Raw genomic sequence first — 72,089 nt, 5'->3', positions numbered from 1 at the left:
CCAGGAGTATTTTTCTGTGAAAAATTTCTAATTTTTATTCTGATGAAAGGAAAAATTTACAAAATCATATTAAATATTTCTAAGAGCAAATATGCCTTGTGTGGTGGATGAAAGATCAATAATCCACCTACTCACTACTCAGAAAGGCATGTTTGTCGAATCCATGATGCATGAAGCAAGTTCGGATCATGAAATGTCATGTTGATGGAATCTATGTAAATTACTTACCTATTTGTTAGAAATCTCTCCAAAAGCATTTTTCTGTGAAATATCTCTGATTTTTGAATCTGGTGATAGGAAAAACTCTGAAATCAGATTGAATATTTCTATGTGCAATTATGCCTTGTTTGGTGGATGATAGATCAGTAATTCACATTGTCACAACTCAGAAATTCATGTGTGTCTAATCTGTGATGCATGAAATTTGTTTGGAACACGGAATGTCATTTTTATCTAAACTTTGTAAATTACATGTTTATTGGGGAGAATTTCCTCAAAGAATGTTTTTTGGGGAAAAATGACTGATTTTTGAAACTGGTGATAGAAAAAATCTACAAAGTTAGAGTGAATATTTCTAATTGTAAATGTGCCTTGTTTGTTGGATGAAAGATCAGTAATACACATGCTCACAACTCAGAAATGCATGTTTGTCGAATTATTCATCCATGCATCATGTACGGAACCAGGAATGTCATGTTGATCTAATCTATGTAAATTGCATATCTATTGCGTAGAAATCACTCCAGGATTATTTTTCTGTGAAAAATGTATGAATTCGAAACTGGTGTTGGTCAAAGTTCTGAAAATGTGTACACATTTCTAGATGAAATTATACCTTGTATAGAAGATGAAATATCAGTAATCCACATGCTCTCAACTCAGGAATGCATGTTTGTTGAATCAGTCATGCATGTACCATGTATGGAACACAGAATGTCATGCTGATGGAATCTATTCAAATTACATATCTATAGGGTAAAAATCGTTCCAGGAGGGTTTCTCTGTGAAAAATTAACCAATTCGAAACTTGTGTTAGGAAAAACTTGTGAATTTCAGTGAAAGTTTCTATATGTACTTATGCCTTGAATAGAGGATGAAAGATCAGTACTCCACCTGCTAACCACAGAGAAATGCATGTTTGTTGAAACTATCATGCATGTAGCATGTTCAGATCAGAGAATGTCATGTTGATGGAATCTATGTAAATTAAATACCTGTTTGTTAGAAATCTCTGAAGAAGTATTTATCGGTGAGAAATGTCTGATTATTGAATCTGGTTCTAAGAAAAATTTATGAAGTCAGTGTACATATTTCTTAGTGTAAATATGCCTTATTTGGTGGATGAAAGTTCATTAATCCACATGCTCACAACTCAGAAATGCATGTTTGTCAGATCCATCATGCATGTAGCATGTTCGGATCACAGAATGTCATGTTGAAGGAATCTATGTAAATTACATACCTATTTGTTAGAAAACTTTCCAAAAGTATTTTTTTGTGAAAAATGTCTGGTTTTTGAATCTGGTCATAGAAAAAATCTACAAAGTTAGAGTAAAATTTCTAAGTGTGAATATGTCTTATTTGGTGGATGAATGGTCAGTAATCCACATGCTCAAACCTCAGAAAGCCTTGTTTGTTGAATCCATCTTGCATGAAGCTTGTATAGAACACTGAATGAAATTTTGGAATCTATGTAAATCACATGTGTATTGTGTACAAATCACTCCAAAAGGATTTTTCTGTGAAAAAATTCTGATTTTTGAAACTGGTGATAAGAAAAAGGTAAGAAGTCAGAGTTAATATTTCTTAGTGTAAATCTGCCTTTTTTGGTGTATGAAAGATCAATAATCCACATACTCACAACTCAGGATTTCATGTTTGTCGAATCCGTCATGCATGTATCATGTAAGGACAGAAATGTATGTTTATCAAATCCATGATGCATGAATCATGTTCGGATAACGGAATGTCATGTTGATGGAAACTATGGAAATCATATTTGTCTTGGGTAGAATTCACTCCAAGAGTATTTTTCAGTGAAAAATGACTTCTTTTCGCAACTGGTGATAGAAAAAAGCTACGAAGTAAGAATAAATATTTCTAAGTGTAAATATGCCTTGTTTGGTGGATGAGAGATCAGTAATGCACATGCTCACAACTCAGAAATTCATGTTTGTCGAATCCATCATGCATGAAGCATATATGGAACGTGGAATGTCTTGGTGAGGGAAACTATGTAAATTACATTTCTATTGGGTAGAATTCGCTCCAAGAGTGTTTTCCTGTGAAAAAAGTCTGATTTTTTAAACTGGTGATAGGAAAAACCTATGAAGTCAAAGTAAACATTTCAAAGTCCATATATACCTTGTTTGGTGGTTGAAACATCAGTAATCCACATGTTCACAACTCAGAAATTCATGGTTGTCTAATCCGTGATCCATGAATCATGTTCAGAACACAGATTGTAATGGTTAAATAAACTATGTAATTTACATGTGTATTGGGGAGAATTTGCTCGAAGAGTGTTTTTTGGTGAAAAATGTCTGATTTTAGAATCTAGTGATAGACAAAATCTACGAAGTCAGAGTAAATATTTCTAAGTGTATATATGTCTTGTTTGGTGGATGAAAGGTCATTAATCCACATGCTCACACCTCAGAAATTCATGTTTGTTGAATAAGTCATGCATGTATTAAGTACAGAACCCGGAATATCGTGTTGATCCAATCTATGAAAATTACATATCTATTAGTTGATATCGCTCCAGGAGAATTTTTCTGTGAAAAATGCACCAATTCGAACCTGGTGTTAGGAAAAACTTTTGAAATTGAGTACACGTTTCTAGATGAAGTATACCTTGTATAGAGGATAAAAGATCAGTAATCCACATGCTCTCAACTCAGGAATGTATGTTTGTCGAATCCGTCATGTATGTATCATGTACGGAATTTGGAAAGTCATGTTGAGGGAATCTATTCAAATTAAATATCTATAGGGTAAATATTGCTCCAGGAGGGATTTTCTGTGAAAAAGGAACCAATTTGGAACTGCTGAAAGGAAAAACTTGCGAATTTCAGTAAAAGTTTCTATATGTAAATATGCCTTGAATAGAGAATGAAAGATCAGTAATCCACCTGCTAAGAACTGAAAATGCATGTTTGTTGAAACTATAATGCATGGAGCATGTTCAGAACAGAGAACTTGATGTTGATGGAATCTATGTAAATTACATATCTTTTTGTTTGAAATCTCCCCAAAAGTATTTTGTGTGAAAAATGTCTGATTTTTGAATCTGGTGGTAGGAAAAATCTACGAAGTCAGAGTAAATATTTCTTAGTGTAAATATGCCTTGATTGGTGGATGAAAGATCATTAATCCACATGCTCACAACTCAGAAATTCATGTTTTTCGGGTCTGTCATGCATGTATCATGTTCTTGCCACGGAATTTCATGTTGATGGAATCTATGTAAATTATATATCCATTGGTTAAAAATTGCTCCAAGAGTATTTTACTGTGAAATATTTCTGATTTTTGGTTCTAATGATAGGAAAAATCAACGAAGTCAGAGTGAATATTTCTTCGTGCAAATATGCCTTGTTTGGTGGTTGAAAGATCATTAATCCACATGCTCACAACTCAGAAGTGCATGTTTGTCGGATCTGTCATGCATGAATCTTTTTCCGACCACAGAATTTCATGTTGATGGAAACTATGGAAATCATATATGTATTGGATAGAGTTTGCTCCAAGAGTGTTTTTCTGTGAAAAATGTCTTATTTTTGAAACTGGATATAGAAAAAAGCTGTGAAGTCAGAGTAAATAATTCTCAGTGCAAATATTCCTTGTTAGGTGGATGAAAGATCTATTATCCCCATGCTCACAACTCAGAAATGCATGTTTGTCGGATCCTTCATGCATGTATCATGTTCGGACCACAGAATTTCATGTTGATGGAATCTATAAATAACATATCCATTGGTTAAAATCCACTCCAAGAGTGTTTATCAATGAAATATTTCTGATTTTTGATTCTAATCATAGGAGAAATCAATGAAGTCAGAGTGAATATTTCATAGTGTGAATATGCCTTTTTTGGTAGATGAAAGATTAATAATCCACATGCTACAAACTCAGAAATGCATGTTTGTCAAATCCATGATGCATGAATCATATTCAGATAACGGAATGTCATGTTGATTGAAACTATGGAAATCATATTTGTATTGGGTAGAACTCACTCCAAGTGTGTTTTTCTGTGAAAATATCTTATTTTTGAAACTGGTGTTAGAAAAAATCTATGAAGTCAGAGTAAATATTTCTAAGTGTAAATATTCCTTTATTGATGGATGAAAGATCAGTAATCCACATGCTCACAACTCAGAAATTCATGTTTGTCGAATCCATCATGCATGTAGCATGTATGGAACATGGAATGTCTTGGTGAGGGAAACTGTGTAAATTACATATCTATTGGGTAGAGTTCGCTCCAAGAGTGTTTTTCTGTGAAAAAAAGTTTAATTTTTGGAACTGGTGATAGGAAAAATCTACGAAGTCAAAGTAAATATTTCAAAGTGCATCTATTCCTTGTTTGGTGTTTGTAACATCAGTAATCCACATGTTCACAACTCAGAAATGCATGTTTGTCGAATCCATGATGCATGAAACATGTTCGGAACACGGAATGTCATGGTTATCTAAACTATGTAAATTACATGTGTATTGGGGAGAATTCGCTCGAAGAGTGTTTCTTGGTGAAATTTGTCTGATTTTAGAAACTGGTGATAGAAAAAGTCTACGAAGTCAGAGTAAATATTTCTAAGTGTATATATGCCTTGTTTGGTGGATGAAATATCAGTAATCCACATGCTCCTTTTCTGTTGTGTTATGTTCATTTCTTATAAATTCCATATATGAGTAAAATCATACAGCATACGTCATTCTCTTTCTGACTTATTTCACTTAGCATTTTACCCTGTTGGTCTACCCATTTGTTGCAAATGAAAAACTTATTCTTTATATAAGTGAGTAATAACACATTGTATTTTTATCTTTGTGTGTGCATTTATATAGATAGATAGATAAATAGATAGATAAATCTATAAAATATAAAAATAAAATATATTGATGTATATATATATATTCTATAAACACACATTTTCTTTATCCATCATCTATTGATGAACAATTAATTTGCTTCTATATCCCCTTTATTGTAAATAATGCCGCAGTGAATATAGGTTTGAATTTATCTTTTCTAGTTTCTGTTTTTATTTTCTTGGAATAAGTATCCTGATATGGAAATGTTGGATTATCTTTCATTTTTAATTTTTAGATAAAACTGCATACTGTTTTCCACAGTTGCCGCACAAATTTACTTTCTCTCCAGAAGTGCATCAGGGTTGTTTAACTTACATCCTCACCAACACTAATATTTGTTATCTTTATGATTATATTCATTCTGACAGGACTGACCTAAAATCTTGTTGTGTTTTGGACTTGCAATTTTCTGATTGTTAGTGTTGTTGAACGGTTTCATATGCCTGTTGTTTACCTTTCCCCCACTGTAAATTCATTGTTTGTAATTGGCTAAATGAACAAATCTGTGTGATTTCATTTTCAGGCATTCTTTTTGTTCCATTATTTTCTTTGTTCTGTGCCACTACCATATTCTTTTTATTACTGTAGATTTGTATTATAGTTTTAAATCAGGGAAAGTGATACATCTTCTTTGTTCTTTGTCAAATATGTTTGTGTTTATTGTTTGTTTTCTTTTCTTTTATTTTCTTTACTGATTTCAACACTTTTGTGTTTACATGTATATTTTAGAATTATTTATTGTATATTTTGAAAATGCCCTTGTTGTTTTGAAAAGCACTGAATTTAATTAACGTGTTTTCTTGGCTAGTACTGTCATTTAAACAATATTTTTTTCCTAATATATGAACGCAGTATATCCTTTCATCTCTTTGCATTATCTTCAATTTCTGTTATAAATATTTTATAGTTTTCTGTGTACAGGTCTTTTACCTCCTTTGTTGGATATATTTCTAGATTTTTTTTGTAATGCAACTGTAAATGAGACAGTTCCCTCACTTTCTCTATCTGTTAGCTTGTTGTTAGTGTGAAGAAATGCAAGATTTCTGTATGTTAATTTTACATTCTGAAATTTTACCAAATGCATTGATAAGCCCTATTACTTTTGAGGTACCATCTATAGGATTTCTGTTTAAAGTATGTCATCTGCAAACAGATACTATTACTCATATTCTTAATTAGCTATATTATATTTAAATTTATTTGGATAGCTATGGTTGGAATTTCCAATACTATACTGAATAAAATTGGCAAGAGTGAGCATTCTTGTCTTCTTACTGCTTTTACAGGTAAAGCTTTCACCATTTAATCAGTGAGTGTCATGCTAGCTGAGTTCTTGTCATATATGATTTTAACTGTGTTGAGGTTTGTTTCCTCATGCCCAATTTGAGGGGAAATATAATCTTAAATTGTTAATGAATTGTCAAAATATTTTATGACTCTATTGATGTGACTATATAATTTTTATTATTTAATTTGTTAGTGTGGTGTATCATATTGATTAATTTATAGGTAATGTATTACTTTGCATCCCTGGATTTAAATGGACTTAATCATAGTATATAATCCTGATAATGCAATTTTTGCTTTGCTAAAATTTCAATGATGATTTTTACATCAATGCTTATCAGTAGTTTTTAACCTGTAATTTTTTGAGGTATTTGTTCCAGTTTTAGTAGTAGTGTGATACAAAAAGGTGGGGTAGGAAGCCTTCCTTAATCTGCAAATTTTTGGAATTCTCTGAGAAGTATAGGTGATAGCTCTTCTCTAAATATTTGGCAGAATTCAACTGTGAAGCTGTCTACACCTGGAATTTTGTTTCTTGGGAAATTTTGTTTAATTACTAATTCAATTTCATTAGTGGTAATCTGTTCATATTTTCTATTTCTCATTCCATCCTGGAGATTGTGTCTTTCTAAGAAATTGTGTATTTCTTCTAGGGTTTCCATTTTATTTACATATAATTTGTTGTATCTTCTTATGATGCTTTATAATGCTTTGATATAAGCTGTAACTTCTCATTTATTTTGGAGCTTATTAATCTGTGTTCTTTTTTTCTCATGAGTGTGGTTAAAGTTTATCAATTTTATTTATCTTTCAAAAACCATTATTAGTATGATTGAATATTTCTATTTTTAATCATTATTTTATTTATTTATGTTCTGACCTTTCAGCTGTCTTTCCTTCTACTAACAATTTTTCTCTTATTTTGATACATCTTTTGTTTGTAAGATTATGTTATAAGAGAGAGATGTTTCTTATTTGTATAAGTGGGATTATTTTTCTGTTAGCTTCCCTATTAATACTGTTTTTGCTATACCCCATGGATTTTGTTTCTTTGTCACTTTTCTCAATATATATTTCCATTGATTTTTACAGCAATCCATTGTTTGTTTAATATTGTATGATTTACCCTCCACATTTTACTATTTTTCTTAAGTTTTTACTTTTAATAAATTTCTATTCTCACAGAATCCATATGTTTCTTCTCAAAACAAGAAGAATAATAATAAAATATATACAAAAATAGGGAAGACCCAAATTTTCTAAAATTATCTTTGAAAATTCAACACAGCTGTGGGTATTATATTCCCTGAATTTATAAAGTACTACAAAGCTACAGTAATCAAAACATTAATATATATCACTAAAAGGCACGCATAGATCAATGGAACAAGAGTCTGAAAATAACCCCACAAACATATGGTCAATTATTCTACAATGAAGGAGGTAAGAGTATACAATGGAAAAAAGGCAGTGTCTTCAACAAGTAGTACTGGGAAAACTGGACAGTACATGTAAAAGAAGATGTATGAGCACTTACTTCCATAGAATACAAAAAAAGATAAATATGGAATAATTTCCTAAATATAAAACCTGAAACTATACAATTTCTGACCAAAAACATGAGGAGAACTGACATTGAGATAAATCATAGCAATATCTATTGGTGATTTGTCTCCTAAGTAAAAAAAAAGAAATAAAATTATCAATAATAGTTTTATGTTTATTTATGAAAAATTAGATGTACTATGTGACATAGGGATTCTACTTCTTGTATAAGTTTGAAGTCCAAAACCTTTTGCAGAGCAAAGGAAACCTTCTACGAGACATATGACAACACAAAGAATACAAGGAAAAATTTCACACAATGAGACCAACAAGGTGTTAATATCCATAATATATATGTAGCATATTAGACTTAATATTTAGATACACAGGCCCCAACTTTAAAACAGTTTAAGGATCTTCATGGAAACTTCAAAAACAGACAAGTGGATGATTTTCTTTCACATAAAAAGAAACATAACGTTGCTATTCATTAGGAAATCTTAAATCAAAACCAGAATGAAATATAATCTCAAAGCAACAAAAATTGCTATTAAAAAAGCCTTCAAATGATAAACATTAATAAGAATGTCAATGAAAGGGAACCCAGGTACACTGTTGGTGGAAACATAAATTGATGCATCCACTATTATAAAAGTGTAAACAGTGCACAGAAAACTAGAAAGAGAATCATTATATGTTGCAGCAATTCCAGTTTTAGATATAAATCTGTAAAAAAATGAAAATAATAACTTTAAATGTTATATTACCCACAATGTTCTTAACATCATCATTTAAAATAGCCAAGGACAGATGCACAACTCAACTGCCCATCAACAGATGATTGGCTGAAGTAGATGTGAGATATAGATAACATAATAAATACTTAATCATTGTCCTAACAAAAAATAAAATTCTTCCATTTGGAAAAATGTGACTGGATTCAGAGAGCGTTGTACATAGGAAAATATGTCATACAGAGAAAAACACTCTACATTATCACTTATATGAGGAAACTAAAGATATAAGAGAAGTAATCATAAAGAAACAGGAACAGAATCACATATATATGTGCAGTGTACCATGTAGTGGTTTACTTTAGGGACAGACAAGAAGGATGGTGAAGACCGAAATATGCAAGCTACCAGTTATAAACTAGAGAAGCAAGAGGGCTATATTTATAGCACAGAGAAATATTTTAATAATTTAAATGATTTTAAAGAGATTATAGGCATATATTTTAGTAAAATGTGCATGTATGTGGGAAAAACAATGAAGAAAATAACCCAGGAAAATCAAAATATTTTGTAGTACTATGACATGAAGGGAGATGATTTGTTCACTTTCTTTACTGTTCTTATAATGTCCTAATTAAAATTTAAGGTTTTAAATGAAAAAGAATATACTTTGAAAAAAGTGACATAAGTTTAAGCTATTTTAGTCTCTCCTCTTAAATCTACAGTCAGTAAAACTTTCACATCTCAAAAAAATAACTACAACACAAAACAATATTCCATAACGCATGTGTAAAGCTGAAGTTTGCTGGGCTAAAACATATAAAGGAGGCTCAACTGAGGGAAGAGCAGATTTGGTGCCTGCAACCAAGGCCAACTTACTAGGGTATATGAGCTCACAGGCTCAGAGAACCCAGTAGAAACAGGGTCTCAGTGGTTCACACAGCTTCGGCCTTCAACTGCACCAGCACTCATGGTCACTGGTAACTAGGTGGGAGCCACAATGGAGACAGAATTTCCATCCTTCAGACTCTCAGACATTCATGACACTGTCCTAACTCCCCATTCACATTGGTGGAGAAAAGTTACCTTGCAAAACTGGACATGGGAAAGGCACTTGCCTGATTCCAAATACCCTCATGTCTTTACACCTTTCCTCAATGTGTAAACTGAGTCTCAAAGGATATCAGATAAAAGGAAGGGTTTACCATACCAGTGACAACTGTGGCATTAACCACCAGAGAAGTCTAAGAAGTGACAATGAAAGCACATCTTTTATCCAGACAGAAGTGACTGGAAAGTGACATTTTGAAATAATATCAGAGGTAGCTCAGGTAAGTAAATCCAAAAATTAGGCAATATTGCAAACTACCAGAAAACAAAAGCAAGGGCTCCAACTCCCAATCTGTTATTTAGTGTCATCAGAGCAATAGTTTACCAAGATAATGACCAATCACAGTAACATTATAGTGCATTCACACCCACAGATACACAGACACAGACACCAAAACAGACACAGACACACACGTATAAGCACACATGCACACACACACAATGTCAACCCTGCAGCAATCAAACTTAAGGTCATGGTACATTGCCATACAATTAATAGAGAATCCAAATAGGTGTCATACAGAAACTCAATACAAAAAACAAAACTCAGTTAGCAATTTAGTGAGCTTAGGAATAAATTAAATGCTGATAAGGAATACATTACCAAAGAGGCTGAAACTAAAAAATTACCAAATATTATTTGAGGACCAGATGAACTTAATAAATGAGATGAAGAATGCAACAGAAAGCATTGGGAGCAGACTGCCTTTGTGGAAGAGAGTTTAGCAAACTCACCAATACAAAACTAGAAATGATAGAGGAGCGCAGAGATACAAGATATTAAAAAGTGAGGAAATTCTTCAATAGCCGTCAGACTTCTTCAGGAAGTGCACTTTAGAGTGAAATCCTGGAGGAAGAAGAAAGTTAGAAGGTAACTGTTGGTTTATTTAAATAAGTAACAGTTGATAACTTCCCGAAAATGTGTAAGGAACTGATATACAAGTCCATGAGCCAACAAAACACCAATAACTTTAAGGCAAATAGACCTCCTTCAAGATATGTCATATGCAAATTGGCTAGTCAATGACAGAGTAAAATTTTAAAGGTAGCCAAAAAATGTTATGATAATCTACAAAGGAACCCCCATTAGACTTTCAGCAGATTTCTCAGCAGAAAACATAGGCCAAGGGTAAATGAAATGGCATTTTCAAACTACTGAAACAAGAAATCTCTCACCCAAGAATACTCTACCTTGCACAGTTATCACTTAGATATAAAGTGAAAAAATGAAGACTTTACCAGACAAACAAATCCTGAATGAGATGAAAAAACAAAACTGAGACACCTTACACGGGGTGCAGAAAAGAGCTCTTCTAAGAAATATAAAATGGCAAAAATATGCAAAACAGTGGACAAAGTGCTAAGCAGACACCACGAGAAATTTGCAACTGTTTCTTTGAGTATGTTCTTAAATGCTACTATACTATATGGATTAAAGAGTGAAAAATACGAAATCAGGGGCAATAAATATATATAAATCTATCTGGTAACATGTTCAGAAGAGTAAAAGAAATAATTTGAGACAATAATCATAAAAGGTAAAGAGTAAAAATAAATAAATAATAAAGGAAGTTTCTATCAGCGGAAAAAAGACTAAATTATACATGAGATGTTTTATTTTTAATTGAAGTAGAGTAGATGTACTATATTGTGTAGTTTCAGATGTACAGCATAGAGATTCCAACCACTTTTTTGATTATATAACATTATAAATTATCACAATACTTTTAACATTCAATTATTATGTTATTTTGTATTATTCCCTGATCTATACATATTCTCCTTGTTGCTTCTATCCTTTATGTATACTACATTATATCTCTCAATATCGTATCATAAAATTTTCCTTTCCTTCCACTTTGATAAACATAAATTTTTTCCCATATCTTTCAGTCGGTTTCAGTCTTGTCTATCTAATCTCTCTCTCAACCATGTCTCTATCAATCAATCTATCTGTCTGTCTATCTATCTGTCTATCTATCTATCTATCTATCTATCTATCTATCTATCTATCTATCTATCTATCTACCATGTATCTATGTATCTATCCTTCTATTTATCTGTCATCTATCAATAGATAGCTATTGATAGATGTGCATAGATATTTGTTATTCTTTAGATTCCACATATAAATTATGTTATATACTTTAGTCTTTGAGTTTCTTCACAAAGCACAATATTTACTAGGTCCATTCAGGATGCTGAAATAGCAATGTGTTATGCTTTTTCATGGCTGACTAATATTACATTGCATATTTATAGAATCATCATATCTTCTTAAGTCCATACTCTTCTGTGGAATTTTGGATTGCTTCCCAATCTTGCATGTTAAAAACAGTGCTGTTGTGAACATTGATTCTTCTCTATTAAGGGTTTTTTTCCCCCGATTTTTTCTAGGAGAGGTATCTCTGTTTCATATCGTAGTTCTGTTTTAGGTTTTAAAGAAATCTGGATACTCTTTTCCATAGAAGCTGTACTAATTTACATTACTACCAAGTGTATACAAGAGATTTTTTTTCTCCACATCATCTCCAACACTTTCCATTTGTAGACTTTTTTATAATAGCCGTTTTAATAGTGTGAAGTGATAACTCATTTCGGTTTTGATTTGCAATTACCTAATAATTAGTAATGTTGAACATTTTTATCACCTGCCCGTTACTCATCTGTGAGTTTTCTTTGGAAAAATATTAACTCAGTTACTCTGCTCTTGTTTTTGATTGGGTTTTTGCTTTTCAAATTGAGTTGTGTAACCTAAATCCATGTTACAACTATTAACCTACATCTATTAAACCCTGGTCACTTGCATTGTTTGCCAATATGTTCTCCAATTACACAGGCAGTATTTTCATTTCATTGATAGTGTCCTTAGCTGTGCAGAAGTTTTCAAGTTCTTTTAGGTCTCACTTGCTTATTTTTGCTTTTATTTCTTTTGCCTTAAGAGACTGATACAAGAAAATATTCCTATGGTATATAACCAATATTGTATCACCTATATCCCCTTCTAGCAGTTTTATACTATCAGAGCTTACATATAGGTCCTTAATTCACTTGTAGTTTATTTTTGTATATAATGTCAGGGAATGCTCTCATTTCACTGTTTTACATTTAGATGTCCAGCTTTCCCAACCACCCATTGACGGACTGTCTTTTATCCATTGTGTACTTTTGCCTCTTTTATCATAGATTCATTACTCATAGGTGTGTGGAATTGTTTGTAGGCTCTCTGTTTTTATTGATTATATCTCTGTGACAATGCCATGCTGTATTTATTACTGTAGCTTTGTAGTATAGTAAGGTACCTTGGAGGTTTATATCTCCAGATTTGTTGTTTTTTCTCAAGATCATTTTGGCAATTTTTAATGGTTTCATGTAAAACTTAGAGTTATTTTTTCTGTTTCTTTGGAAAATTCTAAAGCTTCATATCAGAAATTGCACAAAATCTGTAGGTTTCTTTGTGTAGTATGGCCATGTTAACAATATGAACTCTTTCAATTCAAGAGCACAAGACATCTTTCCATTTCTTTGGATCATTATTAAATACTTTGTCAATATTTTATAATTTTCAATGTGTAGATTTTTCGCATATGTGGTTACATTTATTCCAAGATAATTCAGGGGATGGGATTTTAAATAGTATTGCTTTCAATGTCCATTTTAGGGTATCTCATGATTAATGTGTAGAAATGCAAGAGACTTCTTTACATTAATCTTGTACCCTGCTCCCTTGCTGAAATTATTTATTATTCATAACAGTCAGTGTGGAGCCTTTAGGATTCTCTGTGTAGATTGTTATGCCATCAGTACTGGTGACAATTTTGCTTCTTTATTTCCATTTTGTGTTTCTTTTACTTCTTTTTCTTTTCCTTTTCCTTTCTTGTATTACTATGGTACAGAAGTGGTGATAGTAGGAGTCCTTGTCTTATTGCCATATTTACCCAGAAGGCTTTCAGCTTTTCCCCCTGAGTATTATTAATTGTTATAAATGGCCATTACTATGCTGAGAGATATTCCCATTATACTCACTTTCATGAGAGTTCTGGTCATGAATGTATATTGAATTTTGTGAAAACCTTTTTCTGTGTGTATTAACATGGTCCTGTGAATTTTTTCCTTCCATTATTAGATATGTGTCATGCTGCTTGACTTGTGTATGTTGAACCATCCTTGTGACTCTGGAAGGAATCCAACTGATCATCGAATATAAACCTTTCTATGTATTGCTGGATTAATTTGTTGATGTTCTTTTTAGGATTTTTGAATGTATAATCATCAAGGATATTGGCTTTTCATTTTCATTTGTTTTTGGTAGTGTCTTTGGTTTTTTTAATCAGGGTAATGGTGGCCTCATAGGATAATTTTGGGAATTGTCCTTCCTCCATCATTTTTTAAAAAGTTGGGGGAAAGAGGTTTTAGTGAAGGCAACCAGGCATTTTGTTTAAGGGGTGTTTTTAAAATTATACATTTTATTTAACTTACACTGTTAGCTCTTTTCAAGTTTTCTGTGTTCTATTTATTCAGTGTTGGTAGGCTGCACATATCTAGAATCTGACCATTACATTAAGGTTATCCTATTTGTTGTCACATAACTGCTCATAGGGCTTTCATAATCTATTTTTGTATATCTGTAATATCAGATGTTATTTCTACTGTTTCATTTCTTACTTTGTTTGGGTCCACTCTGTGTATTTCTTGATAAGCCTGGCTAAATGCTTACCAGTTTGTTAATATTTTTAAGGAAAAAATAGCTCATAATTTTAGGAATTTTAACTAATTTTTTTGATTTTTATTTCATTTATTTTCAACCTACTAATTAAAGATTTCTCATACTAATGCCTTTGGAATTTGTTTTTATTTCTAGTTATTTTGGGTGGTATAAATGGTCCTTTTTGTGAGGTTTTTCTTGTTCCTTGTAGAAGGCCATAATCATTCTGAACTTCCCTCTTAGATTTGTATTTGCTGCATCCCATACATTTAATGAAGCTGTGTTTTCATTGTAATTTGCCTCTAGGTATGATTTTATTCCCTCTCTAATTTCATCAATGACCTTGTTTTATTTTATTTTTTTAAAGGATGTGGTTTAGTCGCATATTTGTGCATTTCCTGTTCTTCTTTCTTGAGTTGATGCATTGTCTCATACTTATGTGTATGGAAAAATACTTGCTGTAATCTATATTTGCTTATAGCTCCTGAGGCACTTTTCATGACATAATTTGTGGCTAATTCCTTTGATAACATCCTGTGCACACTTGAAAAGTTTATGTGTTCTGCTTTTCTGATGCCGTGTCCAATAACCCAGTTAGGTTCAAATGATCTAATATATTATTAAGACCTCTGTTTCCTTATAGATATTCTTCCTGGATGATCTGGCTATCAGAATAGTGAGGTGTTAAATTCATTTACTATTATTCTTTTGTAATCAATTAATTCCCTCATGTCTACTAATATTTCTTTATATTCTTAGGATATATGGTGTTGGGCCCATATATAATTTAATGAGTGTAATACCCTATTTTAATATGGATCTCTTTTTCATTATATAATCTCATATATATCTTTCATTGTGGCCCTTATTTTGAAACATATGTTGTATGAGTTGAGCATTGCAATCTGCACTTTCTTATCATTTCCATGAAATAACTCTTCCAACTACTTCCAGGCTGTGTTTATATTCCACCTTAAAGTGAGACATTTTCAGGGTTGAGGCCAAGATGGTGGAGTAGAAGGATGCTCGATACTCACCCTTTTCCACAAATGCACCGAGACTCACATCCACAGACCCACTCAGCTAACCAGAGTACATGCAGAACTCTGACAGAACATTGTCCTCTTCAATAGGTTAAGATGCGTAAAATCTGGTAGGAGAAAAGGAAGAAAGACAGAACAAAAGGCAAAGCAGAGTGGGACAGGTCCCACAGGGAGGGAGCTACAAAGATGGACTGGTGCTCATTCACTAGGTCTCCCTTCTCCAACTGAGATTTTGGCTGGACAGAGGGGGAGTCTCCAAGGCTTGGACATGTACATAGTATAAGTTGACTGACAGAAATACATTAAACAGTCACAGACACACACCCCAAAATGCAGCCCAGAAGCTGGGGGCAGGGCCATGCTGCACGAGCTGGGTGGAAGATGGGAATTGCTGAACTGAAGCAGTCTGGGGAATGGAGGGTGCTGTGTGCCATCCCTGTGGGTGTACAGGGCAGAACAACCTGGGCCCTCCATAAAGCAACTGGGCAGATTTGCCCTGTGGGTGGAAGGCTGCATTTCCCATCTCTGAAAATCCACAAAAGTTTCTAGGTGAAGAGAGCTGGGGCTCAGTCACAGCCACCATACTCTCTGGTGCTTTGCACCCAGGCAGCAGTGGGGGCAAAATCTGCATCCATGTCTAAGGACTTAGCATCCTTAAGGGCCAGATGGAGACTTCTCTACAGCCTGAGACAGATAGGATACTTCTGTCCTGGTTCCTCAGAGAACTTGCTTCACCAAAACAAACAAGTACCTGAATTTTGGGCCTGACCAGGGACAGGACTGTTCCTCAGCCTCCTTCGAGCCCACTTCTGGTGTATAAACCCGAGGCAGGCCATAGAGTGGCAAAGAGCAGTGGAGTGACTGGCACACTGAGGGGACGTGTGGTCCCCCAACTTTTCTGCTGGAATGCAGCCCCTGACCATGGTGATAGGAGAGGGCATGATGCCCACTCCTGCCTGGTCAGCCTGCAACATCTGACTGGAGCATCAGGCAGGGCAGTCACAAGCCAGCAAAGAGTAAAGAGATCTGCTCCAGATGCAGTGTCTGGGGTAAGAGCAATCTGCTTGCCGACAGGCACTGGGAGCAGCACAGTTGAGGGCTCCAATGGAGGGCATCTGAAAACAGGAAGATTAGCTTCCAAAACAGGATGAATACAGAAAGACTTCACATTAAATATTCACAGTGTCCAGGAGGACACAGACCACCCCCTTGTTTTAATCTATTTTTCCTGATCCATTTTCTCTTACCCTAAAATTTTTGCTTCTTAGGCAATTATATATACCCCTATTTTCATCCCTTTGAAATATTTTAAAAATATTTTTATTATTATTATTTTTCAACACTCTGCTACAACTTGCACTTCTATTATGCATTATACAATGTCTTCAAACATTTATTTCCCCCTTCTTAAAATTCTTTGTCTCTCTCTCTCTCTTTTTTCTCTTTTCTAAGTTGTATTACTACATAGACACTAGGTAAAGAAACTCTTTTAGGTCCACAGTAGGTAACTGATACTCCACAAACCACAGTGCCAGAGAGGTAGGAGTAAGATGAAAAGCAGAGAAACCATTCCCAATTAAAAGAACAAGAGAAATCCCCTGAAAGAATGATCAGTGAAATTGACATCAATAGCCTAATAGATCAACATTTTAAAAAAGAAGTGATCAAATTACTGAAGGAAATAAAAGATAGTGTTTAGAGATATAAAATATGTTAAAAATGAAATGGAAGCTGTAAAGAAGAGCCGAGAAGAATAGGTAAACTCATTCACTGACATGAGGAATGATCTAAAGGTATCGCAAAGCTGACTAGATAATGCAGAGTTATGAATTAGTGACTTAGAGGACAGTACAATAGAAAACACCCAATCAGAAGAGCTACAAGAGAAACAATGAGAAAGAAATGAAAAAAACATAAGGGACCTATGGGATAATAGAAAGAATGCCAAGCTTGGTATGATAGAATTTCCAGAAGTGGAAGAAAGATCAACGGGGATTGCAAAGGTTTTTGAAGACTTCATGACTGAGAACTTCCCAAACTTAAAGAAGGAATCAGATATCCAAGTACAGGAAGCTCAGAGGGCCCCAAACAGGAAGAAAACAAGTACACCATCACCAAGACATATAATTAAGATGGCAAGAGTCAATGATAAAGAAATGATCCTAAAGGAAGCAAGAGAATAGCAAAGAGTGAGTTACAAGGGAATCCACATAAGGCTCCCAGCTGATTTCACTTCACAAATACTACTGGACATAAGGTAGTGGCAAGATATATTCAGAGTCTTGAATGAAAAAATGATTTACCCTAGGATAATTTAACCAGAAAGGCTATACATTATGGTAGAAGGAGACATTAAGGATTTCACAGACAGAAAAAATCTACAAGAGTTTAGCAACACTAGACCCATGCTAAAAGAAATATTGAAAGGTCTACTCTAAAAAGAAAAGCAGCAAAGCAGTAGGATGCTACAGAAATGTGAATCTCACAGTTGGAAAATTGATAACTCATGAATTATAAATTTAAATAAACACAAAATTTTAAAACAAGACATACAAATCATTGAGAGTGGGAGAGGGAGGCAGGAAAATAGAGAATATTTTTTTGGTCTTTCCTTTTAAAATTTTTTGTTCCTGGTAGGATGGGTTTAAGATCTTTTTACTATCAGTTTAATAAAAGCAGTTTTAATAATGGTCTAAAAGAAATATAAAAGGGTAACAACAAGACAAAAACTTATCAGGGTGTCACTAAAACTAAATGAATTTCATGTTAATTCAAAGGAAAATGATGAAATCATAATAGGAAGATGAAATGAACCAAGAGGAAATACCTAATTATCTGCAAAGATAAGGTCAAAATGCCAATAAACACAAACATATCATCAATTATTGTAAATGTTAATGGACTAAATGCTCCAGTCAAATGTCTTAGAGTGGCAGGCTGGATATAAAACAAGAACCTTCAACATGCTACATACAAAAGACCCACTTCAGGGAGAAGAACACATATAGATTGAGAGAGAAAGGAAGGAAAATTTATTCCATACAAATGGAAAAGCCAAAATTCCAGGTGTTGCAGTACTGATTTCTGACAAAAGAGTCTTTAAAACAAAGACCATAAATAATGATATAGACGGACATTTTATAATGATTGAAGGAGTGATACAAGATGAGGATACAACACTCATTAATACATATGCTCCAAATAGAGGACTACCTAAATAGAGTAAATAATTACTAACAGATATAAAGGGGGAGAGTGATGGGAATCTAATCATATTTGGAGATTTAAACACAGCATTAACATAACTGGACAGATCATCGAGACAGAAAATAAATTAGGAAACAGAGAAGTTAAATAATACAATTGAAATATTACACATGGTGGATATTTTTAGAGCATTGCACCCTCCACAAAATAGTAAATCATTCTTTTCAAGTGCACATGGGACATTTGCCAGGTTTCATGATATAATTGGGCACAAAAGAAACCTCACCAGTTTTAAGAAGATAGAAATTACCTCATGTATCTTTACTGACCACAGTAACATGAAGCTAGAAATCCACAACAGAGAAACAAAGGAGAACAAAAGGAAAACATGGAGATTAAACAATATGTTATTAAAAAACCAATGGGTCAGTGAAGAAATCAAAGCTGAAATGAAAAAGTATCTTGAGAAAAAGAAAATGAATGCAAATCCACACAAAATTTATGGGACACTTCAAAAGCAGTGCTGAGAGAGGAGTTTATAGTGATACAGGAATTCCTCAAAAATGAAGAACAATCACAAATAAACAATTTAACCCACCAGCAGAATGAACTACAAAAAGAAGAACAAAAAAACGCCAAAAGGCAGCAAAAGGAAGGAAATCATAAATATTGGGGAGGAAATAAATATAATAGACATTGGAAAATCCATAGGAAAAAAATCACCAATCAAAAAGCTGGTTTTTTAAAAAAATAAGTAAAACCAAAAAACCTCTGGCCAATTGCGACAAGAAGAAAAGAGTGAGAGCACAAATTAGCAAAATAAGATAGGAGAATGGAGAAATTGCAACAAATAAAATAGAAATACAGAATATCATACGAATATATTATTAAAAGTTTATGCAACCATACTGGATACTCTAGAGGAGACGGACAATTTTCTGGAAACATACTGTCTACCAAGAGTGAATCAAGAAGGAACTAATCCCTTGAACAAGCAGAGAACTAGAAATGAAAACAAAAGAGCAATATAAAACTTCCCTACAAATAAAAGTCCAGTACCGGACGGATTCAATGAGGAATTCTATCAAAAATACAAAGAAGAACTCATACCAGTGTTTCTCAAATTATTCCAGAAGATTGAAAAGGAAGGAATACCCTCAAAGTCATTCTGTGAAGTCACAATCACCCTGACTCCACAACCAGGCAAAGGCACTACCAAACAAGAGAATTATAGGCCAATATCACTGATGAACACAGACGCCAAAATTCTCACCAAAATAGTAGAAAATAGAATCCAACCACAGAAAAAAGATTACACATCATGACCAAGTGGGGATCATGCCAGGGACACAGGGATGGTTCAACATATGTAAGTCAATCAATGTAATACAGCACATCAACAAGAGAAAGGACCAAAACGACATGATCATCTCAATAGATGCAGGAAAATCATTTGATAAAATTCAACACCCACGTATGATAAAAACTCTCACCAAAGTGGGCATAAAGGGAACATATCTCAGCATCATGAAAGCTATAGATAACAAACCTACAGCCAGCAGAGTACTGAATGGTGAGAAAGTTAAATCCTTCCCACTAAAATCTGGGACAAGACAAGGATGCACACTATCATCACTCCAACTGAAGATAGTCTTGGAATACCAAGCCACAGAAATCAAATAAGAGAGAGATGTAAACGGGATACAAATTGAAAAGGAAGAGGCAAAAGTCTCACTATATGCAGAAAATATGTTACTATTTATAGAAAACCCTACAAGATCCAGACAAGAACAACTAAAGCTGATCAAAGAATTCAGCAAGGTAGCAGGTTACAAGATTAAGGTTCAAAAATCAGTGGCATTTCTTACACTAACGATTCAGAAAATACTATAGAGATACAGTCTACATGACAGCAATGTAGTGGTAGGAAAACATACATATACAACAATGGAACAGAAGAGAGAGCCCAGAAATGAACCCACAAATTTTTGGTCAATAAATCTTCGACAAAGAAGGCAAGAAAATACAATGGAATTGAGACAGACACTTCAGCAAATAGTGTTGGGAAAACTGAAGAGCAGCATGTAAATCAATGAAGCTTGAAAACTCCCAATGAAGCTAGAACACCACACTCAAAAATAGAATCAGAATGGATCAAAGACTTAAAGATAAGTCAAGATACAAAAAACCTTGAGGAAAATATAGGCAAAATATTAACTGACATAAGTCTCGAAAATTTTCGTGTAGAAGAAATAAAAGAAAGAAAAAACAAATGAGACCTAATGAAACTTACAAGCTTCTGCACAGTAATGAAACCGGAAGTAAAACAAAAAGACAACCTACGGAATGGGAAAATAATTTGCATATGAAACCGACAAAGGCTTGATCTTAAGAGAATATAAGCAGTTCATCCAACTTAATAAAGAAAAATAAATCACCCAATGCGAAAATTGGCAGAAAACCTAAACAAGCAATTCTCCAAGGAAGACAAACAAATGATCAAGAGGTACATCAGAAAATGCTCAATATCACTGATTATCAGAGAAATGCAAATCAAAACTACAGTGAGGTATCACCTCACACCAGTCAGAATGACCATCATTCAAAAATCCCCAGATGACAAATGCTGGAGAGGCTGTGGAATAAAGGGAACAGTCCTTCATTGCTGGTGGCAATGCAGTTTGGTGAAGCCACTGTGGAAAACAGGATGGAGATTCTTCAAAAGCCTTGGAATAGACTTACCGTATGACTCAGGAATCCCACTCCTGGGCATAAATCCAGAAGGAACCCTATTTCAGGATGACTCCTGCACACCAACGTTCTTAGCCAGCACTATTTACAATAGCCAAGACATGGAAACAGCCTAAATGTCCATTGACAGTTGACTGGATAAAGAAGAAATGGCATATTTATACAATGGAATACTAGTCAGCCATATAAACCGAAAACATAACGCCATTTTCTGCAACATGGATGCTTCTGGAGAAAATCAGTCTTAGTGAAGTAAGCCAGAAAGAGAAAGAAAAATACCATATGAGATGGCTCATCAGTGGAATCTAAAAACAAAACAAAACAAAACAAAAAGAGCACAAATACAAAACAGAAATAGACTTGCACACATAGAATACAAAGTTTTGGTTGCCATGGGGCGGCGGGTGGGAAGAGATAGACTGAGAGACCAAAATTGTAGAATTGATAAACAGGATTCTACTGTATAGCATAGAGAAATGTATAAAAGATCTTACGGCAACTCAAAGATGAAAAAATTGGACAATAAATGTACATATGCTCATTGTATTTGAAAAATTGTACTGTACGCTGGAATTGGAGACAACTTTGTGAAATTACTGTTAATCAATGAAATAAGTTAAAAATAGAAAAGAAATTATCCTAAATATTACAGGTGTAAATATAAATTACAGAGAACAAAATATATGCTAAAGAGTAACAAAATCAAAGATTTTCTTATATGTTTTGTTTTTGTGATAAGCAATTCAAAAACCTCTAGCCAGGTGCATCATGAAGAAAAGATAGATTCTCCAAAGAAATAAATTTAGAAATAAAAGAAGAGAAATAACAATTGTTACCTCAGATATACATAAAAGGGATCATTCTGTCAACATTTACATGCCAATAAACTGGGCAAATTAGAAGAAATAGACAAATGTCTAGAAAGAGACATAGATAAGGAGAAACAAGTAATTTGAACAAACTGTTTACTAGAAGAAAGATAGAATTTGCATTTTAAAAAATGTTGAATAGAAGTGCAGATTTAAACAGCTCCCGTGGAGAACTGTACAAAAATACAAAGCAGAATTTATACTCTTCAAACTATTCAAACATAGTGAAGATGTGGGAAATTCCCAAATTATTTCTATGAAGCTTTCATCAACCTGATAGCAAAACCAACAAAAAAAGTACAGGCAAAGTGAACTTTAAGCCATTATATTTGATAGATTTACAAGCAAAATTCTACAAAATATTATTAGCAAACTAAATCCAGCAATACCTAAAATGAATCATACACCATGATCAACTTGTATTGATTGAAATGTCACAAGAGAGGTTCAACATACACAAATCAATCAGTTTGATACACCACATTAACAAAAGAAAAAGAGAAAATGGCATGGTCATCCTAATCCATAAAAAGCATTTCATAAAATTCAACATTTATTCATTAAGAGAGCAACAACAGCAGCAACAGCAACAACAACAACAACAACAACAGCAACAATGACAGAAACCTCTTAGCAAAGTAGGATTCATGAAATATATCTCAATATATCTGAAGTCATTAATTACAGACCCACAGACAACATAATATGCAAAAGTGAAAAACTGAAAGCCAAATTAAGGAATAAGACAAGGATGCCCACTCTCACCATTTCTATTAAACACAGTATGGGAAGTTCTAGCAACAGCAATCGGACAAGAAAAAATGTTATGCAAGTTGGATTGAATGAAGTAAAACTGTTTTTATTTTAGATGACATGATAAACTATATAGTGATTCCTAAGGATTCTCCAAACCAAAACAACTGAAACTATTAAAGACATTTATCAAAGTAGCATGATTCATGATTAATATACAAAAACTGTTACTCTTTTACACAAACAATGAAATATACCATAATTTTAAAAGATCCATATGAAATCAGATCAAAAAATGAAAAACCTATGAAAAAACCTACATAATAAAATGAATAGGACACTGATAAAGAAATTTGAAGATGATGAAAAGAAATGGAAAGAAATATCAAGGTCTTAGTTTAGAGGAAATAATATTGTTAAAATATACATACTACAAAAGATGTCTACATATATAAAGTGATTCAGATCAAACTACATATTTTCCACAGAACCAAAAACAGTCCTTTGATTTGTATGGAACTGCAAAAGAAACAATGAGAAAAAAACAAAGTTGGAGGTATAACCCATAACCCTCCAAGATCACAGAGTATATTACAACAAGACAGTAATCATAACAGCACAGTGCTGAAAAACAACCAAACATCTATATCACTGGAATGGAACATGGAGGCAGAAATAAAATATCACACATATGGTCAAATAAACGATGACAAAGGAAACAAAAATATACAATGCCATAAAGACAGTCTTCAGCAAGTGATGCTGAGAATGCTAGACAGCTATATGTAAATCAATGAAATTAGAACAATCCCTCACACTGTACAAAAATAAACTCAAAATGATTTAAATATCTGAAACTAATACATGACACAATAAAACTCCTGGAAACTAACATAAGCAAAACAAGACATAAATTGCAGCAAAATTTTCTTATGTCACTCTCCCAAGCTGAAAACAATAAAAACAAAATAAACAAAAAGGTCCTAATTAAATTGAAAAGCTTCTACACAGCAAAATAAACAAAATGAAAAGATGTTCTTCCAAATGGGAGAAAACATTAGGAAACAATGCAATCAACAAGAGGCTAATTTCTAAAATATACACATCGTTCATACAACTCCATTTCAAAAATCTACAAACAACTCAGACAGAAAATGAGCAGAAGACAATTCTCTAAATAAGACACACAGATGACAAACAGGAAAAGGAAAACATGCTCACACTGCTAATCATTATACAAAGACAAGACAAAAATAAAATAATATTTTACCTCACACTATTGAGAAGGGCTGTCATTCAAATGTCTACAAATAATAAAGAATGGGGTGGTTGTGGAGAAAATGGTATTCTCCAATGCTGTTGGTGGGTATGAAAATTGGTGAAACCACTTTGGAACCAGTATGGAAGTTCCTTTAAATAATAAAATTAGACCTATCATATGACACAGCAATTCCATTCCTGGGCATATAAAACATAAATCCTGAAAACAAAGAATCCTAGAGTAAAACATAAGAAGTACACTCTGACATTGGACTTAATATGATTCTACATATTTCTCCTCTCGCAAAGGAAGCAGAAGCAAAACTAACAAAATACAATTGTATCACTCTAAACAGATTTACACTGCTGAAGAAATGATCAATAAAATGAAAAGTCAACAAACACAATGGGAGAATATATTTGGAAGTTATATTTTCGAATCTAGTGTTAATATCAAAAATATATGGCAAACTCTTTCCCCACAACAACAACAAAAAAGACCAAACAATCCAATTAAAAAAAAATGTCCATAGGAACTGAATAGATAGATCTGAATCAATTTTCTGTAGAAAACATACATTTGGCTAAATGACACATGAAAGTATGACCAGAGTTATAAATTATTAGGAAATTCATAAACCAAAAATGAGAAAAGACCTCACACTTGTCAGAAGACTCTCATCAAAAAGAAAACAAATACATATTGGTGAGATTGTGGAAAAAAGGAACACCATGGACACTGTTGATCGGAATGCAAAGTATTGATTGCATTGCATATATACATCAAATTTTCTTCATCCATTTTTCTGTCAAGGAATGTTCGGTTTGTAGGCCCCTGTCTGAAGGCTCTAGAGAATAAGCCCATGGGATGAACTGATAAACAAGCTGTGAGGAATGTCACATATCCAGGCTGGATAAGAAATGGCCTAATCAATGTATCCATTATGGATGGCTGGATAGAATATGCTGGGTAAGATCCTCAGTGGAGGACAACCTAAGACAGGCACAGACGGCTGTATAAGAGATGGCCTACTTAATGAAGTTCTGTGATGAAATTTAAAACAATCCGTGATCATTTAATATCCTGCGCTTACTGCAGGAGCATGAGGACATAAAGAGCTTAAGATTGTTAACATTGTTAAACCTTAGATGATATGTGAGGCATTGTACATGTCCTATATAAACCCTTCTAAGAATCAATAAATAGAGAACTGCTTCACTCTATCCACACAGTGTCTGTGTGTATATGATATCATGCCAATGACAGGGTTAATTTAATTTGTTAGGAGTATCTTAAAAGTATGTTGCATTATATACAAGGCACTTTCCGCACTTATTGGGATGATTATATGAGTTTTTCTTCTCATTCTATTAGTGTGGCATGTCACCTTTATTAATTTGAGTATTTTGAAGTATCCTTAACACAGGGATAAATCCCTTTACTCATGTATGTGTATTATACATTAAATGTTGTTGAATTCATTTTGCTTGTGTTTTGTTGAGAATTTTGGCACATAAGTTCATCAGGGATAGTATTCTATATTTTGCATTTAATGTCCTTTCTAGCATTGTTATGCAAGTAAAGCTGGCATCATAAATCATGTTTGGAATCTTTCACCCCCTTCAAATTCTTGGAAGACTTGGGGAAGAATTGGTGAAAAATTGTCTTCAAATGTATGACAGAATTCACCAGTAAATTCGTCTTTCTAATTTTTTCTGGTGTGGGAAATTTAGATTATTGATTTACTCATTCACACTTTTGCTCTATTTACCTTTTTTATTTCTTCTTGATTCAGTATTGGAAGACATATGTAACTGGGAATTTGTCTTTTGTTCTAAGTCATTCAGATCCTTGTCTAGTGGTAATTTCTTATGTTGCTTTGCATCTATACAACATCAGTGATAATATCTTCTATTTTATTTCTAAGATGTTTTGAGTATTTTCTTAGCCAACCTAAACGTTTGTCCACTTTGTGTTTAAAAGAAACAGACTTAGGTATATTTTTTTATATTTTCAATTGCTTTTCTTGTTATTTGCCTTACTCTCATTCATTCAATTTTCTTCTTTATTCTTTCTGTTTTTTCCTAGATTTTGAGGTGAAAATTTAAGTAGTGAGAATCTTTGTATTTCATTTATTGCTAAATATTTTTTATTTAGATTTTTTTATTTATTTATTTATTTATTTAATTTATTTATTTATTTACATATTTTGTAATTTATTTATCATTGAAATACTGTCATTTACAATGTTTCAATCTGTGGTTATAGCACGGTGTTCCTGTACATGTATACATTTGTGTATCTATTAAAGGTTACTTCACGATATTTAACTTACTGCCCTGTGTCATACAGAAGATATTTTGAAAAAATCTATTTTTTATATAGTGTATAACATTTATAAATCTGAAGCTCCCAAATATATCCTCTCACAGCCCCTTTTTTCAGTATTCATAAAATTGTTTAGTAGGTCTGCGAGTATGCTTAAGTTTTGTAGATGAAATCATTGTGTTCTCGTCCAAAATTTTTTTGAGATTCCACATATGTCATGTCATGTGTTATTTTTCTTTCTCTTTCTGGATTTCTTCAATTAGAATGACAGTTTTTGGGGACATCCATTTTGCTGCAAAAGTCATTGTTTTATCATCTTTTATTGCAGAATATTATTGCATTGTGTAAATACAGCATAACTTCTTAATTATGTCATCTGCTGTTGGACAATTAGGTTGCTTCCATGTCATGGATGTTGTATATAGCACTGCTAAGAACATTGGGGTGCAGGTGTCTTTTTGAATTAGAGTTCTCTTTGATATATACACTGAAGTGGGATTGCTGAATCGTATGTTAAGTCTATTTTTATTCTTTTCAGGAATCCCCATCCTGTATTGCACAATGACTGCACCAATCTACATTACTTCCATCTGTGTAGGGGGGTTCACTTTCTCCACAGCTTCCCCAGCATTTATTGTTCGTGGATTTTTGAATGATGGCCATTGTGACTGTTGGGAGGTGATACTTTATTATAGTTTTAAATTGCCCTTCTCTGATAATGATAGTGAGCAATTTTTTTTTCTTATATCTGTGTGGCATTTGTATGTCTCTATTGGAGAATTGTTTGTTCAGGGCTTCTGCCAATTTTCAGATTGGGTTTCTTGTTGTTCTTTATTATTATTATGTTGTATGAATTCTTTATATTCTGGAAAGTAAGACTTTGTCAGTTGCATCACTTCTAAATATTTTCTTTAATCCTGTAGGTTGTCATTTTGTTTTGTTTATGATCCCCTTTGCTTTGCAAAGGTTGTAAGTTTAAATAGGTCCCATTTATTAATTTTGCTCTTACATCCATTACCTGGGTAGGCTGTTCTAGGTGATCATTGCAGTGATTTATGTCAGAGTGCTTTGCCTATGTTTTCTTCCAGGAGATTTACTGTGTCTTGCCTTACATTTAAGTCTTCAAGTCATTTTGAGTTTTTTCTTGTGTATGGAGTGAAGGAGTGTTCTAACTCCATTGCTCTGTATGCTGCTATCAAGGTTTCCCAACACCATTTGGTGAAGAGATGGTCTTTTCTCTGTCGTATTCTTGACTAATCTGTCAATGATTAATTCATCAGAGACCTGTAGACTTATTCCTAGGCCCTATATTCTGTTTCATTGTTCCATATGCCTGTTTCTGTACCAATATCTTGTCATTTTGATTATTATAGCTCTACTATAGTGTATGGAGACCTGGTGGTTTATTCCTCCAACCTCTTTCTTTTTTTCTGAATATTGATTTGGAAATTATGGATCTTTTATGACTCTCTGTAAATCTAAGAGCATTCGTTTCAGTCCTAAAAAGGAATGTTTTGCATAATTTGATAGGATATCACATTAAGTCTGTTGATTGCCTTGGGCAGTATGACCATTTTAACAATTTTGTTTCTTCCATTACAAGTCCATTGGGTCTCTTTTTAATTCTTCAAATCTTTTTTGATTTCCTCAATCAATGTTTACTAGTTGTCCATGTATAAGATATTTACCTCCTTGGTCAGATTTATTCTTAAGCATTTAATAGTTTTGGGTGCAGTTATAAAAGCAGTTGTTTCTATACTTTGTTTTCCTGTTGATTCAAAGGTAGTGTAAAGAAATGTAATTGGTTTTTGTACATTACTCTAGGTACCTTGCCCAGTTTGATTTTTAGCCTAAGTATTTTTTTGTGAAGCTTTTACAGTTTTCTCTATATAGTGACATGTGTGTATATCATGGCAATTTTACCTCTTCTATTCCAGTCTGAATAATTTTATTTCTTTTTCTTGCCTGATCATTGTGGCTAGGACTTCCGAGACTATATTGAATTGAAATTGTGAAAATGGGCAACCTTGACTTGTCTCAGGATTTTGTCAGAAGGGTTTCAGTTTTTCACCATTGAGTATTTTGCTGGCTATATGTTGGTCATAAATAGCTTTCATTATGTTTAGATATCATCCCTCTATGCCCACTGTGATAAGAATTTTTATTTCAAATAAGTGTTAAATATTTTCAAATGCTTTTTCTGTATCTACTGAGATGATCATGTGGTTTTTTTCTCCTCTCTTCTGTTGATATGGTGTATCACAATTGATTGACTGATTTGCATATGTTCAACCATGCTTGTGTTCCTGGTATGAACCTAACTTGACCATGGTTTATAATCTTTTTTTTACATGATGTTGGATTCTGTTTGTTAATAATTTCTTAAAGACTTTAACATCTTTGTTTATCAATGATATTGCCCTTTTTTTGTCTTTTGGGGCAGTGTCTTTGGTTTTGGTGTCAGGTTGATGTTGGCCTTATGGTGTGAGATTGGGAGTACTCTCTTCATATCAAGCTTTTGGAAAAGTTTGAGGAGGAGTGCTATGCATTTTTCTTTGAAAGTTCGGTCAAATTCCCCAGTGAAGCTATTTGGGTCTGAATTTTGTTTGCAGAGATTTTTTATTTTATTGATAATTCTATTCAATTTCTAATGATCTGTCTGTCCAAATGCTCAATTTCTGCTTAATGCAAATATGGTGGGCTGAATGTTTCCAGAAACTTCTGCATTTCTTCCTAGTTATCCAGTTTGTTTCCATACAGTTGCTCATGGTATTCCCTTATGATATTTTGCAAATTTGTTGTACACTTTGTAGTTTCTCCATTGTCATTTCTTATGTTATTTGTGTTCTCTCTCAATTCTGGTGATGAGTCTTTCCATAGTTTTGTCAATTTCATTTACTATTTCAAAAAAGAGTTTGATTTTTTCTATTTTTTAAACGCTATTTCCATTCTTTCTTCCTTGATCTTAAGTATTTCCCTCTTTCTGGTGACTTTTGGTTTTGTTTGCTCTTCTTTTCATGATTAGTGTACATAGAACGTTAGATTGTTTATTTGAAATTACTCGTCTTCTTTGAGGAGGGTCTTGTCACTATGAACTTCCCTCTTAAGCCTGCTCTATCTGTATTCCATAAACTTTACGTAGTGTTTTGTCATATTTCTCGATATTTTTTAATTTCTTATTTTACTTCTTCACCTCCCCTATTTGTTTTAGTGCCATGTTGTTTAATCTACATGTTGTCATTTTTTCTCACTTTTTTCTGTGATTGATTACTAGTTACATGGTATTATACTCAGAAAAGATGCTTGAAATAATTTTTATCTTCTTATATTTGTTGAGGCTTCTTCTGTGCCTGAGTACATAATTTTTCCTTGAAAATGTTCCATGTGCACTGGAAAAGAATGTATATTCTGTTTTGGGGAGAAGTACTGTTTTGAAAATATCTAGCAACTCCAATTATTTCATCGTATCTTTTAGTATCTTTGTTCCCTTATTCATTTTCTGTCTGAAAGATCTGTTTAGTGATGGAAATGGGGAGTTATAGTCTCCTACTGTGATTGTGTTCCCTCTAATTTCTCTCTTCTTATCTATTAGTATTTGCTTTATGTATTTAGGTGCTCCTATATTGAGTTCATATATATTAATGTGTATAATACCCTCATTTTGTATTGCTCTTTTAATCATTATATCATGTCCTTTTTTATCTTTCTCTATGGCCTTTCATATATAGTCTATTTTGTGTGAAGTCTGTACTGCTAGTCCTGCTTTCTTGTCATGTCCATTTGCATGGAATATATTTTTCCATCTTCTGACTTTAAATTGATATGTGTTTCTCTTAATAAAGTGGGTCCCTTGTATGCTTCATAATGTAGGGTCTTGTTATATTATCCCATCTGACACTATATATCTTTTGATTGAAGCACTTAGTCTATTAACAATTGTAATTATTATTGATAGACTGGTGTTTATTTCCATTTTGAACTTCATTTCCCAGTTGATTTTGTATTTCCTTTTTGTTCATTTCTTTTTCTTTTTGTGGCTTGATAAGTTTTATTTTATTATCTTGGTTTCTTTTTGGCTCTTTTACTTCATTGTAAGCTTTTGACTTATGGTTACCCTGTTTTGTATGTATATTGAGCCTTTACTATATCTGTTAATTTTGGCTGATAGGAATACAAATTCTAACCCCTCCTACAGAGAAGAGAAACAAGAAGAAAATACTCTGTATTGTCCTGTTTCACTCTCTGAAACTTAAAAATTTTGATGTCCTGTTTTACAACATCATGTATATTCTATTGTATGTCATTGTAGCTATTGCCTTTCTAATTATGACTTTCTCCTTTCTATAGCATCCTTCTTCTTTTCTTTAGAGTAGATCGTTCATTATTTCTTTTTTGTTGCTATATTCTTTTAGTATTTGCTTTTATGGAAGTTATTTATCTCTCCTTCTATTCTAAAGGAAATTCTTGCTTGATATATTATCTTAGAATACAGCTTTCTTTCATTCAGGACTTTGAATATGCCTTGCCACTGCCTTCTGCGTGTTGTATTTCTGTAGGAAACGTGTTTACAAATATAATGTATATAATTATATACATATGTAAAGTATACTTAGAAATGAAGTTAACAAATAAGATGAAAACCTATACATTAAAAAATAGAAAACGTTGATGAAAGAAATTAAATCTGATCCAAAAAAATGAAAAGATCTATTATGTTAATGATGCGAAACTATGTGGTTGAAACAAACATACTACAAAGCAATCTACATTTAGTGTGATTCATGTCAAATAACCCATGAGATTTTTCCATTAATAGAACAAATAAATTCAAAATTTATATGTAACCACAAAGATTATGAGTTACCAAAATAATCTTGAAAGAGAGTATTAAATCTAATAGTGTAAAATACTCTGATGTTAAAGAGTCCTATAAAGCTTTAGTAATTTAAACAACATGATACTGGATCAAAAACAGACACCAATCAATAGAAGAGTGTAGATCACCCAGATATAATCCCTCACACCTATGATCAATTAACACATGAAAAAGGAAGCTAGAGTATAAAATGAAGAAATGAAATTCTCTTTAATATGTTGTGCTGGGGAGAATGAACATGTGAAAGATAGATTAGAGTATTTCCTCACATTGTATACAATCTATGAGCACAGAATATCTTTTATTTATTTTGTTTACTTAATTTCTTGCACCTTTAATTTATAGAAATTGTTTAGTTCTTTTATTTCACTTATCAATTTTATTCCTATTTTATTCTTTTTGGTATAAATGTACACACAATTGTTTTCCTAAATTCTGTTTCTGATAATGTGTTGTTAGTATTTAAAAATGCAACAGATATTTGTATATTGATTTTGTAATTTGCAAGTTTACTAAGTTTGTTGACTATTTCTAACAGTCACTGGAGCAGTCTATTGAATTTTCCATTTATGTATAATTATGCCATATGTATAAATGTACTACTTGTTTACAAGTTGGATGCCTTTCATATTTTATCTTGACTAGTTTTTCTGGCTAGGACTTCTTGTAGTGTAATTTAGGACTTGTGAGAATAAGCTACTTTTTTGTATTACTGGATCAGTGAAAAACCTTCCTGTATGTTAACATTGAACTTGATCTTAATCTTGGGTTTTTCATATCTGGCTTTTATTTTCTTTAGTTATATTCTATCTAGGGAGAATTTGTTAAGAATTTTTTGTATACAAAAGTTAAGATCAGTTCTGTCGATAACATTGCTACATTTTTTGAGATTGTTACTTTTGACTTCTCTGTTATTTAAGGGATGGTATCTCATTTATTGATTTGCATATGTTAAATAATATTTATGAATCAAGACCAAATCAAGCTTAACTATAGTTTATAATACTTATAATATTCAATGAATTCAAGTTGCTAATATTTATTTAGAATGGAATATACACATACTGAAAGAAAAATTTACATTGTAGATTGAGTGTACATTTATTTATTTAAAAATTTTTCACTCATTTTGAATTTGGCTTATGTTTAATGGAATTTATTTCTAAATAAAAAATATAACTTTTGGTAGAACTGGATTTACTACAGTTTACTGATACAGAACATAGCTATCATTTACAATTAGTGCACAAAGTAGTTGCCTTAAAATGCCGTATTATACTAATAATGCCAACTGTTTCAGGACTGGGAAACATATTGCTTCCTAAAATGCATTACCTGGTCTTTTCCACCCCAACCCACATATAATGTTATTTCTTTGTTTATTGATTGTTTGCCCCTTAATGGAGTCACTGCTTATAGAACCCAGCACCTTGTGCATAAATGTATTAATCAACATCTTTTTGGAACACTTAACAGAAGCCACAAGAGTATGTAATATAAAAATGACAAGAAAATTTATCCCTTCTAGGGACTGAAAAACCTCTGAGTGAAAGAATGGCAAAAATAAACATTTGTAAGTGTACAGTAAGATTTTCTCTTGTGTAATTTTAATGTAGAATATTAAATTACATTTGCTTACATATAGCACTGAATTACAATTTAAAACAAAAATTCCCGCCTTTGGGATTTCTTAAATTTGATTGATTACTTTAATAAAATTTTTATTCATAAATATTTACCATTTATTTATAAACATACCAAATAAGCTGATATTTATTCTGCTGATGTTTTGAATATAGAGCTACTTATTGCAGTACACAGATTAATAAATACTTCTGTTTCAAAATCAAATTTTCTTCACTTTAATTACAACAGATAATGAAATTGTTATACATTTTCTGTAAAGGTTTTACACAAATTTCACTTTAAATACCAAAACTTTAAAATAATTTTTTTATTTTTTGCATATGTATACTCTGTTCACTAATCTGGTATAAATTTGTGTACAAAACGAAGGAGATTGTTTGTATTTAATAAAACGCAAAATTAAATTATTTAAAAAGAGTTTGTGGTGAAAATATTTGCAGATCACACTATAAATATAAACGTCCTATATGTTTCATATTAACTGGATGAATGAGAAAGAAAGACTGGCTGAATGTTACACTTGGGTTGCTAGGAGACCTGTCATTTTGTGATGTCACAGCCACTCAGGTTGAGAACCATTTTCATGGCCTAGCAGTTTAAATGTGCAGGCCTGCTAAAGCAGCATTTGAAGCTGCAGTGCTCAAAATCATGCAGATTAGAAAAGTAGCTTTAGAAAAAGTTATTTGACATGGAACATATTACTTCAGAAATTCAAGATGTGTCTCCTAAAGTTGGACCAAGTGGTTCAGGAAACTCCGGTAGATATCTATTTTGTGATCAAACATTCTCTGGGGACTTGGATTTGAGGTTTATGATTGAAGAACATGTTTTTCAGACTTGTCTGAAGAATCCTTGATAAAAACACCATGTTACACATATTGTGTCTCTGAACCAGATGAAGATAATTATTTTTTGCTCTCTGACATTTCCAAGAAAACTCTGGAAAATGGCTGGGAGTGACCAATTTAAATCCATCTTGTGGGATGATAATGGAACCTCCATAGTGATTGATGAAGTTGTCTTTAAGAAGGAAGTTTTGGAAAGAAAGGCCCCTTTCAGAATATTTGAAACTGGAAGTATGAAAAGTTTTATTAGACTGCTTAATCTTTATGGGCTTTGTAAAGTGTGGCAGAAATTTCAACGATCTGCTTGTCTAGCTGAATTTCTGGAAGAAGAAAAAGAAGTCTCTGTTTTATGCAAGGTATTCAGAAATTTTAGTTATCACTTGGTAACTTAGGTATAAAATTTTATTTTGTACATCAATCTCTGATAATATAAATGTAAAGCTTGATTTTGAAAATTGTATAAATCTGTAAAGGCTAAAATTCTTAATTTTTTTAAAAAATGAGAACAGTGCCTTAATTATTCAAGATTATGAGAAACTTTGCAAGCAACTATGAATCTTAACAGAAATCTAAATAAAGGTACTAAAGCTGCTTTTCAAAAGTGGCATTCACCATTACTTCAAATGCTAACTTCTTAAATTGGATGACTATATTATTTAAATGTGTATTTTCCAAATAAGGAACTTCAAAATATCGTCAGCAATGTTCATATTTTGATGATATTATCTTTGCATAGTAAACGTGAAATCTGAGGTTTTATAAGTTATGCTTATTTTAGTCTTGTATTTTGGTTTAGAATATTACTAAAATCTTTCTACTTTGGTTGTAGATGCACTTATACCATAATCCAAATTTTAAACGAGACAGTCCCCAGCTTCTATTGAGAATAAAAAGAAGAGTTGGGATTAAAAATACCTCTCTGGTATCTTCATTGGCTCAAGATTTCAACAAGAAGCCCTTTAAAGGAGGGGGTAATGTTGGTAAACATAATTCTGGTTTTGTGTCTGACACTAGTGGAGAATGTGCATTTTTACCCTCTCCAAATTTAAACATGCCTCTAATAAGACAGCCCTCTACTAGCCACATAATTGATGATACAAATACCCCGATCAGAGGTGACTTTTCTCCTCCATCATCAATGTCACTTAGACCACCAAACAAATTTCAGTGGATCAACGTGCTATTTTAAATCAGTTGACCACTGTCCATGGGCACTCTCAAAGCAGCTACACTGAAGCAAATGGCCGTGTTGTCAACTTCATTACAACCACAAATTCTACTTCTCAGTACCGCATCTTGTCTCCCAAACACAACAATTATTTTGGACTGATGTTGGTGCCTTCTACTTTTCCAAATAGATATCACAACATATCTGCCAATGAAGGTGGTTTTCTAAACTTCAACCAGGTATCAACCCACGGTTTCCAGTGCCAGTGATAGCTGATATATTTGCTAACTCCCTTTCATGGCCAACTCAACAGCCATCTTCAGTTTATGAACGTCACCCTAATTACAACTGATCTACCAGACGACTACCAGGTTATGCAGGATTACAAAGATTAAAATTGATGTTGCCAAATATTATCAAATATCAGCAATTTTCTTATTGAACAATTAACATAGATGTGTACATTTATTATCCTTATGTTTTTTTAAAATAGATAAAGATTTAAATGGGAGACTAAGTTACCATTTAAAGAAAAAAGAGATATTTGATTGATATGATCATTTGATGTAACAATATGGGTGTAAATTTAAGTAATTTCTGTAAGAAATAAAAGAAAATTGAAGAATTTGGAAAAAGACTAAAACATGGAGAGAGCTAAAATTACTAAGTGGTTTATGGTTCATCCTCGAAAGTATTAAAAGTGTTAAGTAAGGATATGTTGGAACAGGATATAGATGCTGGAACCAGCCCAGGGATCATGGTCTCTATTATGTCATCCATGGTATCAAAAAGTCTCATGATGTAGTCTCAGATGGCACAGTCAGCAAAGGGTAGAATTTAAGAATTAATTTTATCTATGGTCTTCTTTGTGCTGTTATAAAAGCATTCCAATTGGTGCTTTCTTTCCTCCCCTCAAGAGTCTACACTATATTTTCAAGTGAATATTTAATGTTACTTTTATGTTCCAGCCAAAGACAAGCTTACATCCTCTGGGTGGCACTTAATGCCTTTCCAACTCTAAGCCCACAAACTCAACATAGTTTGGTCATTTCATTATAGATCTGGCATCTGACTAACTTGGCATATCTTTATGTTTCACTGTTTCTGGAACTACATCCAGGCAAATGCTTATCAACCATATTAAATCCAACCTCACAACTTTTGCTCCAGCGCATCCTTAGACTTAGGATGTTCTCCTTTTACCTACTTAGACTTTCCCAGTCTCAGCATAGAAACCACCTCCTCCAGATATTTTCTGTCTGTCCCCCTTTCCTTGTCTAACTTGGATACCAGCACAGTAAGCACAGCACATGCCACAGGATGCATTTTAGTATTTATTGAATGAAAAATACATGTTGACTTTAAGCAAAATCTACTTTCCTGAAACAGCAAAACTCTCATGGTTTTCAAACTATTTCATTATGGTCTTTACTCTTCACCACAATCTAGCTATTTTTGTAGCCCAAGGACTAGTCACTCAAGACTGAACGTGTAGGTAGGTACAGGAGACAAAGTATTATTTTCTACTTAATTCATGCCTCCAGAGGCCTAAAGCATTCCATTCTCATTTGCTGGATTTTTTCCTGTCTCTTCATCACCCAACCACTGCAAAATAGCTGATTCTCTTCCCCATACCAATAACTATACTGCTTTCTAATTAATTGTCTTACAGAAGAGACAGTGCTATTGCAAATATTTAATGTAGGCTTATACACCCCACATAACTTGTGCCCCTTCTAACCTTCACAGTGGAAGTGTCTAAGAGGTACTAGCCCCTTGGTTGGGGTGCTCATATTCTGTAACTAAATTGCAATCAAACTGTGTGGACTAAAGGAGGTGAGGGTGATGGAATTAAAACTTTGTCCAACTGCAAGAATACCAAATTTCTGCAGATATTAGGAATTATAAAATATTCATGGAAGACTTTGACTATTTCCCATTAATTTAAAATAAAAGGTGAAACATTTTCAGAATGTGAAATGAGCTGAAATTCTGGAAAAACTGTAGGCAAGGTCAGGGAGCCTAAGGCTTCTGCTCACAATCATGCAGCCTGTGTCAGCTGATAAGACTAGAATGGCAACATTGATTCCTGAAAATGTGTCACCAGTTGTGAAGAAAGACTTTGATAATCTGAAGAATGGGCAAATGTGCCAAGATAAGCTCTAGCAACATTCCACAAATATGAGCTTTACCAAGAAAAGAAAAGAGCCACATGCAGTAGGAGATCTGTGTCTGGACAGCAGTGGTTTTCCTATAACAGAAACATCAAGCTTTAAAGTTTGTCAGCTCAACTCTCATGTTGGCTACGTTGTTGCTTACATTAGCAGTCTGTGGTTCAGATGGACTGGTTCAGCAGCTAGTTTTCAGCTCTCTTATCACACAGTGGGTCTTACCGTGATCATCATAACAAGGTTCTACACTGATAAGTCAAAAGCTACAGTTTACTTTCAAAATTAGAAACCCTAAAGAAGAATATTGTTTGTTTCTCCATCTCTACTTTTCTATCTGGGAAAACTAGACTATTGGCAAAAGTACAAATGTTGGCTGGTGATTTGAAAACGATTCTCTGATCTGTCCAGTGAATTCTTTCCACTAAATACTTCAAATCAGTCTACCACTGTGTGTGTGTGTGAAGATGGATTGTTAAGCTGTAAATAAGTTTGTTTTAGTTGAGTCATCAGTGAATTGTTCCTCTGCATCTTGCAGAATCTTTGTGAATTAAGAGTTTCAATGAGCCATCATATTTTCTTCTGATCAAGGAGAGGTAGATTATATTTCTCCCAGTATACTAATTTTTACCTGTTCATTGAATCCCGAGCTGATGCTAGGGCCAAGCCACTGAACCCTTGAATTGGACTGTGGCATATACATTCTCCAGTCCCCAGAGCCCAGCACAGGAATGTGTCTCCTTTTTAATTTAAGCTTATGTCCAAGTTTATTTTTCTTTTAATTCTCTTTGTTGACATGACTTCTTTTGGCTTTGAACACCCATAGACTAATTTATAGAGACTGAACGACTGATGTATTCCAGTTCAACTACAAATAGCAATAACCTTTCTTTTATTGGACTACCTGGAATACAGTGAGCATAGTCATCATTTTGAAAGCAGTCCTCAGTCCTAATAATGCAGAACATTTACAGTTCTTTGCCAGCACTTGAGCGAGGATGTTTCTTGTGGATCTCAGGGATTTTCCTCACATCCCCTAATGCAACCATGAGAAAACACCATATTGTTATCCAAAATCAAATTTTTGTCAGTATTGAATTCCCATTGCAAAACAGTTAAGAATTTTAGGAGTTTTGAGATTTTACCATGCTGAGATTTTTAGCAACCTAGCATGTTCCTTTCTTACTGATGCTGTTGGGGAGATGAGACCTTTGGTCAGAGACAGTGAACTTTATCACTCAAAGCAAGAGCAGTCATGGTTAACTTTTGTATCCATTCCCTAATCTCAGATGAATACACTGAGTGCAATTTTGATGCCTACAGAATCAGTGGGCTGTTATCATAAAGAAAGTTTAAGGCATGGTAAAACACTATTTATATTAGTATCTTTATGTATAATTTATTAGAATCACTTATTTATTAGTATCTTTATCTAGGATAAGTCTATCATGACTCAAGATTACTTGCTGCAAAACAATCATGAGAAATGACATGGGAATCAATGATCATTGTCTTTCCATTTTTCCTTCTGCTTTTATTGATATATAATTGACATAAAACATTGTGTAAGTTTAGGTGCATTGGGTAGATATTTGAGTTACATGTGACAAGAAGTAAATATTATAGCAACTTTATGGAGAATTCATTATCTCATTTAGATAAAATATTAAAGATATACAATTTGTCTTTTGGTTGTGATGAGAAAGCTTATGGTCTACCCTCATAACAACATTCATATGTTACATAAAGCAGTATTAATTGTATTTATCATGTTAATACATAGCATCCTTTCAAAATGTTTATTTAATGGCTGGAGGTTTGTATATTTTGAGTGCATTAATCTTATTCTCCTTTCCCAACCCCTGCCTCTGTTAACTACAAATCTGTTTTTTTCTATAAGTATGTTTGTTTGTTTTTGAAGTGTTCTTTAATGTATAACACTGTGTTAGTTTCTCTACATAACATAATGTTTGAAAATTTAAATACATTTCAAACTGATCACAAGAATAAATCTAGTTATGATATATTGCTATTTAAAGATATTTCATAGTTATTGACTATTCCCCATACAGTACATTTCTTGTCCTTGACCCATTTAATTTGCAACTGGAAAATTTTCTGTCTTAATTTTCCTCAACTCTTTCTTTTTCTTCACCACATTTCCCTCCTTCTTGTGAACAACCTGTTTCTTTCTATATGTATAACTCCTTTTCTCTTTTGTTATGTTAATTTGTGTTAAATTCCAAATATGGTTAAAATAATTTAGCATTTGTCATTATCTGTCTGACTTATTTCACTTAGCATGTTACCCTCTTGGTATACCCATTTGTTGCAAATGACAAGAACTTGTTATTTTTAGAGCTGAGTAATGACCCGTTGTATTTTTATGTGTGTGTGTGCATATATATAAATATACATATATATATTTAGTGTGTGTGCATATATATATATATATACAAATATAGATAAATCTTTAGTTAATAGATGGTTAGATATACACACTAATAACAGACATTTTTTTATCCATCATTTATTGATGAGCAATTAATTTGCTTCTATATCCTGGCTATTGTAAATAATGGCACAGTGAATATAGGGTTCAATTTATCTTTTCTGATTAGTGTTTTTATTCTCTTGGAATAAGTATCCAGATATGGAAATGTTGGATCATATTTCATTTTTAATTTTTAGGTAAAACTCCATAGTATTTTCCACAGTGACAGCACAAATTTACATTCTCTCAAGCATTGCATCAGGATTCTATTTCTTACATCCATACCAATATTTATATTTGTTATCTTTTTTATCATTGTCATTCTGACAGGAGTGACATAAAATCTCATTGTGTTTTGGACTTGCGTTTTTCTGATGGTTAGTGATGTTGACAATTTTCCTGTACCTGTTGATTACCTTTCCACCACTGTATATTCATTTTTTTTGTAATGGGCTAAATGACCATAACTCGCTGATTTCATTTTTAGGCATTCTGTTGTGTTCCATTATTCTGTTTGTTCTGTGCCACTACCATATTCATTTCTGTAGCTTTGTATTATAACTTAAAATCAGGGACAGTGGTACTTCCTCTTTGTTCTTTGTCACAGTTGTTTGTGTTTTAGTTTGTTTGTTTTCTTTTTTTTCTAGTGATTTCAACTCTTTTATGTTTACATGTAAATTTAAGAATTATTTTTGTAAGTGTCTGAAAATGCACTTTGTATTTTGATAGGCACTGTACTTAATCTGTGTATTTTCTTGGCTAGTACTGTCATTTAAACAATATTTTTTTCCTAATACATGAACACAGTATATCCTTTCATCTGTTTGCATTATCTTCAATTTCTGTTATAAATATTTTGTACATTTCTGAGTACAGGATTTTACCTCCTTGGTTGGATACATTTCTTGATTTTTTATTTGTAATGCAACTGTAAATGAGACAGTTCCCTCACTTTCTCTATCAGTTAGCTTGTTGTTAGTGTGTAGAAATGCAAGATTTCTGTATGTTAATTTTACATTCGGAAATTTTAACAAATGCATTGATAAGCCCTAGTACTTTTGTGGCGTCTTTTTTAAGATTTCTGTTTAAAGTGTTTCATCTGTAAACAGATACTTTTACTCCTTTTCTGAAATAGCTATATTTTCTTTACTTTTATTTTGGATAGCTATGGCTAGAATTTCCAATAGTATATTGAATAACAGTGGTAAGAGTGAGCATTGTTGTCTTCTTCCTGCTTTTATAGGAGATGCTTTCAGCTTTTAATCCGTGAGTGTCATGTTAGCTGAGTTCTTGTCATATATGACTTTAACTGTGTTGAGGTATGTTTCTTCACACCCACTTTAGGAGAAATTTAATCATAAATAGATACTGAATTTGTCAAAACATTTTATGTCTCTTTTGATGTGACCATATACTTTTTATTTTTCAATTTGTTAGTTTGGTGTATCATATTGATTAATCTGTGGGTAATGTATCAATTTTGCATCCCTGGGATAATAGGGACTTAATCATACTGTATAATCCTTTTAATATTTTGTTTGCTTTGTAACAGTTTAGTGATGATTTTTGCATCTCTGCTTATCAGTAGTATTTACCCTGTAATATTATGAGATATTTGTACCTGATTTAGTAGTAGTATGATACCAAAATTGGGATAGGAAGACTTCCTTACTCTTCAAATTTTTGGAAATCTCTGAGAAGTATAAGTGATAGCTCTTCTCTAAATGTTTGGCAAAAGTCACTTGTGAAGCTGTCTAGGCCTGGAATTTTGTTTCTGGGGGATTTTATTTAATTACTTATTCAATTTCATTAGTGATAATCTGTTAATATATCCTATTTCTCATTCCATCCTGGAGATTAGGTCTTTCTAAGAAATTGTCCATTTCTTCTAGGGACACCATTTTAATTGGCCTATAATTTGTTGTATCATCTTATGATGCTTTCTGTTACTTTGATATAAGATGTAACTTCTCATTTATTTTGGAGCTTTTTAATCTGTACTCCATTTTTTGCTCATGAGTCTTGTTAAATTTATCAGATATATTTATCTTTCAAAAGCCATTATGTAGTTTGATTAGATATTTCTATTTTTAATCTTTATTTTTTTATTTCTGTTCTGACCTTCCAGCTGTCTTTCCATCTACTAACAAGTTTGTTTATTATTTTTCTACATCTTTTGCTTGTAAGATTATAAGTGAGAGATGTTTCTTATTTGTATATGTGGGATTATTTTGCTATAAGCATCCCTATTAATACTGCTTTTGCTATACCCCATGGACTTTGTTTTTGTTGTAATATTTCTTTATGTATTTTTTCTTTGATTTATGCAGCAATCCATTTGTTGTTTAATATTGTATGATTTATTCTCCAAACATTACAATTTTTCTCAGGTTTTTCCTTTTAGTAAACTTCTATTCTCACAGAATCCATATGTTTCTTCACAAAACAAGGAAAAAAATAATAAAATTTATACAAAATTGTGAAAGACCCAAATTTTCTGAAGTTATATTTGAAAAATGAACAAAGCTAAGGGTATTATCCTCCTTGACTTAAGAATATACTACAAAGTTACAGTAATCAAACCATCAAAATATATCACTAAAAGATTCCCATAGATTAATGGAACAAATTAAAGAGTCCTAAAATAAACCCACACTCATGTGGTCATTTAGTCTACAATGAAGGAGGCAAGAGTATACAATGGAAAAAGGGCAGTCTCTTCAACAAGTAGTTCTGGGAACACTGGAAATTACATGTAAAAGATAGATGTAAGAGCAATTCCTTCCATATTATGCAAAATAAGAAAAAAATGGATTAATTTCCAAAATGTAAAACCTGAAACTATACAATATCTGACCTACAACAGGAGCAGAACTGCCTTTAAGATAAATCATAGCAATATTTACTTTCGATCTATATCCTAAGTTAAAAAAATGTAAAATGTAAATAACAGATATTATTTTTACTGAGGAAGTAATAGATGTACTGTATGACACAGCGATTCCACTTCTTGTATAAGTGTGAAATGCAAAACCTTTTGCATAGCAAAGGAAACCTTCAGCAAGACTTATGACAACACACAGAATAGTAGGAAGAGTTTCATACAATGAAACCAACAAGGTATTAATATCCATAATATATATATATAGCATATTAGGCACAATAGTTAAAAAACAAAGACCCCAACTTAAAAACAGTGGAAAGATATTCATTGAAACTTCAAAAACAGACATGTGGATGATTTTCATGCATGTATAAGAAACATAACTTTGCTATTCATTAGGAAATCATAAATCAAAACCAGAATGAAATATAATACCACAGCAACAAAAAAGGCTATTAACAAAAAGTCTACAAATGACAAACATTAATAAGAATGTCGATATAGGGAACCCAGGTACACTGTTGGTGGAAATATAAATAAATGCATCCACTATTATAATAGTGTGGACAGCGCTCAGAAAACTAGAAATAGAAGCATTATATGTTGCAGCAATTCCAGTTTTTGGTATAAATCTCAACAAAAAATGAAAACATTAACATTAAAGAATATATTTCCCCCAGTGTTCTTAACATCATCATTTATAATAGCCAAGGACAGATGCACATCTCAACTGCCCATCAACAGATGACTGGCTGAAGTAGATGTGAGATATAGATAAAATAAAAAATATTTAGTCATTGTCATATTAAAAAAAAATGCTGCCATTTGGAACAATGTGACTGGACCCAGAAAGTGTTGCACATAGGAAAATAAGTCATACAGAGAAAAACACTCTATGTTGTCACTTAAATGAGGAAAATAAAGATAAAACAGAAATAATCATAAAAAAACAGGAACAGAATCACATATATATGTGTAATGTACCAAGCAGTGTTTTCCTGTGGGGACAGGGAATAAGGATGGAGAAGACAGAAATGTGTAAGCTACTAGTAATAAATTAGAAAACCAACAGGGCTATATTTACAGCACAGAGAAATATTTTAATAATTAAATTGATTTTAAAGAGATTACAGGGATATTATATAGTAAAATGTGCATGTAGTCGGGAAAAACATTAAAAAAAAACCCCAGCAAAATCAAAATATTTTGTAGTACTCTGATATAAGGCAGGTGATTTATTCACTTTCTTTACTGTTTTCATAATGTCCTTAGCAGAATTTAAGCTTTTAATTGAAAAAGTGTATACTTTTAAACTTGACATAAGTTTAAACAAATTTTGTCTCTCCCCTTACATCTACAGTCAATAAAATGTTCACATCTGAACAACAAAAAATACAACACAAAACAATACTCTGGAATTCATGTGAACAGGTAAAGTTTGGTGGAGTAAAACACACAAAAGGGACTGAACTGACGGAAGAGCAGATTTGGTGTCTGCAACCAAGGCCCCCTGACTAGGATATATGAGTCCTCAATTTCGAAGAACCTAGTAGAAACAGGGTCTCAGTGGTTCACACAGCTTCAGCCTCCATCTGCACCAGTACTCATGGTCACATGTAACTTGGAGGGAGCCACAATGGAGACAGAAATTCCATCTTACAGACACTCAGACATTCATGACATGGCCCCTAATCCCCATTCACAGTGGTGGAGACAAGATACCTTGCAACACTGAACATAGCAAAGGCACTTGCCTGATTCCAAATACCCATCTGTCTTTACACATTTCTTCAATGTGTACACTGAGTCTCAAGGGATATCACATAATAGGAAGGGTTCACCATCCTAGTGACAACAGTGGCATTAACTACCACAGAAGTCTAAGAAGTGACAATGAAAGAACATCTTTTATCCAGACAGTAGCGACTGGAAAGTGCCATTTTGAAATATTATCAGAGGTAGCTCAGGTAAGTAAAACCAAAAATTGCACAATATTGCAAACTACCAGAAAACCAAAGCAAGGGCTCCAACTCCCATTCTGTAATTTAGTGTCATCAGAGAAATAACTTATCAAGATCATGACCTATCACAGTAACATTATAGGGCATGCATACACAGATACACAGATACAGACACCAACAGAGACACAGACACACACGCACATGCACCTGTGCACACACACACACACAATGTCAACCATGCAGCAAACAAACTTAAAGTCATGGAATATTGCCATATAACTAATAGAGAATACAAATAGTTGTCATTCAGAAACTCAATACAAAAACAAAACTAAGAAAGCAGTTTAGTGAGCTCAGGAATCAATGAAATGATGATAAGGAATACATTACCAAAGAGACTGAAACTATAAAGTAACCAAACATCATTGGAGGACCAGGAGAACTTAATAAATGAGATGAAGAATGCAACAGAAAGCATTGGAAGTTGAGTGTCTTTGTGGAAGAGAGATTAGCAAACACACCAATACAAAACTAGAAATGATAGGAGAGGGCAGAGATTCAAGATACTAAAATATGAGGAAATCCTACAGTAGCCATCAGATTCCTCAGGAAGTGCACATTAGATGGAATCCTGGAGGGAGCAGAAATTTAGAAGGCAGCTGATTGTTTATTTAAAGAAGTAATAGTTGATAACTTCCCGAACGTGTGTAAGGAACTGATATACAAGTCCGTGAGCCAACAAAACACCAATAACTTTAAGACAAAGGGACCTCCTTCAAGATACATCATATGCAAATTGGGAAGTCAATGACAGAGTAATATTTTAAAGGCAGCTAAAAATAGTTAAGATAGTCTACAAAGGAACCCCCATTAGGCTATCAGCAGATTTCTGAACAGAAAACATAGGCCATAGGTAAATAAAATTACATTTCAAACTACTGAAACACGAAATCACTCACCCAATAATACTTACACAGCTATCACTTAGATATGAAATGAAAATAAAGACTTTAACAGACAAACAAACCTGAATGTGATGAAAAAAACAAAACCGAGACACCTTAAAAGAGGTGCAGAAAAGAAGTCTTCTAAGAAATATAAAATGGCAAAAATGTGCAAAACATTGACCAAAATGCTAAGGAGAGACCACGAGAAATTTGCAACTGTATCTTTGGGTATGTTTTTAAAGGTTACTATACCGTATGGATTAAACAGAGAAAAATAGGAAATCAGGGGCAATAAATATAGATAATTCAAACTGTTAACATTTTGACAACAGTAAAAGAAATAATTTGAAATCGTAATCATAAAAGGTAAAGAGTAAAAATAAAACAATATTAAAGGAAGATGCTATCAGCGGAAAAAAGACTAAATTATACATGATATTATTTATTTTTAATTGAAATACAGTAGATGTACTATATCATGAATTTTCAGATGTACAGCATAGTTATTCTAATCAGTTTGTAGATTATATTGCATTATGAATTATTACAATAATTTTAACATACAATTATTTTAAGCTATAGTGTATATTTCCATAATCTATACAGATTATCCTTGTTGCATCTCTCCTTTTTGTAAACTACTTTCTATCTGTCAATATTCTGCTGTTGAAATCTCTTTCCCTACCACTTTGTTAAACATAAATTTTTTCCCATATCTTTGAGTCTGCTTAAGACTTGTCTATCTAATCTATTTACCTCTCCAACGTGTCTCTATCTATCTATCTATCTATCTGTCTATCAATCCCTCTATCTCTCTCTCTATCTATCTATCATGTATTATCCTTCTATCTATTTATCTATCATCAATCAATAGATAGTTATAGATAGATGTACACAGATATATGTTTTTCTTAAGATTCCACATATAAATTAAATTATATAATTTTGTCTTTGTCTAAGTTACTTCACAAAGCACATTATTTACTAGGTCCATTCAGGATGCTGAAATAGCAATGTGTTATGAATTTTCATGGCTGAGTATTATTCCATTGCATATTTATAGAAACATCATATCTTCTTATGTCCATAGTCTACTGTGGACTCTTGTATTGCTTCCCTGTCTTGCATATTATAAACAGTGCTGTTGTGAACATTGGTTCTTCTCAATTTAGGGCTTTTTCCCCAGATTTTTGCAAGGAGAGGTTTTACTGGGTCTTATGGTAGTTAACTTTTTAGTTTTTAAAGAAATCTGAATAATCTTTTCCAAAGAAGTTGTACCAATTTACATTCCTACCAAGAGTATACAAGAGATTTCTTACCTCCACATCGTCTCAAACACTTACTATTTGTAAACTTTTTGATAATAGCCATTCGACCAGTGTGAAGTAATACCTCCTTGTGGTTTTGATTTGCAATTACTTAATAATTAGTAATGTTGAGCAATTTTATCACTTGCCTGTTAATCATCTGCATGTTTTCTTTGGAAAAATATTAACTCAGGTACTCGGCTCTTGTTTTTGATTGGGTTTTTGATTTTCAACTTCAGTTGTGCAACCTAAATCCATGTTACATCTATTAACCTACATCTATTAACCCCAGGTCACTTGCGTTGTTTGAAAATATGTTCTCCAAGTACACAGGCAGTGTTTTAATTTCATTGATAGTGTCCTTAGCTGTGCAGAAATTTTCAAGTTTGTTTAGGTCCCACTTGCTTATTTTTGCTTTTATTAGTTTTGCCTTAGGAGACTGATATAAGAAAATATTCCTAAGATATATATACAATTGGGTATCACCTATATTCCCTTCTAGCAGTTTTATAGTATCAGGTGTTACATTTAGGTCCTTAATACACTTGGAATTTATTTTTGTTTATGATGTCAGGGAATGCTTTCATTTTACTGTTTTACATGTAGATGTCCAGCTTTCCCAACACCATCCATTGACATGACTGTCTTTTTTCCATTGTGTACTCTTGCTTCTTTTATCATAGATTCATTGCTCATAGGTGTGTGGAATTATTTCTAGGCTCTCTATCTGTTTTTATTGATTATATCTCTGTGCCAATGCCATACAGTTTTTATTACTGTAGATTTGTAGTATAGTAAGGTATCTGGGAGGGTTACTCCTCCAGATTTGTTGTTTTTTCTCAAGATCAATTTGGGAATTTTTAATGGTTTCATGTAAAACTTAGAGTTATTTATTTTCTGGTTCTGTGGAAAATACTACATCTTCGTAACAGGAATTGCACTAAATCTGTAGGTCTCTTTGTGCAGTATGGCCATGTTAACAATATGAACTCTTTCAATCCAAGAACCCAAGACATTTTTCCATTTCTTTGAATCATTTTTAATTTCTTTGTCAATGTTTTGTAATTTTAAGTGTGTAGATCTTTCCATACGTGGTTACATTTTTTTCCAAGATATTCAAGGGAATGGGGTTTTAATTATTATTGCTGTCAACGTCCATTTTATGGCATCTCATGATTAATGTGTAGAAATGCACGAGACTTCTTTACATTAATCTTGTACCCTGCTCCCTTGATGAAATTATTTATTGTTCATAATAGTCAATGTGGAGCCCTTAGGACTCTCTATGTAGATTGTTATTCCATCAGTACTGGTGACAATTTTGCCTCTTTCCATTTTGTGTTCCTTTTTCTTCTTTTTCTTTTCCTTTTCCTTTCTTCTTTTATTATTGAACAGAATTGGTGGGAGTAGGAATTCTTGTCTTGTTCCTGAATTTACCTAGAAGGCTTTCACCCTTTCCCCTGAGTATTATAAATTGTTATAAACAGCCTTTAGTATGTTGAGAGATGTTCCCACTGTACTCAGATTCATGAGAAATCTGATGATGAATGTATGTTGAACATTGTCATATGCTTATAATTTGTGTATTGTAATGATCTTGTGAATTTTGTCTTTCCTTTATTAGATTCGTGTCATGCAGATTAACTTGTGTATGTTGAACCATCCTTCTGACTCTGGAAGAAATCCAACTGATCTGCATATATAATCCTTTCTAAGTATTGCTGTATTCATTTGTTGATTTTTTTGAGGATTTTTGAATGTATATCATCATTCATCAGGGATATTGAATTTTCATTTTCATTTTTTTTTTGGTAATGTCTTTGACTGGTTTTGTTATCAGGGTAATAGTGGCCTCATAGAATAACTGGGAATTTTCCTTCCTCCTTCATTTTTTAAAATAGTTGGGGGGGAAGAGGTATTAGTGAAGGCATCCAGGAATTTTGTTCATGGGGTATTTCTAAAATTATACATTTTATTTAACTTAAACTGATTTCTCTTTTAATGTTCTCAGTTTTCTTTTTATTCAGTGTTGGCGGGCTGTGCATTATAGAAATTTGTCCATTTCTTTTAGGTCGTCCAGTTGGTTGTCACGAAACAACTCATACTGCTTTCATAATCTTTTTTGTATTTCTGTAATATCAGATATTATTTCAACTCTTTAATTTCTTATTTTGTTTAGGTCCACTCCCTGTATTTCTTGATAAGCCTGGCTAAATGCTTACCTGTTTGTTAATATTTTTAAAAAAATTTAAAGCGGTTGGATTTATGATTTGTAATTTATTTTTCAACAATTATTTTATTTATTTTCAACATTATAATTAAAGATTTCTCGTTCTACTGCTTTTGTGTTTTGTTTGTTCTTATTTCTTGTTATTTTGGGTGGTATGCATGGTCCCTTCTATAAGGTTTTTCTTGTTCCTTTTAGAAGTCCTGATTTGCTCTCAACTTCCCTCTTAGATTTGTCTTTGCTGCATCCCATACATTTTATGAAGCTGTGTTTTCATTGTAATTTGTATCCAGTTATAATTTTATTACCTCTTTGATTTCATCATTGACCTTGTTTTACTTTATTTTTTAAAGGATATGGTTTCTCCTCATGTTTGTTCTTTTCCTATTCTTCTTTCTAGAGTTGATGCACAGTTTCTTACTTTTGTGTATGGAAAAATACTTCCTGTAATCTATATTTGCTTAAAGTTCCTGAGGCTTGTTTCATGACATAATGTGTGGTTAATTCGTTAGATAACATCCTGTGCACACTTGAAAAGTTTATGTGTTCTGCTTTTCTGATGCAGTGTCCAATAGCTCATTTAGGATCAAATGATGTAATATACTATTAAGATCTCTGTCTCCTTACAGATATTCTTTGTGTATGATCTGGCTATCAGAATATTGAGGTGTTCAACTCATCTACTATTATTCTTCTATAATGAATTAATTCCTTCATGTCTACTAAAATTTCATTTTATATTTAGGATCTACAGTGTTTGGTCCATATATAATTTAATGAGTGTAATACCCCATTTTATTTATCTCTTTTTCTTTATATAAGCTCATATTTGTTTCATTTTGACACCTTTCTTAAAACGTTTTCTATGAGTTGAGAATTGCAATCTGCACTTTCTTGTCATTTCCATGGAATATCTTTCCATTTATTTATAGACTATGTTTATCTTCCATAATAAAGTGAGACTTTTTTGGGGGGAGGCAAAGATGGTGGAGTAAAAAATGATCATAACTCACCCTTTCCCACAAATGCACCAAGACTCACATCCACAGACCCGCTCAGCTAACCAGAGAACCTGCAAAACTCTGAAAGAACAGTGTCCTCTTCAATAGATAAAGATGTGAAAAATCTAGTAGGAGAAAAGGAAGAAAGAAAGAAGAAAATGCTAAACAGAGTGGGACAGGTCCAACAGGGAGGGAACAGCAAAGGACTGGTGCTCATTCACTGTGTCTCCCCTCTACAACTGGGAGATCAGCAGGATGGAGGGGGAGCTTCCAAGGCTTGGAAATGTACATAGAATAAGTTGACCGAAAGAACTAAGTTAAACAGGCACAGAGGATCCCTGTGACACTCAGCTGAAGATTCAGCCCGGAAGCTGGGGGCAGGTCCATGCTGCCCGACCTGGGTGGTAAATGGGGATGGCTGCACTGTGGCGGCCCAAGGAAATGAAGTTGGCTTTGTGTCATGGCTGTGGGTGCACAGGGCAGAACAACCTGGGCCCTCCATAAAACAACAGGGCAGAAGTGCCCTGTGGGTGGAAGGGTGCATTCCCCATCTCTGAAATTCCACAAAAGTGTCTAGGTGAAGAGAGCTGGGGATCAGACACAGCCACCATACCCTCTGGTGCTTTACACCCAGGTGGCAGCAGTTGCAAAACCTGCATCTACACCTAAAGACTAAGCAGCCTTAAGGGTCAGACTTTGACTTTTCTACAGCCTGAGGCAGATAGGAACCTAATGTCTGGTTCCTCAGAGAACTTGTCTGACAAGACAAACAAGGAGCTGGATTTTGGCCCAGAACAGGGACAGGGCTGTTCCTCAGTCTTTCCTGAGCCCACTTCCGGTATGCAAACCCAAGGCAGAACATAAAGTAGCACAGAGCAGCAGAGTGATCGGCAACCTGAGGGGGCATGTGGCCCTTCAAATTTTGGGCTGGAATACAGCTACTGACCATACTGGTTTGAGAGGGCACGATGCCCAATCCTGCCTGGTCATTCTGCAACATCTGCCTGCAGCATCAGGCAGGGCATTGTCAAGCCAGCCCAGAGTAAAGAGAACTTCATCAGACCCAGTGTTGTGTGTAGGAGCGATCTGCTTGCCGACATGCCCTGGGAGCAGCCCAGATGAGGGCTCCAATGAAGGGCCTCTGGAAACAACAAGATGAGCTTCCAAATCAGGATGAAAAAAGTAAGAATTCACATTAAATGTACACATTCTCCAGGAGGACACTGACCACCCCCTTTTGTTGATCTGTTTTTACCTGTTCCATTTTCTATTACCCTCTTAATTTTTACTTCTTCTAGAATTATATATACCTCCATTTTAAACCCTTTAAAAATTTAAAATATTTTAATTATAATTATTTTTCAAATTTCTGCTTCAACTTCCTTTTCTATTACACATTATACAATGTCTTCAAACCTTTTTTCTACCGTCTTTAAAATTCTTTATCTCTCTATCTCTTTCTTTTTCTAAGTTGTATAACTACATAGGCATTAGGTAGATTAACTCCTTTAGGACCACAGTAGAAAACTGATACTCCATAAACCACAGTGCCAGAGAGGTAGTAGAAAGTTGAAGAAACAGAGAAACCATTCCCAATTAAAAGTACAGGAGAAATCCCCTGAAAGATTGATCAGTGAAATAGACATCGGTATCCACCTAGATCAAGATTTCAAAAATGGAGTGATCAAAGTACTGAAGGAAATAAAAGAGATAGTGTTTAGAGATACAAAATATGTCAGAATTGAAATGGAAGCTTTAAAGGAGAGCTGAGTAGAAAAAGTAAACCAGTTGACTGAGATAAGGAATAATTTAAAGTTGTAGCAATGCTGATTTGTTAATGCAGAGGAATGAATTAGTGACTTAGAAGTCAGGAAAATAGAAAGCACCCAGTGAGAAGAGCTACAAGAGATAGAAGGAGAAACAAATGAAAAAAGCATAAGGGACCTATGGGATAATAGAAATCCTGCCAATCTTGGCATGATAGAGGTTCCAAAAGGGGAAGAAAGATCAAAGGGAATAACAAACGTTTTTGTAGAAATCATGACTGAGAACTTCCAAAACTTACAGAAGGAATCAGAAATCCAAGTACAGGAAGCTCAGAGTGTTCCAAACAGGAAGAACACAAATACACCCACCCCGAGACTTATAATTAAGATGGCCAGATACAAGGATAAAGAAATGATCCTAAAGAGAGCAAGAGAATAGTAAAGGATGAGTTACAAGGGAATCCCCATAAGGCTACCAGCTGACTTTTCTACACAAATACTACAGCCCAGATGGGAGTGGCAAGATATATTCAAAGCCCTGAATGTAAAAATTATATACTGTAAGATACTTTGACCAGCAATGCTATCCTTTTAGGTAGATGTGGAAAAAAAGGATTTCACATACACGAAAAAGTTTAAAGAGTTTAGCAACACTAGACCCATGCTAAATGAATTATTGAAAGGTATACTCTAAAAAGAAAAGCAGCAGGATGCTACAGAAATGTGAAACTCACGGCTTGAAAGGTGATAATTAATGACTTACAAATAAAATAAACACAAAATATTAAAACAAGTCATACAATCATTGAGGAGGGAGAGGGAGGCAGGAAACTAGAGATTTTTTTTTTTTGGTCTTTCATTTTAAAATTTTTTGTTCTCAGTAGGATGAGTTTGAGATCATGTTACTATCTGTTTAATAAATGCAGTTATAGTAATGGTCTAATGGAATTATAAAAAAGGGTAGCAAGAAGACAAAAACTTATCAGGGAGTCACTAAAACTAAATAAAATTCATGATAATACAAAGGAAAATAACCAAACCTTAAAAGGAAGATGAAGGGAACAAAGAGGAAATACCAAATTAACTGCTAAGATAAGGTCAAATTAGTGTTAAACACAGCCTATCAACAATTATTGAAAATGTTAATGGACTAAATGCTCCAGTCGAAAGTCATAGAGTGGCAGGCTGGATAATAAAGCAAGAACCTTCAATATGCTGCATACAAGATACCCACTTCAGAGAGATGGACACATATAGATTGAGAGTGAAAGGATGGAAAAGGATATTCCATACAATTGGAAAAGCCAAAAAACAGTTGTTTCATTACTGATTTCAGACAAAACAGTCTTTAAAACACAGTCCATAAAGAAAGATAAAGGACATTTTATAATGATTGAAGGAGTGATACAATATGAGGATAGCACACTTGTTAATACATATGCACCAAATATAGGAGCACCTAAGTACATAAAATAATTACCAACAGATATAAAGGGGTAGTCATATTTGTAGATTACAACACTGTAATAACATCACTGGACAGATCATCGAGACAGAAAATAAATGAAGTAACAGAAAAATTAAAAAATACAATAGAAATATTAAACTTGGTGGATATTTTCAGAACATTGCAAACCCCCAAAATAGGATATACATTCTTTTCAAGTGCACGTGGAACTTTTTCCAGGATTCATGATGTAATTGGGCACAAAAGAAACCTCAGCAATTTTAAGAAGATAGAAACTATCTCAAGCATCTTTACTGACCACAAGGCCATGAAGCTAGATCAACAACAGAGAAACAAAGGACAGCAAAGGAAAACATGGGGATTAAACAATATGTTATTATAAACCAAGGGGTCAATGAAGAAATCAAAGCTGAAATGAAAAATTACCTTGAGAGAAAAGAAAATGAAAGCAAAACCACACAAAATTTATGGACACAGTAAAAGCAGTGCTGAGAGGGGAGTTTATAGTGCTAAAATGAAGAACAACCACAAATAAACAATCTAACACACCAGCAGAAAGAACTAGAAAAACAAGACCAAAAAACCCCAAAAGGCAGCGGAAGGAAGAAAATCATCAATATTGGGGAGGAAATAAATAAAATAGAGTTTAAAAATAGAATAGGAAAATAGTCAACCAATCTAAAAGCTGGTTTTTCCAAAAAGTATGTAAAATTGACAAACCTCTGGCCAAACTCAAATAGAAGAAGAGAGAGAGAGCACAAATTAGCAAAATAAGAAAGGAGAACCACGAAATTACCACAAAAAAATAGAAATATAGAATATCATTTGAGAATATTATGAAGAGTATATGGAACCAAACTGTATAACCTAGAGGAGATGGACAAGTTCTGGTAGCATACTGTCCACCAAGAGTGAATGAAGACAAAACTGACCCCTTGAAGAGAGCACTACAAATGAAATCAAAATAGCAATATAAAACCTCTCAACAAATAACAGTCCAGGACTGGATGGATTCACAGCGGAATTCTACCAAACAAAGAAGAACTCGTACCAGTCCTTCTCAAACTCTTCCAGAAGATTGAAAAGGAAGGAATACACACAAATAAATTCTATGAATCCACAATCACCCTGATACCACAACCAGGCAAAGGCACTACCAAAAAAGAGGATTATAGGCCAATATCACTGATGAACACAGATGCCAATATCCTAACCAAAATAGTAGCAAATAGAATCCAAACACAGAAAAAAGGATTATATATCATGACCAAGTAGGGATCATGCCAGGGACACAGGGGTGGTTCAACTTATGCAAATCAATGTAATACAGCACATCAACAAGTGAAAGAACCAAAACCACATGATCATCTCAATAGATGCAGGAAAAGCATTTGATAAAATTCAACATCCACGTATGATAAAAACTCTCACCAAAGTGGGCATAGAGGGAATATATCTCAGCATCATGAAAGCTATAGATAACAAACTTACAGCCAGGATAGTACTCAAAGGTGATAAAGTCAAATTCTTCCTACTAAAATCTGGGACAGTAAAAGGATGCACACTATCATGACTCCTACTCAAGATAGTCTTTGAAGTCCTAACCACAGCAATCAAACAAGAGAGAGAAGTAAAAGGGATGCCAATTGGAAAGCGAGAGATAAAATCTAACTATATGAAGATAATATGCTACTATTTATAGAAAACCCTACAAGATCCAGAATGAATTTACTATAGCTGATCAAAGAATTCAGCAAGATAGCAGGTTACAAGATTAAGATTCAAATATCAGTGGCATTTCTTAACGCTAACGATTCAGATAATACTACAGGGCTACAGTCAACATGACAGTACTGTATTGGTAGATAAACATACATATAGGCCAATGGCACAGAATAGAGAGCCCAGAAATGAACCCGAAAACATATGGTCAATTAATTTTAGACAAAGGAGGTAAGAAATAACAATGGAAAAGTGATAGTCTCTTCAGCAACTGGTGTTTGGAAAACTGGACAGCAGCATGTAATTCAATGAAGCTAGAACACCATACACAAAAATAAACTCAGAATGGATCAAACTTAAACATAAGACAATATACAATAAACCACCAAGAGGAAAATATAGTCAAAACGTTATCTGAGATAAGTCTCGAAAATTTTCTCTTAGAAGAAATAAAAGCAAGAATAAGCAAATGAGACCTCATGTAACTTACAAGCTTGCGTACAGTAAAGAAACCGGAAGTAAAATAAAAAGACAACCTACAGAATGGGAAAAATATTTGCATATGAAACCGTCAAAGACTTGATCTCCAGAGTATATAAGCAGCTCATACAAATGAATAAGAAAAAAAAAAACCCAATGCAAAATTGGGCAGAAGACCTAAACAAGCAATTCTCCAAGTAAGACATACAAATTATCAAAAGGCACATCCGAAAATGTTCAATATCACTTATTATCAGAGAAATGCAAATCAAAACTGCAATGAGGTATCACCTCACACCAGTCAGAATAGCCATCATTGAAAAATGCACAGATGACAAATGCTGGGGAGGCTGTGGAGTAAAGGGAACCATCCTTCATTGCTGGTGGCAATGCAGTTTGGTACAGCCACTGTGGAAAACAGGATGGAGATTCCTCAAAAGTTTAGGAATAGACCTACCATATGACCCAGGAATCCCGCTCCTGGGCATAAATCCAGAAGGAACCCTACTTCAGGATGACACATGCACTGCAATGTTCATAGCCAGCACTATTTACAATAGCCAAGACAAGGAAACAGCCTAAATGTCCATCGACAGTTGACTAGATAAAGAAGAGGTGGTATATTTATACAATGGAATAGTAGTCAGTCTTATGAACTGACAACATAACGCCATTTTCAGCAACATGGATGCTCCTGGAGAAAATCAGTTTACGTGAAGTAAGCCAGAAAGAGAAAGAAAAATACCATATGAGAAGGCGCATGTGTGGAATCTAAAAACAAATCAAACCAAACATAAAACAAATAAATACAAAACAGAAATTGACTCACAGTCAGAGAATACAAAGTTTTGGTTGCCAAGTGGGTGGGGTGTGGGAATAGATAGGCTGGGATGTCAAAATTTCAAAATAGATAAACAGGATTGTACTGTAAAGCACAGGGAAATATATAAAATATCTTATGGCAGCTCACAGGGAAAAAATGGGACAGCAAATTTATATATGTTCATTGCAACTAAAAAATTGTGCTCTACAATGCAATTTGAGACAACTTTATAAAATGATTAAAAATCAATGAAAAAAGTTAAAAATGAGAAAAACATAACCCTAAATATTACAGGTGTAAATAAAAATTAGAGAGAAAAATAACTATGCAAAAGAGTAGTAAAACCAAAGATTCTGTTTTTGTTTTCTTTTTAAGATAAGAAAATCAAAAAACCTCTAGCCAGATGCATCATGAAGAAAAGAGAGATGCTCCAAAGGAATAAAGTCAGAAATAAATGTGGAGAAATAACAATTGTTCCCTCAGATATACAAAAAAGGGATCATTTTGTCAACACTTACATTCCAATAAAGTGGACAACTTGGAAGAAATAGACAAATGTCTAGAAAAAGACAGGGATAAGAAGAAACAAATAATTTGAGCAAACTGTTTACTAGAAAAAGGAAGAATCTGCATTAAAAAAATCATTAAACGTTAGTGAAGATTTAAAAAGCTCCCGTGGAAAACTGTGCAAAAAAAGAAAGCAGAATTTATACTCTTCAAAGTATTCAATAATAGTGAAGATGTGGGAAACTCATAAATTAATTCTATGAAGCTTTCATCACCCTGATAGCAAAGCCAACAAAAAAAGTACAGGCAAGGTGAATTTCAAGCCAATATCTTTGATTGATATAGATGCAAAAATTCTACAAAATATTATTAGCAAACTAAATCCAGCAATACCTAAAATGAATTATACACCATGATCAACTTTAATTCATTGTAGGGTCATAAGAGAGGTGGAACACACATGAAATCAATCAGTTTGATGCACCACATTAACAAAAGAAAAAGGGGAATTGATGTGGTCATCCCAACAAATCCATAAAAAGCATTTCACAAACTTCAACTTTTATTAAATAAAAAAGCAGCAACAACAGCGACAACAACAGCAACAACAACAACAGAAACCTCTTAGCAAAGTAGGATTCAAGAAATATATCTCAACATAACTAAACTCATTAATAACAGACACACAGACAACATTATATGCAAAATTGAATAACTGAAACCCAAATTAAGGAATAAGGAAAGGATGCCCACTCTCACCATTTCTATTAAACAAAGTATGGGAAGTCTTAACAACAGCAATTGCACAGGAAAAAAGTTATTCAAGTTGGATTGAATGAAGTAAAACTGCTATTATTTTAGATGGCCTGATAATCTATATAGAGAACCCTAAAGATTCTCCACACCAAAACAAATAAAACAAATAAATACATTTAGGAAAGTAACATGATTCAAGATTAATATACAAAAACTGTCACATTTCTTTACACTAACAATGAAATATTCCATAATTTTAAAAAGTCCATATGCTATCATATCAAAAATAAAAACCTATGAATAGGTTTGAATGAACCAAGATAATAAAATCCAGAGGGCACTGATAAAGAAATTTGAAGATGATGCAAAGAAATGGAAAGAAATCTCAAGGTCTCAGTTTAGAGGAATAAATATTGTTAAAATATACATACTACAAAAGATGTCTGCAGATAAAAAGTGATTCAGATCGAACTACATGATATTTTCCACAGAACTTAAACAGTCCGAAGATATGTATGGAACTGCAAAATTACCAGAACTTCAGAAGTATCAATGAGGAAAAAGAACAAAGTTGGAGTCATAACCAATAACCCTCCCAGATATCAGACTATAGTACAAAAACAGTAATCAAAACAGCACAATTCTGAAAAATGAACAAACATCTATATCATTGGAGCAGAACACAGAGGCAGAAATAAAACATCACACCTACGGTCATCTAAACTATGACAAAGGAAAATAAATATACAATGCCTAAAAGACAGTCTTCAGCAAGTGATGTTGAGAAAGCTAGAGAGCTACATGTAAATCATTGAAATTAGAATACTCCCACACACTTTACAAAAAAAAATCAAAATGTTTTAAATATCTGAATCTAATACATGACACAATAGAACTCCTGGAATCTAACATAGGCAAATGAAGAAATAAATTGTAGCGAAATTTTCTTATGTCAATCTCCCAAGCTGAGAAAAATAAAAGCAAAATAATCCAATACGTCCTAATTAAACTTAAAACCTTCTACACAGCAAAATAAACAATATGAAAAGATGAAATTCCAAATGGGAGAAAATATTAGGAAACTATGCAATCAGCAAGAGGCTAATTTCTAAAATACAAAAATCGTTCATACAACTCCATTTCAAAAATCTACAAACAACTCAGCCAGAAAATGAGCAGAAGACAATTCTCTAAAGAAGACACACAGATGACAATCAGAAACATAAAAGCATGCTCACATAGCTAATCATTATACAAATGCAAGACAAAGATAATATAATATTTTACCTCACACTAGTGAGAAGGGCTGTCATCAAAATGTCTTCAAATAATAAAGACTGGGGCAGTTGTGGAGAATAAGGGACTCTCCAACACTGTTGGTGGCAATGAAAATTGATGCAAGCACTTTGGAAACAGTATGGATGTTCCTTTAAATAATTAAAATGGACCTATCATATGACCCAGCAATCACACTCCTGAGCATATAAAGCATAAAACCTGAAAACAAAGAATCCTAGGGTAAAATATAAGAAGTACACTCTGACATTGGAGTTAAATTGATTCTACATATGCCTCCTCTGAAAAGGGAATCAGAAGCAAATCTAAAAAAATATGATTGTATCACTCTAAACAGATTTACACTGCAGAAGAAATGATCAATAAAACGAAAAGTAAACCAACACATTGGGAGAATATATTTGCAAGTGATAATTTCCAATCAAGTGTTAAAATCCAAATATGTGGCAAAATCTTACCCCACAACAACAACAAAAAAGACTAAACAATGCAATTAAAAAAACTGTTCATAGGAACTGAATAGATACATCTGAATCAATTATCTGTAGAAAACATACAGTTGGCTAAATGACACATGAAAATATGTTCAGAGTTATAAATTATTAGGAAAGTCATAAACCAAAAATGAGACAAGACCTCACAATTGTCAGAAGTCTCTCATCAAAAAGAAAGTAAATATATATGTTGGTGAGATTGTGGAAAAAAAGGAACACCATTGACACTGTTGATATTAATGCAAAATATTGATTCCATTGCATATATACATCAAATTTTCTTCATCCATTTTTCTGTCGAGGAATGTTGGGTGTGTAGGCTCCTGTCTGGAGGCTCTAGAGAATAAGCCCATGGGCTGAACTGATAAACAAGCTTTGAGGAATGTCACATATCCAGGCTGGATAAGAAATTACCTGTTCATTGTATCCAGTATGGATGGCTGGATAGCATATGCTGGGTAAAATCCTAATAGAAGGACAACCTAAGACAAGCACAGCCGGCTGGATAAGAGATGGCCTACTTAATGAAGTTCCGTGATGAACTTTAAAACAATCCTTGATCATTTACATCCTGTGCTTACTGCAGGAGCATGGGGACATAAATATCTTAAAATTATTAACATTGTTATAAATTAGATGATATGTGAGGTATTGTGCATGTCCTATATAAACCATTTTCTTAGAATCAATAAAAAGAGAACTGATCTGCTTCTCTCCACACAGTGTTTATGTATATATGATATCGTGCCACTGACAGGGTTAATTTAATTTGTTGGGAGTATCTTAAAATTATGTTGCATTATATACAATGCTCTTTTTGCACCTATTGAAATTATTATGTGAGTTTTATTTCTCATTCTATTAGTGTGGCATTTCACCTTTACTGATCTGAATATTTTGAGGTATCCTTAAACCCAGGGATAAATCCGTTTACTCATGTATGTGTATGATACATTAAATGTGTTGTTGAATTAATTTTGCTTGTGTTTTGTTGAGAATTTTGGCACATACATTCATTAGGGGTAATATACCATATTTTGCGTCTAATGTCCTTTCTAGCTTTGTTATGCAAATAAAGCTGGCATCATAAAAGAAGTTTGAAATCTATCACCCCCTTCAAATTCTTGGAAGATTTTTGGAAGAATTGGTGAAAACTTCTCTTCAAATGTATGACACACTTCACCAGTAAAGTCATCTTGTAAATTTTTTCTGGTTTGGGAGGTTTGGATTACTGATTTACTCATGCACACTTTTGCTTTATTTAATTTTCTAATTTCTTCTTGATTCAGTATTGGAAGATATATGTTTCTGGGTATTTGTCTTTTGTTCTAGGTCATGCAAATCATTGGTTAGTGTTAATTTCTTATGATGCTATGCATTTCTAAAACATCAATGGTAATATCTTCTCTATTATTTCTAATTTTATTTGAGTTTTTATTTTCTTAGCCAACCTAAACTTTTGTCCACTTTATGTTAAAAAAAACAGACTTTGGTTTTTTTTTATCTTTTCTATTGTTTCTCTTGTTATTTGTCTTACTCACATTGATTCAATTTTCTTCTTTATTCTTTCTGTTTTCTCCTAGATTCTTTTTTTAACTTTTTTTATTGATTTATAATCATTTTACAATGTCGTGTCAAATTGCAGTGTTCAGCACAATTTTTCAGTCATTCATGGACATATACACCATAATTGTCACATTTATTTCTCTGTGATTTATCATAATATTTTTTGTATATTTCTCTGTGATATGCAGTGCAATCTTGTTTATCTATTTTACAATACTGAAATAGCAGTCTTTCCCTTCTCACCCTCTACCCCCCTGGTAACCACAAGTCTGTATTCTCTGTACATGAGTTTATTTCTGTCCTGTATTTATCCTTTGTTTGTGTTTGTTTGTTTGTTTTTGTTATTGTTTTTTAGATTCCACATATGAGTGATCTCATATGGTATTTTTCTTTCTTTTTCTGGCTTACTTCACTTAGAATTGCATTCTCTAGGAGCATCCATGTTGCAGCAAATTGCATTATGTTGTCGGTTTTTATGGCTGAGTAGTATTCCACTGTATAAATATACCACATCTTCTTTGTCCAGTCACCTGTTGATGGACATTTAGGCTTTTTCCATGTTTTGGCTATTGTAAATAGTGCTGCTATGAACATTGGGGTTCATGTGTCATCCTGAAGTAGATTTCCTTCTGGATACAAACCCAGGAGTGGGATTCCTGGGTCATATGGTAAGTCTATTCCTATTCTTTTGAGGAATATCCACAATGTTTTCCATAGTGGCTGCACCAAACTGCATTCCAACCAGCAGTGTAGGAGGGTTCCCTTTCTCCACAGCTTCCCCTTCTCCACAGCTTCCCCAGCATTTATTGTTAGTGGACTTTTGAATGATGAGCATTGTGACTACCGTGAAGTGATACTTCATTATAGTTTTGAATTGCCCTTCTCTGATAATAATAGTGAGAAATTTTATTTTTTCATATATCTGTGTGGCATTTGAATGTCTCTATTGGAGAATTGCTTGTTTAGGGCTTCTGCACATTTTCAGATTGGGTTTCTTGCTTTTTTTAATTATTGTTAGGTTGTATGAAGTCTTTATACTTTGGAAATTAAGACTTTGTCAGTTGCATCACTTCTAAATTTTCCTTTCATCCTGTAGGTTGTCATTTTGCTTTGTTTATGGTTCCCTTTGCTGTGCAAAACTTATAAGTTTTATTAGGTCCCATTTATTAATTTTGCTCTTACATCCCTTCCCTGGGTAGTCTATACTAGGAGATCATTGCTGAGATTTATCTCAGAGTGTTTTGTCTATGTTTTCTTCTAGGAGATTTACTGGATTTTGCTTATATTAAATTCTTTGAGCCATTTTGAGTTTATTCTTGTGTTTGGAGTGAAGGATTGTTCTAACTCCATTGCTCTGATGCTTCTATCCAGTTATCCCAACACCAGTTGGTGAAGTAATGGTCTTTTCTCTGTCATATTCTTGGCTACTATGTCAAAGATTAATTGAACAAAGGCCTGTATATTTATTCCTAGGATCTCTATTCTGTTCCATTGGTCCATATGCCTGTTTCTGTATCAATATCATGTGATTTTCATTATTGGAGCTCTGCAATAGTGTTTGGAGACCTGATGGGTTATTCCTCCCGCCTCTTTCTTTTACTTCAATATTGCTTTGGAAACTATGGTTATTTAATGACCCTATGTAAATTTTAGGATCATTTGTTTCAGTCCTAAAAAGAAATGTTTTGCATAATTTCATTGGAAATCAAATTTTCTTGCCTGATCATTGTGGCTAGGATTTCCAAGACTATAATGAATTGAAATTGTGAGAATGAGCAATCTTGTCTTGTCTCAGGTTTTTGTGAGAAGGCTTTCAGTTTTTCACCATTGAGTATTTTGCTGGCTTCATATTTGTCATTAATCGCTATTATTATCTTGACATATGGTCCCTCATTACCCACTGTGATAAGAACTTTTTTTTGCAGATAGGTGTTAAATGTTATCAAACATTTTTTCTGCATCTACTGAGATTATCATGTAGTTTTTTGTCCTCTCGTTTGTTGATATGTTGTATCACAATTGATTGTTTGATTTGCATATGTTACACCATCCTTGTGTTTCTGGGATGTACTTAACTTCATAATGGTGTATGATCTTTTTTTACATGCTGTTGAATTCTGTTTGCTAATAATTACTTAAGGACTTTTACATCTATGTTTATCAATGATATTCCCCTATAGTTTTCTTTTTAGGTAGTGTCTTTGTCTCGTTTTGTTACCAGGTTGATGTTGGCCTTATGTTGTGAGTTTGGGAGTAATCTGTCCATATCAAGCTTTTGGAAGTGTTTGAGGAGGACTGGTATGGATTTTTCTTTGTACGTTTGGTCAAATTCCCCAGTGAATGTATTTGGGTCTGAATTATTGTTTGCAGAGATTTTTTATTTTATTCATAATTCTATTCCATTTCTGGTGATCTGTCTGTTCAAATGGTCAATTTCTTCTTGATGCAATAATGGTGGGCTGAATGTTTCAAGAAACTTCTCCATTTTTTCTAGATTATCCAGTTTGTTTCCATGCAGTTGCTCATGGTATTCCCTTATGGTGTTTTGCAAATTTGATGAACTCTTTGTAGTTTCCCCATTTTCATTTCTTATGTTATTCCTGTTCTCTCTCTATTCTTGTTGGTGAGCCTTTCCTGAGTTTTGTCAATTATGTTGACTATTTCAAAAAACAGTTTGATTGATTTTTTTCTATTTTTTAATCTTTATTTCAATTCTTTCTCCCTTGATCTTTATTTTCCCACTTTCTGCTGACTTTTGGTTGTGTTTGCTCTTCACTTCATGATTAGATTACAAGAACGTTAGATTATTTATTTGAAATTGCTCTTCTACTTTGGGGCGGACCTTGTCACTATGAAATTCCCTCTTAAGCCTACTTTAACTGTATTCCAAAAACTATGTGTAGTGTTCTGTCATATTCCTCAAGATATTTTTTAAGTTCTTCTTTTAATTCATCACCTCCACCCCTTGTTTAAGTACCATGTTTTTTAATTTACATGCTGTCATTGTTTCTCCCTGTTTTTCTGTGATTGATTTCTAGTTTCATGACATTATACTCAGAAAAGATGCTTGAAATGATTTTTGTGTTTAAATTTGTTGAGGCTTCTTCTGTGCCTCAGTACATAAACTTTCCTAGAAAATGTTCCATGTGCACTGGAAGAGAATGTATATTCTGTTTTGGGGAGAAGTAGTGTATTGAAAATATCAACCAAATCCTATTATTTTATCATAGCTTTTAGTATCTTTGTTCCCTCATTAATTTTCTGTCTGAAAGACCAGTCTAGTGATGGTAATGGGGAGTTATATTCTCCTACTGTGATTGTGTTCCCATCGATGTCTCCCTTTTTATCTATTAGTATTTGAATTATGTATTTAGGTGCTCCTGTATTGAGTGCATATATATTAATGAGTATAATACCCTCATTTTGTATTGCTCCTTTAATCATTATATCATGGCCTTGTTTATCTTCCTTTATGGCCTTCCTTGTAAAGTCTTTTTGTGTGAAGTCAGTACTGTTATTCCTGCTTTCTTGTCATGTGCATTTGCATAATATATATTTTTCCATCTTCTGACTTTGAATTGATGTGTGTTCCTCTTTCTAACGTGGGTCTCTTGTATGCTTCATAAGGTAGGGTCTTGGTATATTATCCCACCTGACAATATATATCTTTTGATTGAAGCAGTAAGTTCTTTAATATTTGTGATAATTATTTATAGACTGGTGTTTATTTCCATATTGAACTTCATTTTCCAGTTGATTTGGTATTTCCTTTTTGTTCATTTCTTTTTCTTTTTGTGGCTTTATAAGTTTTCTTTTATTATCTTGGGTTTTTTCTGGCTTTGTGAATTCATTGTAGGATTTTGACTTATGGTTACCCTGTTTTGTATGTATATTGACCCGTTACTATATCTGTTTAAATTACCTGAAAGGAATACATATTCAAATGCATCATAAAGAGAACAGAAATGAGAATAAAATACTCTGTATTGTCCTGTTGCACTCTCTAACCCTTAAAAATTTTGATGTCTTGTTTTACAACATCATGTTTATTCTGTTGTAAGTCACTGTAGCTATTGCCTTTCTAATTATGCCTTTCTCTTTTCTATAGCATTCTGCTTCTTTATTTTTAGTGTAGGTGTTTCATTATTTCTTTTTCTGTTGCTAAATTCTTTTTGTATTTGCTTGTGTGGAAATTATTTATCTCTCCTTCTATTCTAAAGGATAGCCTTGCTTGATATACTATCTTAGATAACAGCTTTCTTTCATTCTGGACTTTGAATATGTCTTGCCACTACCATCTGCCTGTTGCATTTGTGTGGGAAACATGTTTAAAAATATAATGCATTTAATTATATATATGTAAAGAATACCTACAAATGAAGTTAACAAATAAGGAGAAAACTTATACATTAAAAAATAGAAAACATTGATGAAGGAAATTAAAACTGATCAAAAGAAATGAAAAGATCTCTTATGTTAATGAAGTGAAACAATGTGGTTGAAACAACCATACTACACAAAGGAATCTACATTAGTGTGATTCATGGCAAAATACCCATGAGATTTTTCCATTAAATAGAAGAAATTATTTCAAAATTTATATGTAACCACATAGATCTTGGGTTGCCAAAATAATCTTGAAAAAGAATATTAAATATAATAGTGTAAAGTTCTCTGATGTTAAACAGTCCTACAAAGCTTTAGTAATTTAAACATGATACTGGCTCAAAAACTGACAGTAATCAATAGAAGAGAATAGAGCAACCAGATATAACCCTTCACACCTATGATCAATTAACCCATGAATACAGAAACAAGAGTATGAAATGAAGAAAAGAGATTCTCCTCAATAAGTAGTGCTTGGGAGATTGAACAAGTGAAAGATAGATTATAGTATTTCCTCACATTGTATATAATCAATAAGCACAGAATATCTTTTATTTATTATGTTTACTTATATTTCTTCCACCTGTAATTTATAGATCTATGTTTAGATCTTTTATTTCACTTATCAAATGTATTCCTATTTTATTCTATTTGGTATAAATTTACACACAATTGTTTTCCTAATTTCTCTTTCTGATAATATGCTGTTACTATATAAAAATGCAATGGAGATTTGTATATTGATTTTGTATTCTGCAAGTTTACTAAGTTTGTTCATTATTTCTAACGGTCACTAGAGGAGTGTATGGGCTTTTTTACCTATATGTAAATATATCATCTGTAAAAATTGTACTTCTTTTTACAAGTTGAATGCCTTTTATAATTTTTCTTGATTAGTTTTTCTGGCTAGAACTTTTAGTAGTGTAATTAAGGACTTGTGAGAATGAGCTCCTTTTTCTTATTACTGGACTAAATGAAAACCTTCCTGTATGTTAACATTGAACTTGATGTTTGTCATGGGTTTTTCATATATGGCTTTTATTACGTTTAGTCATATTCTATCAAGGGCAAATTTGTTAAGAATTTTTATATAAAAAATTTAAGATCAGATCTGTGAATAATTTTCCTACATATTTTGAGATTGTTATTTTTGAATTCTTTGTTATTTAAGGGATGGTATCAAATTTATATATTTGTGTATGATTAATAAAATTTATGAATCAGGATTATTTCCAACTTATCTATGCTATATAATATACCATGAATTCAGCTTGATAATGTTTACTTAGAATGGAATATACACATACTGAAGGAAAAATTTTCATTGTAGCTTGAGTGAACATTTATTTATTTAAAAATTTTATCTCTCATTTTGAATTTGGCTTATGTTTTATGGAATTTATGTCTAAATAAAGAATACAACTTTGGTAGAACTGGATTTACTACAGTTTACTGATACAGAACCTAACTATTATTAACAATTAGTGTACAAAACACTTGCCTTGAAATGCCGCATTATAATATCAATGCCAACTGTTTCAGGACTGAGAAATATATTGCTTCCTAAAATGCATTACCTGGTCTTTTCCACCCGAACCCACATATACTGTTATTTCTTTGATTTTGATTGTTTGTTTGCCCATTAATGGAGGCACTGTTTATTGAACCTAAGATCTTGTGTATAAGTGTATTTATCAACATCATTTTGGAACACTTAACAGAAGCCCCAAGAGTATGGATTATAAAGATGACAAGAAAGTTTATTCCTTCTAGGGACTGAAAAACCTCTGAGTAAAAGAACGTTAAAAGTAAACATTTGTAAGTATATTATAAGATTTTCTCTTTTGTAATTTTAAAGTAGAATACTTAATTTCACTTGTTTTACTTATAGCATTGAATTACAATTTAAAACAAAAATTACCCCATTTGAGATTTCTTAAATTTGATTCACTATTTTAATCAAGTTTTATTTCATAAATATTTATCATTTACTTATAAACATTGTAAATATACTGATAATTATTCTGCTCATATTTTGAATATAGAGCTACTTATTGTAAAATAAACAGATAAGTAAATTCCTCAATTTCCAAATCAAATTCAGTTTCACTATAATTACAAATTATAATGAAATAGGTATACCTTCTCTGTACAGGTTTTACACAAATTTCACTTTAAATTCCATAACTTTAAAATTATTTTTATATATTTTGTGCATTATTTATACACTGTTCACAAATCTGGTATAAATTTTTGTACAAAAGTATGGAGATTGGTTTAATTTCATAGACCCCAAAATTAAATTATTTAAAAGGATTTTGATGGGATAATATTTGCAGATCACACTATAAAAATAAGCATCATATATGTTTCAATTTAACTGGATGAATGAGAAATAATCACTGGCTGAATGTTACACTTGAGTTTGTAGGAGATTGTCGTTTTGTGATGTCACATCTACTCAAGTTGAGATACATTGTGATGGCCTAGCAGTTTACCTTTGCAGGCCTGCCAGAGCAGCATATGAAGCTGCAGTGCTCAAAATCATGCAGATTAGAAAAATAGCTGTAGAAAAAGTTATTTGAGATGTCACATGATCCTTCAGAAATCCAAGATGTGTCTCATAAAAATGGTCAAACTGGTTCAAGAATCTCCTGTAGATCTCTATTGTGTTATCAAACATTCTCTGGGGTATTGTCTTGAGGCCTATGATTGAAGAAAATGATTTTCAGACTTTGTCTGAGGAATCCTGGTTTAAAAGTCCATGTTACACACATTGTGTCTTGGAACCAGGTGAAGATAATGATTTTCATTTTCTGACATTTCCAAGAAAACTCTGGAAAATGGCTGGGAGTGACCAATTTAAATCAATATGGTGGGATGATAATGGAACTTCCATAGTGATTGATGAAGGTGTCTTTAAGAAGGAAATTTTGGAAAGAAGGGCCCCTTTCATAATATTTGAAACTGGAAGTATGAAAATTTAGTTAGACAGCTTAGCATTTATGGGTTTAGTAAAGTGCGGCAGAATATTCAAAGATCTGTTTCTCCTGATGACTTTCTGGTAGAAGGAAAAGAAGTCTCTGTTTTAAGTAAGGTATTCAGTAATTGTAGTTATGACTTGGTAACATATATAATATTTTATTTTGTACATCAACCTATGGTAATATAAATGTAAAGCTAGATTTTGAAAATTGTATAAAACTACAAAGGCTAAAATTCTTTACTTTTTCTAAAAATGAGGACAATGCCTTAAGTATTCAAGATTATGAGAAACTTTCCCAGTGACTATGAATCTTACCAGAATTTTAAATAAAGGTATTAAAGCTGCTTTTAAAAAAAGGCTTTCACCGTTACTGCAAATATTAACTTATTAAATTTGATGATATACTATTTAAATGTGTATATTCCAAATAATTTCAAAATATAGTCAGCAATGTTCATATTTTGATGATATTATCTTTGCATAATCAACATTAAATCTGAGGTTTTATAGGATAGGCTTATTGTAGTCTTGTATTTTCGGTTAAAATATTACTAAAATCTTTCTCCATTAGTTGCAGCTGCAGTTCTGCCATAATCCAAATCTTAAACAAGGCTTTCCCCAGCTTTTAGTGATAATAAAAAGAAGAGTTGGGATTAAAAATGCCTCTCTGGTATCTTCATTGGCTGAAGATTTCAAGAAGAAGCACTTTAAAGCAGGGGGTACTGTGCATAATCATAATTCTAATTTTGTGGCTGACACTAGTGGAGAAAGTGAATTTTTACCCTCTCCAAATTTAAACATGCCACTAATAAGGAAGCCCTCTACTAGCCACATAATTGGTGATACAACAATGCCAATCAGAGGTGAGTTTTCTCCTCCATCATCAATGTCATTTAGACCAGCATAACAATTTGCTGTGGATCAATGTGCTGTTTTAAATCAGTTCACCACTGTCCACGGGCAATATCAAAGCAGCTACACTGAAGCAAATGGCCGTGTTGTGAACTTCATTACAATTATAACTTCTACTTCTCAGTACAGCATCTTGTCTTCCACACAGAGGAATTATTTGGACTGATGGTGGAGCCTTCTACTTTTCCAAATAGATATCGCAACATATCTGCCAATGAAGGTCGTTCTTCTAAACTTCAACCAGGGAGCAACCCATGTTTTCCAGTGCCAGTGATAGCTGATACATCAGCTACCTCTCTTTCAAGGTCAACTTATCAGCCATCTTCAGTTTATGAACGTCATCCTACCTACAACTTATTTACCAGAGGACTACCAGATTATGCAGGATGACAAAGTTTAATATTGATGTTGGCAAATGTTGACAAATATCTGCAATTTTCTTATTTGAACAATAAACATAGATGTGTTCTTGTATTTTCCTTATATTTTTTAGAATAGGTTAAAGAGTTAAACAGGAGTCTAAGTTACCATTTTAAGAAAAAAAGAGTTATTGAATTGACATGATCATTTGATGAAAAAACATGGGTGTAAATTTAAATAATTTCTTAGAAGGAAGAAGAGAAAATGGAAGAATTTGGAAAAGGACTAAAACATAGAGAGTTGGAAAAGTACTAAGTGGTTCCTGGTTCATCCTGGAAAGTATTAAAAGTGTTAAGTTAGGGTAGGTTTGAACAGGACATAAATGCAGGAACCTGTCCAGGGATCATGGTCTCTTTTATGTCATCCCTGGTATCATAATGGTCACATGGTGTAGTCTCAGATGGCACATTCAGCATGTGGAAGAATTTCAAAATTAATTTTATCTATGATCTTCTTTGTGCTGTTCTCAAAGCATTCCAACTGTTGCTTTCATTTCCTGCCCTGAAGAGTCTACGCTATATTTTCTAGTCAATAATTTATGTTGCTTTTGTGTTCCAACCAAAGACAAGCTTACGTCCTCAGGGTGGCACTTAATGCCTTTCCAACTCTAAGCCCACAAACTCAACATAGTTTAGTCTTTTTTTTTATAGATCTGGCATCTGACTACCTTGGCATATCTTTATGTTTCACTGTATTTGGAGATACATCCAGGCAAATGCTTGTGAACAATTTTAGCTCAAACCTCAAAACTATTGCTCCAGCTCATCCTTGGACTTAAGATGTCCTCCTTTTACCTACTTTGATTTTCCCAGTCTCAGTACAGAAACTACCTCCTTCAGAAGTTTTCTGTCTATCCCCCTTTCCTTGTCTAACTTGGGTATCAGCACAGTAAGCACAGCACATGCCACAGGATGCATTTTATTATTTAGTGAATGAAAAATACATGTTGACTTTAAGCAAAATCCACTTTCTTGAAACAATAAAACTCTCATGGTTTTCCAACTATTTTGTTATGGTCTTTACTCTTCACCACAAACTAGCTCTTTTCATAGTCCAAGGACTAGTCATGCAAGACAGAAATTGGAGGAAGTTACAGGAGACAAAGTATTATTTTCTTCTTAATTCATGCCTCCCAGAGGCATAAAGCATTCCATTCTCATTTGCTGGATTTTTTCCTGTCTCTTCATCACCCATCTACCCCAAAATAGCTGATTCTCTTCCCCATACCAATATCTATACTGCCTTCTAATTAATTTACTTCTTAGAATCAGAGCTTTAACCAGAAAGACAGTGTCATTGCAAACATTTAATGTAGGATCATACACCCCACATAAATTGTGCCCTTTCTAACCTTCACACAGGAAGTATCTAAGAGTTACTTGACCCTTGGTTGGGATGGTCGTTTTCAGTAATCAATTTGCAATCTAAAATGTGTGGACTAAATAGAGGTGAGGGTGGTAGAATTAAAAATTTGTCCAACTGCAAGAATACCAAATTTCTTCAGATATTAGAAAATATAAAATATTCATGGAGGACTTTGACTATTTCCCATTAATTTAAAGTAAAAAGTGTAGCATTTCCAGAATGTGAAATGCCCTGAAATTTTGAAAAATTTTAGACTAGGTCAGGTAACCTAAAACTTCTGCTCAAAATCATGCAGCCAGTGTCAGCTGATAAGACGGGAATGGCAACATTGTGTCCTGTAAATGTGTCACCATTTGTGATGAAAGCCTTTGATAATCTGGAGAATGGTAAAATTGGCCATGGTGAACTCTTGCAACATCTCAACAATATGAACTTTACCAAGAGAAGAAAAGCACCCACTTGCAGCAGGAGATCTGGGTCTGGACATCAGTGGTTTTTCCTAAAACAGAAACATCAAGCTTTAAAATTTGTCAGCTCAACTATGATGGTGACTATTTTGTTGCTTACATTAGCAGTCTGGGGTTCAGATGGGCTGGTTCAGCAGCTAGTTCCCAGCTCTATCATCACACAGTGCATCTTACTGTGATCATCATAACAAGGTTCTATACTGATAAGCAAAAGTTCCAGTTTACTTTCAAAATTAGAAATCCTAAAGAAGAATATTGTTTGTCCATCTGTAGTTTCCTACCTGGGAAATCCTAGACTATTGGCAAAAGTACAAAATTTGGCTGGTGTTTGAATACTATTGTCTGAGCTCTGCCCACTGAATTCTTCCCACTAAATACTACAAAATCTGTCTGCCAATTTATATGTATGTGAAGATGGATAGTTAACTAGTGACTAAGTTTGTCTTAGTTGAGCCATCAG

General features: G+C 33.2%; 1 long non-coding RNA gene across 1 annotated transcript; it reads left to right on the top strand.

Annotated features, from left to right (window-relative positions):
* Positions 1–33,822: 33,822 nt before the first annotated feature.
* Positions 33,823–35,637, top strand: LOC140690677 (uncharacterized). The gene is made up of 3 exons (XR_012065938.1): positions 33,823–34,414; positions 34,888–35,038; positions 35,417–35,637. It is a non-coding gene; the product is annotated as an uncharacterized lncRNA (long non-coding RNA).
* Positions 35,638–72,089: the final 36,452 nt, after the last annotated feature.

Source organism: Vicugna pacos, chromosome 31 (genome assembly GCF_048564905.1).
Source record: "Vicugna pacos chromosome 31, VicPac4, whole genome shotgun sequence".
Taxonomy (NCBI): domain Eukaryota; kingdom Metazoa; phylum Chordata; class Mammalia; order Artiodactyla; family Camelidae; genus Vicugna; species Vicugna pacos.
This window is presented reverse-complemented; position numbering and strand designations above follow the sequence as displayed.